The sequence below is a fragment of the Schistocerca piceifrons genome, chromosome 4 (assembly GCF_021461385.2).
Source record: "Schistocerca piceifrons isolate TAMUIC-IGC-003096 chromosome 4, iqSchPice1.1, whole genome shotgun sequence".
Lineage (NCBI taxonomy): Eukaryota > Metazoa > Arthropoda > Insecta > Orthoptera > Acrididae > Schistocerca > Schistocerca piceifrons.
The window spans coordinates 468130704-468202792 of record NC_060141.1 but is presented as its reverse complement, the minus strand read 5'-3'; the positions used below and the strand labels follow the sequence as shown (position 1 = coordinate 468202792).

General features: G+C 37.6%; 2 protein-coding genes across 2 annotated transcripts in view; both read right to left on the bottom strand.

Moving 5' to 3' along the window:
* LOC124795917 overlaps positions 1-982 on the bottom strand; it is a 2229-nt gene extending 1247 nt beyond the window's left edge. The window contains exons 1-4 of the mRNA XM_047259998.1: positions 947-982; positions 710-839; positions 575-617; positions 68-495 (exon numbers count right to left, since the gene is read on the bottom strand). Coding sequence (XP_047115954.1) covers positions 68-495; positions 575-617; positions 710-839; positions 947-982 — 637 coding nt within the window. The remainder of the gene's footprint in view (positions 1-67; positions 496-574; positions 618-709; positions 840-946) is intronic.
* A 62355-nt stretch (positions 983-63337) lies between these two features.
* Positions 63338-65566, bottom strand: LOC124795916. The gene is made up of 5 exons (XM_047259997.1): positions 65531-65566; positions 65294-65423; positions 65159-65201; positions 64652-65079; positions 63338-64578 (listed from the first exon to the last, which is right to left on the bottom strand). The coding sequence occupies exons 1-5, from the start codon at positions 65564-65566 to the stop codon at positions 63338-63340; spliced, it is 1878 nt and encodes a 625-aa protein (XP_047115953.1).
* Between the last annotated feature and the right edge of the window lie 6523 nt (positions 65567-72089).

Below are 72089 nucleotides of genomic sequence, written 5' to 3'. Positions count from 1 at the left end.
CAAGTAAAGAACTGTGTCATTATGGCTGTATTCTCTTTATTAGAAATGCAAAATGCCACTGGAATACCACTCCCAAATTCATCTATAACTAGCGATGTTGTCACTAATAATTTGTACATGTTTGTGCAATGTGTCGAGTCTACACAAACAATATTGGAACCGAATTTTCTAAGCAATTCGCTTTGGAATGGTGTTATTAACACTATCATTGTGTCTTCACTTGATAAATTTCCCATGTTTTGACCAGTTTGTTTGTGCATCAGAACACAGTCTTTCATTCTTTCTAAAAAAATACTCACACTAATTTCATCACTAGAATGGTACTGGTGAGGATCAATTAGAAATTCCCTTTTGATATTGTGGAGAGCCTTCCGAGTAAGGTGGTGCAGTCTCTCAACCTCCTCACAATGTATGTAATCTCTCACATCATCCAAAATCCTCTGGAACGTCACAGCCTCAGCAATTTTCCCTGCAACATTTCTACTATGAATAAAGCTACAACCATAACGTTAAACAAATACTACTACCTATACCTAATATTTCACTGTTTGTGCAATTTTGTCAGGACAAATACTGGTTGCCAGTAAATAAACAGTTAACACAATGCATTGTCATTGCTGCAAGTTATGATGTTAGGGTCACAAAAACAGTCATTACAACTCAAGTATATAGAAATTACACCTTTCACAGATCTAAACTGTATCTTTACTTCTAATTATATTGGTAAGATATCCAGACAGCATGTATTCAATTGTGTATAATGTAACAGGTGAAGAATACATCAGGTGGTGGGCAAAACTAAGGTCACAGTAGCACCTAATTACTACAGGGTGGATGAACTAAAAATGTCCTGCAACAAGTGTTTAGTGAAAAGTGATTACAAGACAAACAATAGAAATCTCCTACATACTATGAAATGCACATCCATTCACTAACAACAAATTACTTCCTCAAACATCAGCCAACAGTTCATTACCAACATTTTATTATACACAGGCTGGCACATTGAGTCATGGCACAGTGTTAAAATTGCCAGTCAGCTGTACTTTCAAAACCAACTGTTCATAAAACTACCACAAGGGACATTTTCACTTCTATCACCTCAAATCAAATATTTATTACATCCTGAATTAGCACAATATATTAGGTTACCAAGCAATGTATATGAAAGTATTAATTATATCAAAGATAGAAAAAGAAAATATCAAAGAATTAAAAAATGGGAACTGATCACTAAATATAATGTTCCAGTTGTAATGTCATGATTTACCCAGGAATATGCGATTATTCGAGTGTACGCACCCAGAAAGGCAAAGACTAGTAGAAAGATACTTCCTGGACATCTCTCCAAGAAGTCTGAGGAAAAAAAATTGAGGAAGGAATTTGTTATTATAGGAAACACGGGTGCAAGAGGAGGAACCAGGTAGCCTGTTCTCGTATAGCAGTGGAGGAAACTAAAGAACTGGTAATAATTACAATAGCAAAAATCTGACAGAAATTTATGAATAATTCATGATCAAAAAATTAACAATACTTTAAGAGAAAGATTAACAACTTCACACATTCAATGTATTTCATTCTGACTCCACACCTGAATTGTGACATTACTCAGAAATTTGGTTAGCAAATGGATTTGCAGAGCAGTATCATTGTGACATTACATAATTTTACTGTGTAATGGCATGTGCAGCACCTATTCTTTCTAGTCTGTTGATGAAGTATTGTCACTGTTTTGTCATCTATAAACAAAGATATATAAGTGTTTTCTTTTACTCCATCTTAGTACATGCACGAAACTGTGCAAAAAAGGTAAACATTTTGTTCACATAACAGTTGCAAATACTATCAGTTAAAAGGCAAGGAGCTTAAAATGACTAAGATCATCTGTTGATCAATGAGTCTCTTTACCCAACCTACCTATAACTCTGACTGCACTACAAGTTAGTTCGTCACTACAAGTTGAAGTCAACAAGCAAGAATTGAGCGTGAATCACTCACTGTAAAATTTAGTCCCACAACCTATTCAAGTAGCCTAAAAGGTTATTCAAAGTGTGCTCCCAGACTTTTCCCGTCGGTAGAAAACTGGAACTATTCATTTCCAAGAAAATAGCATTACCATCACACAATGATTTAAGATGATCACTATCTACATTCCTCATGTGATTTCCACAAGCAGGAACACCAATCATTATGTCATATCAGATGGCAATACTTCCACCAGCAAAATATGTTACGAAAATAATTCATAATTTCTTATCCAATAACACTAACATTACATAATGAATACATACGAACCCACAGAAATCTCTTTTGAATGAATAACACACCACATTACCTTTACACAAGGTTGATTCTAGATAGGCAACTAAATTTCATTGCCTTAAAAATTATAAAAACTGCTGTATCAAAAACATTTGTTCTAATGTTGAACTCACCCGCAATAATCTCCCTTTCAGATTTACTAAGGTGCAGAAAACCAATATTCAGTTCATGGCCGAAATGTGTTTTAAAATAAACAGAAGTACACGTTCCATTTTTTTCTTGGCTGACCTCAATGGCAGACGTGCAGTGGCCACCCATTTTGTTACTGCCTTGAGACTTCAGTAGCCTCTTGCCCTTTGACCGAGATATGAATATCCCAGATCTGTGACATACATTTTGGTGGCACCCTTCACATGCTTCGCACCACCATGCATAACAAAGCTACATCTCGCTAACTTCTCCTCTTTGGACTTCCATTTTAGAAAGTCTGAAACATCAAACACGAAAAACATTGCACTATTTGCAAGCCTTGGTTGTTCACTGTAAATCGACCATACCTATTTGGCGTAAAAGAGAACGGCTAAAATGGCTTGTAATTCTAAACATTCAAAAGTTTTCATGAGTGCAAGAATGTTACTGAAAGCAAATATTTGAGCGATACGTAAAAAAAAAAGAAACAGTTGCTACACAATTTATGGACAGTAAAAATAAAGTTTATTAATTACCCATTGTGGACTACAAAGATTGCGACTTTGTCTTCTAAGACTAGGCCGTTAATACAAATGATCCTTTCATATGAACTGAAAGAAGCTTTGCACTACAACATTGCACCAGATTACTGAATGCAGAAAGAAATTCTACAGTTTTACCAGAAACATTCCTACTATTGAGTAGTAAAAACTAATTATTATACGGTGTTTCTTACCGTCCATTGACTGGAATACAATCTTTTCATCCGCAGTTCGAACCATGTGCTTTTCCTCCACATGGGCTCTCAAACCAGCCAATGTATTTAAGGAATGGCTACAGTCGTCTTGTGGGCACTTAATCGTACCTTCTGTATTTGGCTCTACATCATGCATTTTCCTGATGTGCGCGTATAAAGTTTTTCGCAGCTGAAATGCTTTATCACACACAAAACACGTGTTGGAATCTGCCATTATATACATGGGCCTAGAACACACAACAGCGAAGTAGTATATCGAGTTCGCCACACAACGTATCGACAGACAAATCGCCTACTTTAAAGAACAGCGCGTTTCAGAAAGTAGCAACGATCTGGATTGGCTGGTATGGGAGAAGACGTCATCGCACGACGTAGCCAATCAGCAAACCCGATTCCCTGGCGTCCCCTAGACACAGGTGTGTAATACTAATACGGGCTTAAGAATCGATGAATCGTTGGAACCAGGGGGGTGAAACTCATATAGGGATATCCGGTAACACGACGTTGGTTTGGTCCCAGGCCACTTGGAGCGCTGCAAGTTCAGCAATTTATAGTCTCGTGTTCCTATTGGATGACTTGGTCTTCCATAATTGTTTTGGTATCGTAGCAACGTGATCGTGATTTTTCGTTTAAATTGCAGTGTAAGTATGTTGCTATTATTCTGCTTAATTTTTGGATGCATTCGTAATATTTGATGGTTTGATGATTCAGTTTTTACTTTTGTTTCATATAGAACACGAGGTTGTACCATCACATTACGTTCTGTGGACTCTTGTACATTTGTTCCTGCAGAGAAATAAAATTTCCGTTGCTCAGTTTACTTAAAGGGCAAGTATATTTCTTATTTCTGTTCATATTTCCTTGTATTTCATAGAGAATCCCATGCTAGCAGCTTTTGACATAGTTGGTATTCAACTTTCCGAATCCTGTAACGGAATATAATTCTGGCTTTGATTCATCTTCCTTTTTGTCACGAAGTACTCTTAGAGACATAATAAGTACCATTTATTGTGCCGTTTACTACATACCAAATATTGGACGTGTTACAATTGATTCGTAATGCCTCGAGTGTGTTCTATTTCCCGTTTTCGACAGTAAATATTCTGTACAGTACATAACACTATCCAGGTAAAAAGTGTTCGTTGCTGTTGTATCGACAAAGGTTGTGTTCTCACATAAGACATTTGTTTGGAAGTCACACAAAGCAGGTCCTTCAAGCAGTTGGACATTTACACGTATTATTGTGGCAATATCCAATGCAGTAGAAATCTTCTCGCACTTTAATGCTCAACACAATGTAATACAGATTTACAGCTGTAACTGTTACTGATAATGTACAGTTGAATTTGGTATCTACCATGGTATCTAGATGCTGAAATATACTGAAATGGTACAATAAGCAGTGTTTCTACTGCCTGATAGCACTGTTTAACAAAGTAGTGTTGAATATAGAATATAGTGCAACTACGCTCACGCAGTTATATATAGAGTGATATGCATACCCATAGTAGAAATGAGAATTTGTTTCGTTTTTTCACCATTTTGTAGCAATACCACATTAGATTACAAACCATGATAACGGTTGTCAATACTTCAGTACAGGATAGCTGCATTTAGACATTAGCTAATATGATTTTTGATAGTGAAATTAATTTCACATTGAGTTTTCTTTAACATTAATCAATGTAAACCATACCTGATCTTTTTTCTCGTTCTTAATTTTTGGTTTGAATAACATTTCAGACACATGAGGATGGATCATACAGGAAGAGAAGAATCCAGTTTGAGATGGAAATTGAAATACTTGTGCAAGTTTCCCGGATGCAGGAGTAGTTATTATGTAAAAACAAATTCCAAACACAAGAATGATCATTTCTATAAATTTCCAGCTGCATCAAAAAGTGAGACTTTAAAGAAAGGGAAATTGATCTGTAATATAGATGAAGGTGTCAACTGTAGTTATTATTGTGTGTGTGAGGATCATTTTTATGAAGCAGATTTTGTGAACTTTACTAGACACAGGCTAAATCCTGGTGTTATACCAAAGCACATGGAATTGGTGTTGTATCACCCTCCCCACCCATCTGTGTTACACTGGTGGTGGTGGTGGTGCCGGTTTCACCACATCGGGTGCAAATATAAGTGTGCACGAGACAGGTCACAATGCAAAATCTTCAGTAATACAACGAAGCAGTCCCCCTTTACAGAGCACAGATGATGGTGAGTACAGCTTTTTATCCTCACCTGTTTGATGTTGAAAGTAGTCCAGGTGTAATGGGATCTGGCATTTCTAAACGTGATTTAACTCCAAGAAAACACAAAATGTATAAACTGCATAGAATTACAGTTTCCAGAGTGTGTAAATTGATAAAACAGCTACAGAATGAGAGGAATAAATTGAAAATTCTAAAAGAGTTGTATGATGACAGGAAATTTCAGTTAATTGAAGAAGAGTTGAATGATGTGACTAAAACTTTTATTAATAGTCAGTTAAGAAATGCCAATATGCAGCCCACAGCAGTATGGTGGTCTATACAAGATAAGGCATTTGCTTTATCTATTTATAAGCGTAGTCGGGTCAACAGAAACCTCCGATCTTACTCGTCTGCTTTGACCCGTGACGTAAGCGTGTTGTGGTGTGTGACGTCATTACGGCGCGGAGTTTAGTCTTGTTTTTGTTTGTGGTGCTCTCTGGTGGTGTGTTCATGGTTTTCGTTTGTTTTAATTTAATGCTCATTGCTGTATGTCAGGTGAGTTTGTTATTGAATGTATTTGGTTGTGGTTTTTTGTTTAGGAATGGATATGAAAGACCGCCTTAATAGTGTTCGGTTGAGGGCGATGATGGGCGAGACAGCGTTAGAACTTATCAAGTTCTTACAACTATTCGGTTTAATCGCCGAAGTTGTTAAGTGTTCTCTTTGCCTTGAGGGGATGAAATTGGTTAAAGTTCCGGCCTCTCGGACCAGCGACGGATACATGTGGTGTTGCCGGAAAGATGGCGTATGGCGTTCTATAAGGCGTGGTACCTGGTTCGAGAAGTCTAGATTGAGCATGCGTGAGATTGTGCTTATTACATATTATTTTTGTTATAGATGCCCACAGAGTTTTTGCGCGTTTGAGACTGGTGTGAGTGAGAGGACTGTTTTAGACTGGTATTCCTTTTGTCGTGAAGTGTGTTCGGAATTTATTAAGTACAGGGGTAAGTTGGGTGGGCATGGGGTGCTTGTGGAGGTGGACGAGTCGCAGTTTGGTAAAAGGAAGTATGGGAGGGGGAAGTCTGTGGCTGGTCTTTGGGTGTGGGGGGCTGTTGTTCACGGGGGTGGGGGTACTGAATGTGTTTTTAGGGTTGTGGAGGGGAGGTCGAAGGCTGAATTAGTGAGGTTAATTGAGGAGTATGTAGAGCCCGGGTCCACAATAGTTTCTGATGCTTTTTCTTCTTATAGGGGGTTGGGTGACAGGGGATTTAATCATTTAGTAGTGAACCACAGTCTAGAATTTAAGAATTATGATACTGGGGCTTGCACTAACACAATTGAGGGGATGTGGGGGGCGGTTAAGTCAGTTCTTGGGAGGGGGAAGAGGCGCTCTTCCAACCTTCAGTCTCATTTAGATGAGTACTGTTGGCGGAAGAGTGTCCCAGAGGCCTATTGCATTTTTCGGATTTTTTTAAGGGCTATGGGTAAAATGTATAGACCGAAAGTGGTTAGTTAGGGTGCATTTGTGTGTGATTGTGGTGGCCAATCTAGTTTGTGGGGTTGGAACTTTTTTGAGGTAAGTTTCGTTTTTTTTTTGTTTTTGATGTGTGTTTTGTGTCAACAGAAACATCCGATCTCACGCGTCGGCTTTGACCCGTGACGTTAGGGACCTACACATTGATCTGTAGCGTAGCCCTGAATACGAGGTTAGGTTGGGAGGTTTTTTTTTGGCGGGGGGGTGGGGGGGTGGGGGGGTCAGGGGGGGGCGCAGCCCCCCCCTGCCTGGCCTCGAGTACCAATTGTTTATTATTATCTTTGTTCGATCGTAATTTATGTGATCGGGAGCTGTTGTAGATGTATGTAGGTGTAAGGGAAGTGTTGGTTTTTTTTTTTTGTATTGGAGGATGTGATCGGTAGGTTCTGTTGAGCTACATAGGTCAAGGGAAGTGTCCGATTCTGGATAGGAATGTGTTTTTTGGTATTTGGTCAGTTTTGTGATGTTGATTTATTTCGTTGTTTTGCGTGGTTTTGTATGGCGGTCGGTGGCTACATTTGTGTATATTTAGTTTGTCCCCACCCAAAAACCCCCAATTTCCCACGCTTGTCCCGTTAGAGTCATTAGGCTTTTTGTGAAACTTGTGTCTTTCAGTGTTTATAATACGTATGCGATGTTTTTATATCCGCCATATTGGATAATACGTATGCGATGTTTTTATATCCGCCATATTGGAATTGTCGTTTATAGTCGTTTCCGCTACATTTGTGACGTCATGGGTCAAAGCCGACGGGTAAGATCGGACGCTTCTGTATTTCCGCGTAGTCCTCGGTTGTACAGATATTTGGCCACATACTTCTCCCTTCCATCTGTCAGGCTGCTCAAGGGAGTACTTTCCCACATACCATTTGATACAGGACTTAATTCAGCTTTATTAAACTTTTTAGCAAGGGAAGTAAGTAATATGCATGAAAATGACCAGTATTGTGCTCTACTTTTTGATGAAATGTCTCTGGATGATGGTATGTACTGTGATGCACACAAACAGCTAATCTATGGGTATCAGGACTTGGGTCATTTAGGAAGTTCACCTGTAGCTCCTAGTCAAGCATTGGTTGTTATGCTGAAAGGCATTCAGAACTTGGAAACAAGTTCTAGCATATTACTTTACCGCAACCACTTTCCACTACACCCATTTGGAATCACTTACTGTTCACATCATAAGTGAACTACAGAATATTGGGTTCAAAGTGGTTTGTACTGTATGTGACCAGAATGCAACAAACCAAAAAGCCATTAAGCAACTGTGTGAAGCAAATTTGTTGAAGCCCAGTATATTTCATTTTGTCGTCAATAATCAACCAATTGTTACCATTTATGATGTACCACATCTGCTCAGAAACACTAGAAATGCTTTGATAGATAATAAAATTCAATTTGAACCTCACAAAGCAGCAAAGCTTGAGTACATCAGTATATTGTTCTTTTTGGATTAAAAAAACGGTTCAAAACTCTACCCAAATTAAAAGCACAACACTTTAACTTTTCTGATTCCCATGTCAAAATGAAGGTAAAAGTTACTGCTGCACAAATGAGCCATACTGTTGCAGCTGCAATTGAGTTTGTGGAAAATTTAGATAATCTCTTTGATTCACTCAACAGTAATGAGCAATATCCCAGGGATGGAAAACAATTTAGGTGTGCTTTATCAGAAAATTCGCCACATTTAGAAATGTGGTATAGCATATTGAGGGAAATAGGCAGCTGGCAAATAATAAATTTAAAAGCGGGAAGAAACAAGACTAATATGTTTAGCTACAAAGGGTTGGCAGATTACATTACAGTCTATTATTTTCTTGTGGAAGACCTTGAAAGTGGTTGGCTTTAAGTACTTAAATTTAAAAGTGTTCAATCAAGATGCTTTAGAAAATTTCTTTTGTTGTATAAGACAACATGGTATTGCTAATACAAACCCAACGTGTTTTCAGTCTGTACAAGCTCTGGAGACTTGTGTTGTCAATCATATGACTTTACCTTTCAAAGCCATGAGTGTAAGTAACTGTGAAAATGATGATTACACTCCCTTGAGCAGTTTGTGTCACTTTTTGGCAGCTAGTGGTAGGAGTGAACATTTAAGTGAATGTGAGATGAATGACACTGATACACCTGAGCAAATTTATTCTTACTCAGATGGTATCATCGAGTCTGTAGAAGATCAACAATCCTTAGCCTATGTAGCAGGCTATGTACTAAAAGCCATAGATGTAACAGATGATTGTGAAACATGTAATACCAGTCTCTACTCCTCTGTTGTGACTGAAAATCATTTGTTTACCTGATTTAAAGAGAATAGTGAGGAGCATTCTCATTTGAAATATGCAAGTGAAAGAGTCATGATTTTCCTAAGGGCACCCCATGATCAGCTGTATGACTATCTAAATAGTCATGGTCACACAACAAGACTACATGATAATTTAAAAAAAAAAAAAAAAAATTTGTTCTGTCTCATACAACAATTTGTAATAAACATGACATTGAAGAGAGACTTCTGAAGACAAGTATTCCATTTATAATATGCAAGTATGTGAAAGAAAAGAAATTTACAAACAAAAGGAAATTGTTTATGCAACAACTTAAAAAGAAGTTCAAATCATGTTAAAAGACTTTGTATTTTGTTTATTATGTGTACAATGAGAGTAAGCTCCCTATACGTATACAAATGTTGTGTTAAAAGCAGAGACTTACATGTTCTTGTATCAAAATCATGCCATTGATGTGTTATGACCAAATCTGGTAATTCAGCAGGAACATAACTTAACACTTTCTAGATGTGATGATTGGATTCTAAAAGTATAATGAATAAAGTGCTGTCAAGGGGAATTGGTGTTAATTTTCAGTAGTGTACCGACCAAAGTTTTCAAAGAGGAAGTAAATAAATAAAAATGTTAAAAATAAATGTTGTACCAGCGTCTTCTTTCATTATTTAAACATGATGGGTGTTGCTAAAATAACAGCCAAGTTGGGGAAAAAAGAAACAAAAATTGTGTGTTGCAGTTCATTTTCTTTGTATGTCTCATTGTCAGAAACATTTTGGCTACATTCATAGTGTCTACCTGCTCTACTCCCAAATAGTTTTTCAGTTGATGTAAAGTAGTATTTTGTGTGTTTCATAAATTTATTTGAACTATGCAGAAGTTCAATTTCAGATGACTGAATATCCATAAATAACAATCAACAGAAAAAAATAATAAATCGGGTTTTGTAGACTTTGGTTTGTAGCACAGATTTTTTTGTAAATGACCTCTTGGTTATCCATTAGCTGTGTAGTTATTTATTTGTGTAACCTACTATTCCACTTTCGATCATGCGAGTGGACATAATGTGCTTTAGGATATGTGGAAACGTAAAAATCATTTATATAAGAATGCAATGTCGGATGATTTTTTAGTCTGACATGTGCTAAAGCTCGTTTATTTCCACATGATAATGGCCACACGGCCAAAATCGCAATGTTGAGTTTTACAAAAAAAAATTCACAGTCAAAAGGTGACGTCGTAATTTACGAAAATTTTCACAATGTAAATTGCAGCTACGAGTAGTTAATGTTTGTTTTTGATTGAGATTTCTTTTATATATTACTTTGCAAGATCTCAAAAACCTTTATTACTGCACTATGCGGCCCACATTCAAAGATTAAATGAAAAATATTGTCATCTAATTCGCGTATTTAGAAATAAACATAAGAGATTTTCGCGCCATATTTTATCGTATTGAAGTTCACAGCCAGGCAACAAGTAGCGCTGGTGTCGTTCTGTGTTTCCTTATAATAATGTGGTCTTTGCACTTCTACTATATTGGTGTTCTGTGGTTGGAACTTGGAATCGTCACCGTTGTGACCTCTTACGGCTCGTCCCATGATCTAGTGCCGTCTGATAGTACTAGCTCCAAGACAGGTCTTATACCTGTATTTCATTCTCGAGATAAAAATTTGTCAGTTTATCACTACATATTACATTTGTTTGGGTTTTAATTATTAATTACTTTTCTTGATAGTTTCATCTGAACGTTGCCATCTTGTTTTGAAACTGATTAAAATCCGGTAACGTTTTTATCTGTTATTCTACTATATAAACAGGGATTGCTCATTTAAACACACTTTTCGTTACCGTTTCTCACAAAGAAATAAAATATTATACTGGGTTCAGTCAAATATTATTGTTTGGGGAACAACATATTTGTCTTTGCCTTTTACCTTAACTTAAAAATCAGTGTGAATGTTTAAACATACACATTTCTCGGTACAATGTAAGAACTCATTGTAAATTTCTTCAGACATGATTAGAGATGAAAAGCGGAACACAAAATGGGTTGCAAAATTGTTGGAGAGAGAATAGAAAACCTAATATACATGCACATTCTGGGAGGCAAGTAAGTTGGTCGGTTAAAATCATTGTGGTTAGAATATAAATGTATAGGATTTGAAACTTCCTGGCAGATTAAAACTGTGTGCCAGACCGAGACTCGAACTCGGGACCTTTGCCTTTCGCGGGCAAGTGCTCTGCCAACTGAGCTACCCAAGCATGACTCGCGCCCCGTCCTCACAGCTTTACTTTTGCCAGTATCTCGTCTCCTACCTTCCAAACTTTACAGAAGCTTTCCTGCGAACCTTGCAGAACTAGCATTCCTGAAAGAAAGGATATTGCGGAGACATGGCTTAGCCACAGCCTGGGGGATGTTTCCAGAATGAGATTTTCACTCTGCAGCGGAGTGTGTGCTGATATGAAACTTCCTGGCAGAAAGGCAAAGGTCCCGAGTTCGAGTCTCGGTCCGGCACACAGTTTTAATCTGCCAGGAAGTTTCATATCAGCGCACACTCCGCTGCAGAGTCAAAATCTCATTGTGTATAGGATTTATTTAATACTGTGAGGTATGTACTTAAGATGCAAGTGTAGTGTAGTACTGGCAAACGTTACAAACCGCAGCTTTAGTTTCATAGTTGTGTGCATATATGAAAGGGTTATATTGTATGCAACTTAGTACTGTTGTGATGACTGTTGGAAGGCTTCTTTGAAGTTAACTCTCATTTAAATATTTTGAGTTGTTAAGTAGTGGAATTCTTGAATGTTATATTCAGTCACTGACGTATTTAACGATGAAACTTGTTAAAAGCAGAAGACGACATGCAGCAGAACTTGAGATACCGTGGGAAATGTGCATTGCAAAACAAGATGCTGAAATATTAGGTAAAGGTTTATATGAACGTCGCAGCCAACATCCACAAAATTTGTAAATCAAATCACTGTCTACGAAATCAACTCTTCATTATTAATCATAAGTACCATTAAGGAGTAAATGGTTTAGGGTGTAAGTATAAGAATTTCGTTGTTAGAATGGACAGTTTCTAGATCTTAGCTTCGCCGCTTACAAATAAAATGCTATAGGACAGGTTGAATAAAATTATGCTGTCGGTCCTGTTTCAGATAGTACTGACCTAACCTAAAATGTTCGCATTTAAAGTACTGACCTCTTTGGGTTGTACCAAAAGGAAGCACACCCTGAACAAATGTTCCGACAGTAATTAGGCTTCATTCTAGATCATTCTGTCCTGTTTTATAGCCATGTGGCAATCATACGGAAGCGTCCGATCTCGCCCGTTTGACTTGACGTTACAAATATGGCGGAGACGACCATAAACCACGATTCCAATATGGTGCATATAAAGTCTGTACGTACACATTATGAAGACGAAAATACATTGAAAAACAAACACACACACACACACACACACTTTCCACAAAAAGCCTAATGACACTAACAGGACAAGCGCGGGAAATGGGGTGTTTTTGGGTGGGGGTAAACTAAATATAAACAAATTTAGACACCCACCCCCATACAAAACGACGAAAAAAACCGACATTACAAAACTACCCAAATACCACTAAACACAATATTATCTGTAATCGGAGACTTCCCTTGACCTATATAGCTCAACAGCAGCTCCAGATCCCATAAATTAGGATCAAACACTTGGCCTATATAGCTCAAAAACATCTCCCGATACCAATATCAACATACACAGCCACACATTGGGATCGAACATTTCCCTTGACCTGCGCACTATTAATTTTATCCGTCATATCCATTTCCGAACAAAAACAACAACAAATTAATTTAACTAAAATTACCACACAATGTACAGTGAACAACACTAAATTAACCCTCACACAAAATCGTTAACTCACTGAAACGAATTCCACTACAAACACAGCCGACACTCGAACAATTCTAGATAATGAGCAAAAGCAAACTGAACCCATTACACCACACAAACGAAAACCCTGAACATACCACCAGAGAGCACAACAAACCACAACACGACGACATCCACAAACACGCCGCACTCACAAACTAAACTCCGCGCCGTCATGTCGTCACACACGACAACACCCTGTACTGTGTTGTGTTGTGGTCATCATTTCAACATAATTCATGAAGTTGGCGAGTTTAGACTGAGCAAAGGTTGGGAATTTGTACGGGCGCTGATAACCGCCCAGTTGAGCGCCCCACAAACCAAACATCACCATCGTCATCATCATCTAATCAGGTTATGGTTTTCCAATCGTCTAGGGCCCAACCAATATGGTCACGAGCCGAGGAGAGGCGCTGGAGGCGATATCGTGCTGTTAGCAAAGTCACTCTCGTTGATCGTCTGCTGCCATAGGCCATTAATGCTAAATTTTGCCGCTCTGTCCTAACGGATACGTTCGTATTGCGTCCGCGTCTGTTTTGCAGTATTACTTGTCAGTTAGCACAGACACCTTTACGCAAACGCTGCTGCTCTGTCTCATAATATGAAGGTCGTCGGCCACTGGTTTGTCAATGACGAGAAGTAATGCTTGAAATTTTGTATTCTCGCCATACTCTTGATACTGTGGGTCTTGGAATAATGAATTTTCTTGCTATTTCCGAAATGGAATGTCCCATGCGTCTTGCTCCCATTTTTAACACATTGTGTACGTGATACTAACGCCATTTGCATATGTGCATATCGCTATACCATGACTTATGCCACATCGGTGTAGATTCTGGATGTACTTCATTGCTCTTTGCATTTCTTTACTGCTTTTCTCCGCCAGATACAGCCTAATCTGCAGCAGAGCAGCACTTATTCCCAACACGGGTCGAAGCAGACACGTGGGATCAGACACTTCTGTCGACCCATTATTTGTACAAGGTCAGGTGCTGATGCTACACCCATCTGAATCTGTCAATGGTGTGTTGTTGTATGTAGTGGCACTCTCTTGTACTCGATGTTTGTTAGTGAGTTGTTTGACATGAATCGAATGTTTCAGGTTGCTGTTGGAAAAATTTTGGCTGGTTTTGTGATGAGCTACTTTTAATTTGCGTATTGTGGCTGATGGAGTCATTTTTGTGTTTGGAAACATTAGTGCCATGTGTTTCCTATGGTCGGAGATTTAATATTAATTTTTCTTTATTATTCAGTTGTGAATAAGATATGGATATAAATGAGCAGGTCATTGCTTGTTGCAGTGGGAGATGATATAATGGCTGTGATCAAGTTACTGCACTTTACCAGATAGATGGTGGATGGGTTTGAATTGTGTACAAGCTGACGATATCTAGTGCTTTGCTTGACTATATGGGTAAAGTTTTGAGATACATAGTTCACATGAGATTGAAAACACAAATGGCTTTCGTTTTCGTAATTTTTTGTTTTAAATTTTGAGGGTTTTGTGCGCTTGATTTTTTGGACGAATATTTGTTTTGCAGTGATGTCGTTCTTACTCTCATATATTTAGTTTGTCCCCGCCCAAAACCACCTTCTTCATTCAGTTCTCCTGTTTGTTTCATCTTGTTGCTGCAGTTAAATATTTCACATGTTATTTGTTTGTTTGCAGATTGTAATGAGTGATGCCATGGTCACCATATTGTATGTGCTTGAAATAGTATACACCACGTTGATGGCATTACTGGCCAAAACAGGTGGATTTACTCATGACGTTACGCCAATCTACCGTTCATATCAGTTACAGCAGTAGATCCCTGTATGTTCTTTGCATATAATTTGTGTGTTTTTTGACAATTAAAAATAATGCTATGTTCCAAGTATTGTTGCTCTGTTTCTATCAAAATAGTGCAGATTGCATTAGTTTTACTCTCTGTCTCATCTTTGTGTTTATGGCTACATACTAGCTGCTTCAGACTTCCAGCTACCTCACTGGCTGAAAAGTAGTAGTAATGAACATATTTGCCTCTGTCACTGCTCATGTTACTGTTAAGGAATATTCACATCTCCTTCTAAATAGCACAAGCAATTATTGTAGTCTTTTATGCCACAAGCTTTTTGTTAAATATCCATCTTCAGACAGAAGAAGCAATTTCAGTTCAAATTTAAAATTGTGTACAGGTTTCCAGCAGCCAGTCACATTTGGTTTTATTCCTCAGATTCCATTATCCACTACCTGTTTTAAACTGACGAGCTATTTATCATCAGATGGTACATGTTTATAGCATACACTCTGCAGCAATAAAATGACAAGTAAAGTAAAGTGGACTACCCGTGGCATAAAAACCTCCAGTGTAAGGAAAAGGCAACTGCACAGAGAACTAAAATGTAATAAACATATTGATTTCATTAAATGTGTTAGACTCTATAAAACCATTCTTAAGAGTTGGCAGGGCAGCAAAACACCTGTTAAATAAGAGGCTAATTGTAAATCATAAAAATAAGACAAAGGCTGTGTGGTCAGTCATTAAATCTGAGTTAGGTGTTAAAACCTGTAGCCAATAAATTTCAAAAATTGACATTGAAGGAAATACTATTGTAAATCCAACACAAATACCAGAGTACTTTAATGAATTCTTTATAAATGTAGCAAAGTCTGGTGTAGATGTAACATACTATCACAACAAAGTAAATCCCTTTGGCCTAGGTGAAAATTCTGGGAACTTCACAAAATTCTTAAAAGTTTCTGCAGGGGGATGTAGAAAATGCTATTTTAACATTAAGAAACAAAAAATCTGCAGGTTGGGATGGAATACCTGCCAAAGTTATTAATGTGGTACACAGTAGAATTGCAAACTCACTAGCTCAAATAGTAAATCAATGTTTTGAAGAGGGCTGTTTCCCAGAGGTACTAAAATATACTGTAGTCAAACTACTCTTCAAGAAGAAATCAAAGAGAGATCTTGGGAAATTATCGTCATATCTCGATTCACCCAGCCCTATCTAAAATGTTTGAAAAACGTGCTGTTGCACAAATCCAAAACTTCATTGCAAGATATTCTGTTGTTCTAAACAATAAATTTAGTTTTCAGCAGGGGAAAAACACCATAGATGCAGTAAACAGTTTCATTGAGAAAATAAGTACATCACTAGACAATAGAAATAAGGTGGCAGGAATTTTCTGCGACCTCACAAAGGCGTCTGATTCTGAAAACTATGCACTGCTTGTTTGCAAACTTGAAAAGTATGGCATTAGTGGCAGTGCCCTATATTGCATACTTTTTTTTGAATGAATTAAATTGAGTACTGCTTCATACTACGATAACTGTGCCATTATTCCTATTGTATGAAATGGTTTTGAAAGTACTCTTTTATGTTTGTTAAAAGCCATGGCAAATTTTTCTCAGGGCACTATCGCCAGAAATATCATAAGTATCCCAATGTGAAGACATCCATCTTATCACGACGGATAAAAAATCTTTCTCTAATATTATGCAATAATCCATTTCAACAATGCTTAATTATTTTTTCTGTGAGGCAGGATGTTCCAGGATAGCTGCCTATGTGCAGTGATAGTGTAACCATTTATAGATATTACTATTAATAAAGAACTGTGCCTCTGGCCTAATGTGAATTGGAAAATATTACAAGATGCCGATTTCAGTTTATTGAGATTATTCTTTTTAATACTTTTAGCTTTAAATGACTTTTACAAACGTGAATAGTATATGTCATCAACAGCGTTGCTATAATACCGAGCCACAAGATGGCCAAGGCAACATGTAATAATTACTTACTCAACAATATACAGGATAGGTACGCACTACTGACAAAAACTCATAACAATTATTAATTTCGTATATAGTCTACAAAATTCTATTACTAGTACAGATAATTGTATCAGTTACAGACCGTGAACAATTAGCATCTGTCGGCTACAACATCAGAATCAATTAGATAATGAAACAAAAAAATACGCTTAGTCGTCCTGTACAAAGGGACAAAGATGATGATAACAGCAATTCTAAGAGCGCAGATAGTGCTTCTCCATTTTGAGTATCAATGACTTATTTATATTCTTTTCTTTTTTCTTTTTTTCTTCTTTTAACCAGAGGCTATGCTATGCCTACAATGGCTTAAATCCTACTTATCCAACAGAAAGCAAGGAGTTAGCATCTCTTCAAATGGCGCATATTATTTTTCTGACTGGGAAAAAATATCTCAGGATGTTCCAGAAGGCCCTATATTAGGCCCAGTCCTATTTCTCTTCTATGTTGATGACTTACCATTAAATATCAGCTTCCCACCAGTTCTGCTCGCAGATGATACTTCTGTCTTAGTTGAAGATCAGGATTCGGAAAAAATTCCCAAATCTGTGATCAGTACCCCAGTACCTTAGAAATTTGGCTCCAGCAAAATGGGTTGAATCTAAACGGAATTAAGACTCACATGATGTAGTCAAAACCATACAGTCAAAATGTGAGCAGATTAAGATTGTACACGATGACCAAGATATAGAAGCTGACTCTGTCAAATTCTTAGGTTTAAATGTAGGTAATAATTTGAGATGGCAGGCATATATTCAATACTTGGCAAACTAACGGAGCAGCTTTGCATTTGCAATGAAAATATTATCAACTGCAGTTGACATGGACATATGGAAAGTAGCGTATACAAGCTACTTCAAATACATTATTAGGTATGGTATTGTTTTTTGCTGTAACTCGACAAATATAGTGAGAGACTAAAAATACAGAAAAAATCATTCGAAATATGTGCACTGCAAATCACAAACAACTATGTCCACCATTATTTAGTAAACTTAAAATATTAACTCTTCCATCCTTACACATATGAGATTATTATATATTTGTACACCAAACATGTATTGTTTGAGGGAGACCGTTTTGTCCATTCACATGATATTAGAAACAAAGAAAATTATATGCCCACCGCCTCAGACTGTGTGCGCAGGGACCTCGATACATGAGAATTAAAATTTGTAATAAATTAAAAGGGAACGAGTTGATGTAGATGAATTTAGGTTCACTATCAAGAAAGCTAGATGAGGTACCGACAGTGAAGTGTTACTACTCCGTGGATGAATTCATGCAGGACAAACTGGAAATTTGAACTGAACTGAATACAATGTGTTACACATTCCAAGAAATATTGTAGTGCTATTATTTATTAATGTAAAAATCATTGTAACTGTACTATAAATTTTTGACATGTCCCCGGTACGCAAACCAAATGGATTGTAAATGTATGTCATGAGGTGAATAAAACACAATTCACATATCTGCAGCATTCTTGTGGCTCATGTAGCTGTGGCAGGAGAATGAAACATGTATGCACTGAATGTGGTATGTACAGTTCACACCTGGCCACAGCTGTGCGCACATGCAATAAGTATGTACCATCTGATGGTAGTGATTCATAATTGGTCATGGCAATTAAAGATTGAAAAATAATACAAAAGGTGGCTGATAACTAATTTCTGGAGAACTGTATCCACACACGTAATGCATATATAATCTGAAAGGTTTTAAAATTTTTTGGAACCTGTCAGATCATGTTAGTGGAAAAATAATAGAAAATTTTGTGGCTATTGTTGAATGCTTTCGTGGGCCTTTGGCAGATTGTTACATTTTTTCTAAATTTTTGATTAAAATAACTTTGTGGCTGACAAAACAGCTATGGTGGCGGAAGGTTGTTGGTTATATACAACATCCCATATACTTACAACAATCAAGAGCTGCACATGCAGTGCAAATAGAGCAAAACATACTTTAAGATTATTTTTATTGTTGTCGTCAGCAGCAGTGGGAAGTACATCAGTGGGGGTGGTGGATAGGGCAACAGTTGGCTCTCCCCTTTCCATGCATCCAGCTGTGCCTTAGAAAGCTGTGTGGTGCCTAAAAAATCAGTCATTTGAGCAGGCACGTAGATGTAAAGAAAGAACTGCAGTTGGCTGACTCTTAGCCACTGCCACAAACACAGAGTTATTTTAATCAAGGTGTAGTGTAGTGGTGAATAATGAACTGTGATCTGAACCATCAATACAAGACAGAAATATAACTTTCATGTAAACTTTATAAATTTGTTAAATCCTACGTAAGAATACATAGTATGGTGTGAAGATATTTGAGAAGCTCCCATCTAACCTGCAGTAAGTTATCTCAACCAATTCAAAAGAAAATTTAAAACCTACACCATTATGACTTCTTCCACTGATTATCTAGGTGCTGGGATTTGATTCCTCCTTTAGATGAATGACAAGTTGTATCTTGCGAACTGTCCTGTATTTACATATTTGGATTAGTATTTTCTTTGAAAAATACTTTATTAATGAAGTAAATATTAAGTTTCTGATAAGACAGTCTGCAGCTACCTAATGTAACTGAAGTAGCAACAGCTTTCTTTCTAATTCACTAGAACACATTTAACTGGCATAAACAGAATCAGTATTAAGTAGTATTGTGATAGTTTCCTGCTAATATAGTGTACAGCTTAAGAAGTGTTTCGTTGGCTTCTGTCAAAGTGTACCTTCGCTTGTTTCGTAGCCCTTTAGGTTCATCTTCTTGGTGGACTGTACACAATATGATGAGTGAGTGGAAGGTATCACTACTGTTTTGAAATTGTGATGGTTTATTTAAGTCAAGCCACATTAGTGAATGTATATATTGTGGTGGAGTTGGTAGAATGCTTAATGCCTTGATGATGCACCTGCAAAATTACTGTAGGTGAACACTAGCATCACAATGTACAGCTGCCCACTTGCGATGTGCGTGCAATACATGATCAGATTAGCTGATTATATGCTTCACCATTTAACAACTTAATATTTGCTCAAATGCAGGACTTTTTTACTCTTGGGTATTTCATTTGAGATTGATTTGCACCTCATTGGCGACAGAGTGGTGAACTCTACATACAAAATTCATGTTACTGATCAGTATGTACTTAATTCTTTTTTTAATTTGGCATGTAGTGATGTTGTTCTACTTATGTTTTTTTCTTTCCATTACTGTCAGGTTCTATCAAAAATTATTATGGAATTCATTCAGTATACCTTTGATATATTTTCAGAAACACATCGCAAATCCAGTACCACACCAGTACAAGTACAAGACTGCGCAACCAAACGTTCTCTGCCATGACCCTATATTTTCTGGGATGCTTACTAAGGGTAGGCCATGGCCAAAGCCCAAGATCATTATTTTATATTTTACCATCTGTGCCACATTAGTGTGTCTGGGAATATATTAATGTTCTGGCGCTGTCAGTATTAGTATCATAGATACACTTTAAGAAAATGAAATGGTTTACATTCTGCTGTGAAAACCCACTTTAATGAAATGTTTATTGAAGGGGTGACACTTGTATCCCATGTGTTGCAGTTACTGTTGTAAATAATGTGAATTTTTAGTGTGACATATTAAAAACAATTGCAGTAAAATAAATTTGTTTATTGCAAAAGGAGTTATGTCTTACATATTTTATAGTATCCAATTTTATAAATGTGTTGTTCACAAACCCTGCTCCCATCCCCACCCAAAGAAAGTAATTCGAGAATCATTGCATAACGTTACATGTGTGTTTCTTGAAAGGGGGGGTGTACGCACTCTTGAGGAGAGTTTATTGGTCCGTCCACTAATGATGTGCTCAGTGAAGTGTATCCTCATATCACAAAGCATAGTACTCACTTAAGAACTGGTATATCTGCAGAGGACACGCTCACTGTAACACTCGGATTCATTGTTACAGGAGAGAGGACAGGTCAGGTCAGGTCTCGTCTCCAATCTTCTTAATCTATTTTTGTATTCTGGGTGCCTCACATTGTAAAGCGCCTCATCAGCTTCATACATCTCTGTTAATTTTGTAGTTGTTGGTACACACCAATTGTATTTACCGGCAATATTTATAAAAACACTACAGATGACAGAACGCTGCAGCGATGCTAGCGCTCCACATGGTAACATGTCATATTGCAGTGAACAGAAGAAAAGAGACTACTTTGGTGAAATCTTCAGCGAGGCCCTAGATTTGATCAAATATTTGACAACATTTGACAAAGTTCCCTATTACAACATCAAATTTCTTTGACAAAGATATTGGCCAAAGAAATTTGATAGTGTAATACCGGCCTTAGGTATAGATGTAGTACCTATTAATGACAAGTGAAAATTTCTGCTGGACTGTGACTTGAACCTGCATTTCTATCTTATTACGAGGAAATATTCCATGAAGTTTTGGGGTTGCAGACAGATGCTACTGAACCAATCTTAACTGCATGACATCTAGAAACCCGAACATGAATGGGATGAAGAAATACTCAATATTCATCTGTCTTAGAAACCACATCAAAGATTCACTGTGTATATGTTTAGAGGAAGATATAATGAGCCAATTGTAAAACATTCAAAGATACATAGCTTCTTATTTGTCATGTGTCCAGTTTTTTATCCTTGATTCTTTCCACACTTCACCTCTCCTCTGCTTGTAACTTCAGATTGATCAGTCAGTGAGAGTATATTATTTGCTATGAAAACAAACACTTACTTATAACAGTTTCTTCTAGATATGTTCATTTTGGTTTGACCTTTTGTATGTGACACGATCCTGAAGAAACAAAAACAGGCAGAAGTAACAACAATTATGACCAGTGTTTGATCTGTAAAAACCGAGGTACCAGTACTGTGACCTACCGGGAAGTGGTTTTTTTAAAATTATTATTAAATTAATGTCTTAAAACATGTTTTTAATGCATTTTTATCAGAGGTATTGGTACCTCATACCATCACAAATCGAGCACTGGCGATGGCAACAGAAGCACTTATTTGGTTTAGAATAGGGACACCAGTAACTGTACGTGGATTGCTTTGTCATCTCACAGCAATAAAAACAAAGATTAATGTTTGGCAGTATTAGTAAAAGGATAATTGCAACTCGCCATATAGTGGAGACGTTGATTTGCAGATAGGCACAACAAAAAATACTGTGAAACAAAGGTTTTGGCAAAATGGCCCTTCGTCACGCACAGAGCATCATGCACTGTTGCTCGCAGTCTTGTCTTTGCAGCCAGTCTCTGTGTGTGTGTGTGTGTGTGTGTGTGTGTGTGTGTGTGTGTGTGTGTGTGTGTGTCAGTTTTATGCGTCTTGTCAGTTATGTCCCTGCTCCCCACTCCTACCCAAAGAAACTGATAAAAACGTTTGCGCTGCTCACATGGAAAAATGTTAGTATGTGTTAATTAAGAAATTCCAAATAATCATGAATCTGCTACTATAGATTTACTGTTGAGTCAACATAGCAGAATTAAAAAATTATTTGTAAGTGATGATTGAAGTGAAAATATTTTGTGATTTGCTCTGCATGGGATTGTGAATCTTGTCATCACATTCATCTTTTGTTGTGATGTATTTAGTTACACTGGTGCAAAACTTGAGAAAGAGTAAATGAGATGAAAGCTCCATGTGTAAGGGACAGTCAAATGAAAACAAGACTGATGGAAAAAAAAGTAACTAAACTGTTTATTATTTCAAAAGTAATCACCATAGCCGTGAATACATTTATGACATTGTAAGACAAGATGGTCAATCACTTCATGGAAATTTTTGCAGTTGCCTATGAAATCACAATTGTACCTGTGTGCACCTCTTGGTGCGAATCAAATGAATGACCAGGAATGTCTTTCTTCAGGGTTCCAAAAATGAAATCACATGAGGAGAGATTGGGACTGTATGGAGGTTGTGTGAAGGCAGTGGAAGCAGCCAGGAGTAAAATGCCTGATGAGGTTGAAAAGAGTATGCTACAGAAGTTTAGCTGAGAAACACTGACATGTTCTCCATGAAGTGCCAATCTCTTCCTATGTGATTTCCATATTTTTAGAGCCCTGAAGAAAGATGTTTATGGCTGTCCTTTTGCTTCAGATGAAGAGGTGCATGCCTGGGTACAATTATGTTTCTGGAGGCAACCATAAACACTTTTCCACAAAGACATTGACCACCTTGCCTGAATGAATGTGTTACTTTTTTCCATCTTTTTCATATTAATGTGACTGTCCTTGTGTACCACTGTCACTAAGCGTGCTTTTGTAGATCTGCGTACTATGTACACAAGTGCCTTATTATTTTACAGATTTTTTTTTTTTTTTATTACCATGTTCCCCTCAGAAACTTGCAGCTGTATGCTGGATTAAAGATTTCCCAAATTCGGTAGCTTTTCATAAACCAGCTAGCTTATCTGCAGTGCTAAAGCAATAAACAGTATCTTCATAAACACTGATTGACATGCACTGTTTTTGATTTGAGGACTGTAGACTCACTTTTTTGTGGTGGGGGCAGAAGAAGAGATGCTTCTGCTGTGAAGATGATGAACTTGAAACTTAGCAAGATGGAATAACTCCATTTGATATAACTATACTCCTTAGATAACTTTATTTCTTTTTTATATTATGCTGATAGTAGATGTACCACATTAACGCAAAGCACCAAAATTCGTATTTAAGAGAAATCTTTATTAAGAAACCATATGCTCAGAAACATATCGTGAGGTAACAATTGTTTATTTACAGAATGACTAATTATTTGAAAGTCCTCATTTCACTCTTTCAGTAAACATCTTATTATTTGTGAAAAGTCATCAACCAAAAGTTATTCATAATTAAAGTTCCACCACCCAGAAAACAGTACTATTATTTGGACCTTTAAGTATGTTTATATCATCATACCTATAGTTATAGTTTCCTCGCTCTAATTTTTCTGAACTGGAAAATAGCTTTTGTTATCGGAGTAATTTGATGATTAAGAAATAGAGAAAACTACTATCCTGTTAAATTTACAAGCAGCTTGATAAATCCTCACTGCAGTTCGTGTGGTATGAATAAAATAATCTGCCTAAATTTATTTCTCAATCACCTGTCACATAGACAAACCAAATCATTGCTTGTTTCTAAATAATGTCATAGCCTCAATTTCAACATTGTTATCTTTATATAGCAATAGGAATTTAGCTCCTAGTAATCACTACAGTAACTTCCCCATGGCAGAGGTGTGATTAGCTATTTTCAGCTTAATATAGTGTAAAAATTCATACAGTGCACTCATCCATTCCACATTTCAATGTCAAAGTCACTAATGTGAGCAGGTCCTACTGTTACAGTCACTCAGTGTGATTATTTCATGAACTTGTTGGGAAAATCTGGCTGTAGTTGTCCACGTAACTTCACTGTATAAGTGGTAGCATTTGAAAGACCTGTTACTGCAGATATACTTTTTTGTAGACTTGAATGACGACTTCACCAAGGATAGAACCTGCCACTGTTTACTGTTCATCGAGTGTAGTAGCCGACTTGGTTTACTTGAACTATAAAAATAGTTGATAGCAGAAGTTAATCTGTGTGTTTTGGCACCAAGAAATGTGAAGTAACCTCAATTTAAAATCATTGGTGTCATGTCCATCATTGAAATATTAGATTACATCTCCAACCAATTTTAGAGAATGAGACTTCAAAAATTTAGTATTATCAAAGAATGCCAGCAATATAACCAGGTCAGTAATGTTTCATAGTGTGCTTAGCTTTTCAATGGACAACTTAGAATCACTAATGATGATGAAAAGCTTCCTGGTGAAGCACCAAACATAAAATGTGGCTACCCATAGAACTACATATGAGAGGAGTGCACGTTAAAAAAAGCATTTTGCAAGCAACTTCCTTTCCAACTGGAGAAATAGGTTGCCTAAAACTGCAATACTAAATGCTATACTGTACAATGTACTCATTGATACTTGAAGTGTTTGTTTCTATCTCATGCAGTGAACAAATCATATGAGGAATGAGTCAGTTTTGTAAAGATTTCTATTCTTCATATGCAAGATATGCATGTAAGAGCTACTGTTAAGTCAATTACATGTTCATCTGGCAAATTCCTGAACACTAAAATTACAAGTGGTGGCTAGATACCTACACACATAGTTAATATGCACATCTACATTCTAAAGTAGTGGGTTTGTTGAGGCAATGAATCCATAAACAATAAACACATTCCAAGTACAGGAAACCTTGGCTAAATAGTGTTATACTGCTGTAGTTAAACAGAATAAATAAAGTACAGGAAACCATGCACTGCATGTACATAACTATCTGTATTAAAATTATCTTTGACAGATGAATAATATTGAATTTGGTTTGTGTTAATCACCAAATTTTTAAGTAGTTCAGGGATAAGCATTTTAGCTCTGGGATCAAACATAATTCCCTCTTTCTGACAAAGTGGTAGCATGTTCTTTGGGTTAGTACACACAGTAACAGAACACTGTTGTAAAAGAGAGTAGTAACACTTGCACCAGATATACATCCACAAGGTACTATGCAGCATAAATAATTTATGATATGTACCTAAGACAAACAGCTACAAAAAAGAACTCTGGGTTAAGTAGGTATAATCTTGCTTGGGAAGGACCTATTGGCAGGACATGATACAAGAAAACAAAGATTTTTACTTTCACAGTTACTTTCTATTTTCTGTATACCATTAAGAGTAATGAGATACTTCATCACAATACCATTACTTCAGACAAATAAAAATTTGTTGTTGTTGTGGTCTTCAGTCCTGAGACTGGTTTGATGCAGCTCTCCATGCCACTCTACCCTGTGCAAGCTTTTTCATCTCCCAGTACCTACTGCAACCTACATCCTTCTGAATCTGCTTAGTGTATTCATCTCTTGGTCTCCCTCTACGATTTTTACCCTCCACGCTGCCCTCCAATACTAAATTGGTGATCCCTTGATGCCTCAGAACATGTCCTACCAACCGATCCCTTCTTCTGGTCAAGTTGTGCCACAAACTTCTCTTCTCCCCAATCCTATTCAATACTTCCTCATTAGTTATGTGATCTACCCATCTAATCTTCAGCATTCTTCTGTAGCACCACATTTCGAAAGCTTCTATTCTCTTCTTGTCCAAACTATTTATCGTCCATGTTTCACTTCCATACATGGCTACAATCCATACGAATACTTTCAGAAATGACTTCCTGACACTTAAATCAATACTGGATGTTAACAAATTTCTCTTCTTCAGAAACGCTTTCCTTGCCATTGCCAGCCTACATTTTATATCGCCTCTACTTCGACCATCATCAGTTATTTTGCTCCCCAAATAGCAAAACTCCTTTACTACTTTTAAGTGCCTCATTTCCTAATGTAATTCCCTCAGCATCACCCGACTTAATTAGACTACATTCCATTATCCTTGTTTTGCTTTTGTTGATATTCATCTTATATCCTCCTTTCAAGACACTGTCCATTCCATTCAACTGCTCTTCCAAGTCCTTTGCTGTCTCTGACAGAATTACAATGTCATCGGCGAACCTCAAAGTTTATATTTCTTCTCCATGAATTTTAATACCTACCCCGAATTTTTCTTTTGTTTCCTTTACTGCTTGCTCAATATACAGATTGAACAACATCGGGGAGAGGCTACAACCCTGTCTTACTCCCTTCCCAACCACTGCTTTCCTTTCATGCCCCTTGACTCTTATAACTGCCATCTGGTTTCTGTACAAATTGTAAATAGCCTTTCGCTCCCTGTATTTTCCCCCTTGCACCTTCAGAATTTGAAAGAGTATATTCCAGTCAACATTGTCAAAAGCTTTCTCTAAGTCTACAAATGCTAGAAACGTAGGTTTGCCTTTCCTTAATCTTTCTTCTAAGATAAGTCGTAAGGTCAGTATTGCCTTACGTGTTCCAGTGTTTCTACGGAATCCAAACTGATCTACCCCGAGGTTGGCTTCTACTAGTTTTTCCATTCGTCTGTAAAGAATTCGTGTTAGTATTTTGCAGCTGTGACTTATTAAGCTGATAGTTCGGTAATTTTCACATCTGTCAACACCTGCTTTGTTTGGGATTGGAATTATTATATTCTTCTTGAAGTCTGAGGGTATTTCGCCTGTTTCATACATCTTGCTCACCAGATGGTAGAGTTTTGTCAGGACTGGCTCTCCCACGGCCGTCAGTAGTTCCAATGGAATATTGTCTACTCCGGGGGCCTTGTTTCGACTCAGGTCTTTCAGTGCTCTGTCAAACTCTTCACGCAGTATCGTATCTCCCATTTCATCTTCGTCTACATCCTCTTCCATTTCCATAATATTGTCCTCAAGTACATCGCCCTTGTATAGACCCTCTATATACTCCTTCCACCTTTCTGCTTTCCCTTCTTTGCTTAGAACTGGGTTTCCATCTGAGCTCTTGATATTCATACCAGTCGTTCTCTTATCTCCAAAGGTCTCTTTAATTTTCCTGTAGGCGGTATCTATCTTACCCCTAGTGAGATAGGCCTCTACATCCTTACATTTGTCCTCTAGCCATCCCTGCTTAGCCATTTTGCACTTCCTGTCGATCTCATTTTTGAGACGTTTGTATTCCTTTTTGCCTGTTTCACTTACTGCATTTTTATATTTTCTCCTTTCATCAATTAAATTCAATATTTCTTCTGTTACCCAAGGATTTCTACTAGCTCTCGTCTTTTTACCTACTTGATCCTCTGCTGCCTTCACTACTTCATCCCTCAAAGCTACCCATTCTTCTTCTACTGTATTTCTTTCCCCATTCCTGTCAATTGCTCCCTTATGCTCTCACTGAATCTCTGTACAACCTCTGGTTCTTTCAGTTTATCCAGGTCCCATCTCCTTAAATTCCCATCTTTTTGCAGTTTCTTCAGTTTTAATCTACAGGTCATAACCAATAGATTGTGGTCAGAGTCCACATCTGCCCCTGGAAATGTCTTACAATTTAAAACCTGGTTCCTAAATCTCTGTCTTACCATTATATAATCTATCTGATACCTTTTAGTATCTCCAGGGTTCTTCCATGTATACAACCTTCTTTCATGATTCTTAAACCAAGTGTTAGTTATGATTATGTTGTGCTCTGTGCAAAATTCTACCAGGCGGCTTCCTCTTTCATTTCTGCCCCCCCAATCCATATTCACCTACTATGTTTCCTTCTCTCTTTTTTCCTACACTCGAATTCCAGTCACCCATGACTATTAAATTTTCGTCTCCCTTCACAATCTGAATAATTTCTTTTATTTCATCATACATTTCTTCAATTTCTTCGTCATCTGCAGAGCTAGTTGGCATATAAACTTGTACTACTGTAGTAGGTGTGGGCTTCGTATCTATCTTGGCCACAATAATGCGTTCACTATGCTGTTTGTAGTAGCTTACCCGCATTCCTATTTTCCTATTCATTATTAAACCTACTCCTGCATTCCCCCTATTTGATTTTGTGTTTATAACCCTGTAGTCACCTGACCAGAAGTCTTGTTCCTCCTGAACTTCACTAATTCCCACTATATCTAACTTCAACCTATCCATTTCCCTTTTTAAATTTTCTAACCTACCTGCCCGATTAAGGGATCTGACATTCCACGCTCCGATCCGTAGAACGCCAGTTTTCTTTCTCCTGATAACGACATCCTCTTGAGTAGTCCCCGCCCGGAGATCCGAATGGGGGACTATTTTACCTCCGGAATATTTTACCCAAGAGGACGCCATCATCATGTAATCATACAGTAAAGCTGCATGCCCTCGGGAAAAATTACGGCTGTAGTTTCCCCTTGGTTTCAGCCGTTCGCAGTACCAGCACAGCAAGGCCGTTTTGGTTATTGTTACAAGGCCAGATCAGTCAATCATCCAGACTGTTGCCCTTGCAACTACTGAAAAGGCTGCTGCCCCTCTTCAGGAACCACACGTTTGTCTGGCCTCTCAACAGATACCCCTCCGTTGTGGTTGCACCTACGGTACGGCTATCTGTATCGCTGAGGCACGCAAGCCTCCCCACCAACGGCAAGGTCCATGGTTCATGGGGGAGGAAAAATATATATATATATATATATATATATATATATATATATATATATATATATATATATGAAGGTAAAATATGGTTATGTTGTAATTTATATAGTAAACTTCAAAATTTGCACTAAGTAACAGCATGAGATCATACGAAATTTCTACGGAATTAAAATCTGATCCACACGGTCATGCTAGTGCTTTTTTTTCGCATAATTGTACGTGCAAAATTTTTTTCGTAATTTTTCTGTAATCAAGGACATCAGGATACTATAATAAAAATATTTTCAGGGTGGAAAGGGTTATGTCTAGGCCATTTTATGATGTAAAGTGACACGGAAAGTAAATTATGTACTACTGTTACTGCCGCCCCCCCCCCCCTCCCTCCCCCTCGGTTATGTTTATCATGAATTCTTTTTCTCTATTTTGTATAACTGTTCTTATTTGAGATACAACATCGTTAATATCAAAGTTTTCGTGGTCTGGATTAAAGCGAATAAACACACATTTTAACTTGGTTTCTAAGAATTTTTGTCTTTCAATTTCTTTTTTTATATTCCGATCTTTGTGGCCTTTTTCATCACATTCAACAGCAATTCTATATTTTTCAAAATACAAATCGATCCTATATGGTTTTACATGAAACTGTCGTATTGGATTTTCGTTTGGAAACCTGTCAATGATTTCGCCAATGTATTTTTGTTCTTTAGTTTTTTCCGGTAAATCCAAATTTAACTTGAAATCATTTATAATCTGTTTTACTACTTTTTCTGAAGATACTGTTTTATGTTTCTGTATTAAAGATATCAGTCCCCTTTCAGTGATGAATATTGTTGATTTATGAATTCCTTTTAAGTTAATATTGAGGGCTTTTAATGACGTTTTATCTTCTGCATTAACATTCTTTACAACTGCTTGTGTACGTTGTTTATAACCTAGAATTCCCGCAACATCGTTTCCTTTAAACCATACGTTATTTTGTTCATCACGAACTGTCAAAAGGCGTTTGCCACCATAGTAGTAACGCATCTCCATTCTCTCAGACCGAAGTTTTTTTATCGCTGTGCCTTCGTAAGAGGTACACACATCGACTTACTAATAGAGCAGTAGACGTATTCTTTCAATATCTTATTTGATATTCTTACGACGTCCTTGCACGCTGATGTGTGGTACTTTAGTGGATACACGAGCGAAGAACGGAAGGTGTTAGAGAATTCAGATCGTAAAAACAATATAAAACTTTTGATGCTGTAGTTGCAGCTTCAATTGCTAACAATGAAACGGATACCGATATCGCAAATTCACAAATCAGTTTTCAATGTAATAAATAATTGCACTTATCGTCTCACTTCGCTGGCTCAGGCGGGACTGGACGTTGGTTCACGAATGTTCGAGAACTTACACAGTAGACGTGGCCACAGTGTTGCCAACTCTAAAAAACCCGAGTCGCTAGATTCGATATCAAAAGTCGCTAGAAAGTCTCTAAAACTGATTTTACTAGGAGTGTACTGAAAATTTCGTGCTGTGAATGATGCAATAAGCCAGTGAGTGGTGGGGGGGGGGGGGGGGGGGGGTAATAGAATATTAATAAAAATTGTCTCATACCTAATTGCTATATTGTTTTAATTAAATGACGCATCGCTTGCAACAACATACGTATAAAATACGCTAATGTTATCATAATTGATGCAACACATAAATCGTTGTTTCAATCACAGTAGTCAAATACACTAGAAATATACAACTACATTTGTAACAAAAGAAAGGAAGAACTCAAATTAGGTTTCAAAATATATACATACCGCTATGTGAGCTATTCATCGTCGTCACTCAGAAGATCGAATAACTCTTCTGTTTCATGCTCTGACAGAACTGTAGTTGGTATTCACCAGGCGTGCGAAACTGCAAGCTGAAGAGAGTGACAAATGCAACGGATCACTACCAAATACTTCAAACCATATTCTCTCTTGAGTTGTTCGAAAAGCCCACTGTTTATTCCAACTATTGCATAAGCACTATCTGTGCCAATTCCTACCATATTAGCGATTGGAAGTTTGAGATCTTTCAAAGAATTCACAAGAACAGCAGCCAGATTTCTTGCATCTGCAGTTTCTACTACAGCGAGTTTGAGAAATGCTGATCTAATGGTTTGGTTCTTTACACTATAGCACCGTATAATGATACCTAGCATTTCAGATATTGATACGTCTGGGGATTCATCTATTAGTACACTGTATTTTTGGTCACCTGTATCTTCAACCAATTATTGTTTAAAATATGGAGCCAAAACTTCAGTTATAATGTTAGTGCACTTTGTACGATGTAATTGCATGTTTTTAGCGCCCTCATCACCGAAAAACACCTTCTTGCGCAGTATTCCTAAATGATCTACAGCTGAAATAGAACAACGTTCAGCAATAAATAAAGAAAGGGTGCCTTCCTCTCTGCTTGCTATTTTAACTGTAGTTTTCGGAACAATTTTCACAGGTGAGATGATTTGTGTTTTTTTTTAAATCAATTTTTTGTTTATGCTTAATAGTTTTCGAATGCTTTCTAATATCACACAATTTAGCATAAAACTCTGTTGCACATACTTGACATCTTGCCTTGGATAAGTCTCCAACAACTGGTTTCAGCCACCCATTGAATTCAGGTTCTGCTTCCCACGCAACCCGGTATTTTTGAGCGTACTGCTTCTTCTTCTGCGGTAAATCCATTATGTAAGACACCACAACATAAGTTTCACCAATTTATAATCAATGAAAATACATTAAAACTCAGGCGAACTAGAGGTCATGAAACAATCTACTCACTTGCTAACTCGATATCAGTCCTATTGTTCATTGTTTAAAACGTAATAATGTCTGAGATACCCCCACCGAATTGTTCTTGTGTTACCACTGTGCATGTGTTAATAATTTGACTGCGAGTTAACATTTCGAAATATTAGAGGTTGCTGGACAGAAATGTATTTTATTATACTTAATATTACGTATGTTTTTTTGTCAATTCGAAAAATAAAGGGAGTTCAAAAGTTGAAGAATTATAGATCGATACGCCATCGACGATAACAGGCTAGTGGGTAATGAATAATGAATTGTTCTATAGTCAAGGTTTTCTTACTCTGTAGGCAATTCCCACATTCAGGTTTGCTAAATGCTGAACAATGCTACATGATCTGCTAAGAACTTAATTTGACTTAGTAAATCTAGAACAAACTCAGTGTAGTACCCATTCTACAGTTAAAATCTTAGTTTTGTCAATGAACATACAGGCACATAATAGTTTTGATTTGTACTTCAAAAGTCGTCAGCACTCAAAAAGTCGCCAGATAAGTCGCTAAATAATTTTTGTCGCTAAAAAGTTTTTTTTTGTCGCTAAGATGAAGGCAATGGTCGCCACTTCTAGCGACAAAGTCGCTAAATTGGCAACACTGCTTGGCCACTGTTTCCATGTTTCGATACAGTGTATCGATACGTGGAACTGTTTCAGTGTTCTGGAACGGCTGTGGTTCACTGTTTCGAAACAGTGGTGTTTCATTCCGCCCCTGTCTCGGACCAGATTCGATCTCGAGCCAGACACAGAAACTGTATCGTTGTTTCAAAATAAGGCTGTTTCAGTCCACCTGTGCCTGGAACGGACTAATTGTATCGAAACAGTGATGTTTCATGCCACTCTGTGTCGGACGAGATTCGGGCTCGGCACAGGTACTGAAACACAACATACCACTTCATGAAACACTTTCAAGAATGTCGGAATCTTTTCGACAAGCAATAGCATGAAGCTTAAGATATCCGAAAGTAAAGCTTCGTTTCTAGCTGACTGTCCTGTTTCGAAATGGCGTAACATCTGCTTTATAAACACTAACCAAACAATAAAACAACGCATACTATTCACATTCAAAATAATAAATATGTGAAAATTATTCAGTTAAATTACACTTTTTTTACAACATACGCTTCTCCGTTCAAGTACAGTAATCATATTAAGAAACGCAAGTAAGCCCACAACATTTTGAATAAAAAAAGGCATAGAGTGACAGTTATTAGACATATACATAAATTTGATGTAGGTATAATTGCAAGCAATCTGTTTGACAAATCACTGATAGTGTAATGGTGTACGGGAAGGGCTGGGAAGCATGGTGAATTTATAGTAACGGTTCGAAACACCTTGAAAGACAAAAAAAATTTCTGTTATATTTTGTTATTTATTCGAATTATTTGTGAGTCTATAGTCACTGTGCCTATTATCCACAATGATTCCCTTTGAGTAGATGGAAATTGGCAGGATGGGTATATTACCCATACTGACGGAATGTGAGACTCCCAGTAGAATATCCGTTGTTTCTGCAGTTTGCTCCCACCTCCAGTTCCGTTCGTGGTGGTTCTTCTGTCTTCAGCTATGGCTGTCCTCAGCCAATTGAAAAGTATGAAAGTCACGCGACACGAAAGCAGTGCATTTGCTGCAGGAAATACGAAACAGCCGAGACGCCTAAGTGATAGTTTCATACTTTCTGCGACATGATTAGCGCTCTCGCACCTCATTTGCGTTTATATGGACATACTTATACAGTAGACAATCAAGATGATAAAATGTGTATGTTCATAAGATTACAAAACACAAACTGTTTCACTGTTTCGAAACAGCGTATCGGAACATTACATTGTACTGTTTCATTTGTTTCAGAACAGTTACGTGTTTCAGTTTGCCCATCTCTATTACACAGGCGTATCGGACCTACCGACAGATGGCTCTAGCACATACCGGCCAAAGATCATATCATTGAGTCTCTGCCAGAGTGTCGAAACACGGATGGAAATGTTTTTCGTTCTGCGCCCTCATAAGTCTTTTATTTTGGATGTTCTAGATATCTACACATCAACATAATGAAGTGTTTCTAATCTAGTGAGAAAAAACAGTGACAGTTCTGCTATGAAATTCCTAAATTCGAGTGTGTTTTGAAAGTTTGAGAAGCTGACCTATAAATCGTTTACTGTTAATTTTATGAGTGCTTTACTTATTTGCCCATTTTAAAGCACTATTTAAGATTCAATGGAGGTCAACAAATTACCTTACTTGGCAAAGCTTTTAACCACAGGTATAATTCGGGGGTCAACAGAAACCTCCGATCTTACTCGTCTGCTTTGACCCGTGACGTAAGCGTGTTGTGGTGTGTGACGTCATTACGGCACGGAGTTTAGTCTTGTTTTTGTTTGTGGTGCTCTCTGGTGGTGTGTTCATGGTTTTCGTTTGTTTTAATTTAATGCTCATTGCTGTATGTCGGGTGAGTTTGTTATTGAGTGTATTTGGTTGTGGTTTTTTGTTTGGGAATGGATATGAAAGACCGCCTTAATAGTGTTCGGTTGAGGGCGATGATGGGCGAGACAGCGTTAGAACTTATCAAGTTCTTACAACTATTCGGTTTAATCGCCGAAGTTGTTAAGTGTTCTCTTTGCCTTGAGGCGATGAAATTGGTTAAAGTACCGGCCTCTCGGACCAGCGACGGATACATGTGGTGTTGCCGGAAAGATGGCGTATGGCGTTCTATAAGGCGTGGTACCTGGTTCGAGAAGTCTAGATTGGGCATGCGTGAGATTGTGCTTATTACATATTATTTTTGTTATAGATGCCCACAGAGTTTTTGCGCGTTTGAGACTGGTGTGAGTGAGAGGACTGTTTTAGACTGGTATTCCTTTTGTCGTGAAGTGTGTTCGGAATTTATTAAGTACAGGGGTAAGTTGGGTGGGCATGGGGTGCTTGTGGAGGTGGACAAGTCGCAGTTTGGTAAAAGTAAGTATGGGAGGGGGAAGTCTGTGGCTGGTCTTTGGGTGTGGGGGGCTGTTGTTCACGTTGGTGGGGGTACTGAATGTGTTTTTAGGGTTGTGGAGGGGAGGTCGAAGGCTGAATTAGTGGGGTTAATTGAGGAGTATGTAGAGCCCGGGTCCACAATAATTTCTGATGCTTTTTCTTCTTATAGGGGGTTGGGTGACAGGGGATTTAATCATTTAGTAGTGAACCACAGTCTAGAATTTAAGAATTATGATACTGGGGCTTGCACTAACACAATTGAGGGGATGTGGGGGGCGGTTAAGTCAGTTCTTGGGAGGGGGAAGAGGCGCTCTTCCAACCTTCAGTCTCATTTAGATGAGTACTGTTGGCGGAAGAGTGTCCCAGAGGCCTATTGCATTTTTCGGGTTTTTGTAAGGGCTGTGGGTAAAATGTGTAGGCCGAAAGTGGTTAGTTAGGGTGCATTTGTGTGTGATTGTGGTGGCCAATCTAGTTTGTGGGGCTGGAACTTTTTTGAGGTAAGTTCCGTTTTTTTTTTTGTTTTTGATGTGTGCTTTGTGTCAACAGAAACATCCGATCTCACGCGTCGGCTTTGACCCGTGACGTTAGGGACCTACACATTGATCTGTAGCGTAGCCCTGAATACGAGGTTAGGTTGGGAGGTTTTCTTTTGGCGGGGGGGGGGGGGGGGGGGGGGGTCAGGGGGGGCGCAGCCCCCCCCCCCCTGCCTGGCCTCGAGCACCACTTGTTTATTATTATCTTTGTTCGATCGTAATTTATGTGATTGGGAGCTGTTGTAGATGTATGTAGGTGTAAGGGAAGTGTTGGTTTTTTTAGGTTGGTGTTGGGGGATGTGATCGGTAGGTTCTGTTGAGCTACATAGGTCAAGGGAAGTGTCCGATTCTGGATAGGAATGTGTTTTTTGGTATTTGGTCAGTTTTGTGATGTTGATTTATTTCGTTGTTTTGCGTGGTTTTGTATGGCGGTCGGTGGCTACATTTGTGTATATTTAGTTTGTCCCCACCCGAAAACCCCCCAATTTCCCACGCTTGTCCCGTTAGAGTCATTAGGCTTTTTGTGAAACTTGTGTCTTTCAGTGTTTATAATACGTATGCGATGTTTTTATATCCGCCATATTGGATAATACGTATGCGATGTTTTTATATCCGCCATATTGGAATTGTCGTTTATAGTCGTTTCCGCTACATTTGTGACGTCATGGGTCAAAGCCGACGGGTAAGATCGGACGCTTCTGTATTTCCTAATTCGGAAAATCAAACGTTGACATCGTTTGCTTCGAGGTATCTTTACTGACAACAGAAATTACAACAGAAATTTTAAAGTATTACTTACGTATAAACGGAAAAAATTGTTATTTTTGTTTTTCTGAAGTTTTGCATTACCGATCTCCATATATGCTGACACGGTAATTGCAACTGCACTTACGAATTTGGCCCTCACTTTGATCAGAAATTTAAATGCCATGATTTTATTAACGCCTCTATGTGGCATGGTGTATTCTAACTGAGTGATAAGGTAGAAGCACCAGTTTTTGACAGTGCTTCAGTCTTTGATAAGAGACAAGAAATACATTTAAATGAGACAAACACAAAGGCCAACGTTAAGGCTCCTCTTAAATGCATGACTTGTATCATTTGGAAGTTAAGTCTATTAATGATAATATATTGGACTGATCCATGATGATGTAGGAAGTGAAGGAACTTGTTGAAAATAACATCGATCACAGCTGTTAATTCTAAGGTTGGGGTGTCTTAAAACTGTAATTTTCCAATCTGACACCCAAACAATGACTGGTACCGTGGTTTTATTTTAAAATTGAATTCAAAACATGTCGGTGAGCAAAATTAATTTCACTATTAATTACAACCATGGAATTTTATTTCTGTGGATCTTGGTTCCAGTCTTTAACATGGTGTCAATCACTGGAATGACTGGTTGTCAGTATAGGGCCCAAGCAAAAAACAAATCTGAAAGTGAAAGCTGCAGAAGCTGGCCAGACAGGCACCCCAATGGCTGCTACAATCTGTGTGAGACAAGGGTGACATTATATTGCAAATTTAGTGTAAAAAGTTCCATATTGTCTGAATTTGTCCCATACTGACAGTACATTCTAGTCCACTCGATTTTCTTCTCTGCAAAAGTACACTAGCCAATACCAATAGCACAAAGGTAGTGCCAAATTACAAACTATCCGGTAATAACAGAAGTATTGCTGGACAATGTACAGTAAATAATATGTAATAACCTGAGAAATTCATTATTTGTTTGAAGAAACAGTATTTGGAAAGAGAGTAACATTTTGAAAATGACAAATGACACAAGTAGAGTTTTAAGTTCTTATGAAAGTTCACTTCTCCCCCCCCCCCCCCCCCCCCCTCTCTCTCTCACTCTCTTCCCCATTCTCAAGGGAAAAATGTGATAACATAAAAGCGCAAAAAAGTTGTGTTGGAAATGATGAAAAAGAAAATCTCACTATGCTTTTAACAGCATGTTGTTGTTGTTGTTGTGGTCTTCAGTCCTGAGACTAGTTTGATGCAGCTCTCCATGCCACTCTATCCTGTGCAAGCTTCTTCATCTCCCAGTACCTACTGCAACCTACATCCTTCTGAATCTGCTAAGTGTATTCATCTCTTCGTCTCCCTCTACGATTTTTACCCTCCACGCTGCCCTCCAGTATCAAATTGGTGATCCCTTGATGCCTCGGAACATGTCCTACCAACCGGTCCCTCCTTCTTGTCAAGTTGTGCCACAAACTCCTCTTCTCCCCAATTCTATTCAATACCTCCTCGTTAGTTCTGTGATCTACCCTCCTAATCTTCAGCATTCTTCTGTAGCACCACATTTTGAAAGCTTCTATTCTCTTCTTGTCTAAAATATTTATCGTCCATGTTTCACTTCCATACATGGCTACACTCCATACAAATACTTTCAGAAACGACTTCCTGACACTTAAATAAATACTCGATGTTAACAAATTTCTCTTCTTCAGAAACGTTTTCCTTGCCATTGCCAGTCTACATTTTATATCCTCTCTACTTCAACCATCATCAGTTATTTTGCCCCCCAAATAGCTAAACTCCTTTACTACTTTAAGTGTCTCATTTCCTAATCTAATTCCCTCAGCATCACCCGACTTAATTCGACTACATTCCATTATCCTCATTTTGCTTTTGTTGATGTTCATCTTATATCCTCCTTTCGAGACACTGCCCATTCTGTTCAACTGCTCTTCCAAGTCCTTTGCCGTCTCTGACAGAATTACAATGTCATCGGCGAACCTCAAAGTTTTTATTTCTTCTCCATGGATTTTAATACCTACTCCGAATTTTTCTTTTGTTTCCTTTACTGCTTGCTCAATATACAGATTGAATAACATCGGGGAGAGGCTACAACCCTGTTTCACTCCCTTCCCAACCTCTGCTTTCCTTTCATGCCCCTTGACTCTTATAACTGCCATCTGGTTTCTGTACAAATTGTAAAGAGCCTTTCGCTCCCTGTATTTTACCCCTGCCACCTTCAGAATTTGAAAGAGAGTATTCCAGTCAACATTGTCAAAAGCTTTCTCTAAGTCTACAAATGCTAGTAACGTAGGTTAGCCTTTCCTTAATCTTTCTTCTAAGATAAGTCGTAAGGTGTTCCAACAATACTACAGAATCCAAACTGATCTTCCCCGAGGTCGGCTTCTACCATTTTTTCCAATCGTCTGTAAAGAATTTGCCTTAGTATTTTGCAGCTGTGGCTTATTAAAGTGATAGTTCAGTAATTTTCACATCTGTCAACACCTGCTTTGTTTGGGATTGGAATTATTATATTCTTATTGAAATCTGAGGGTATTTCGCCTGTCTCATACATCTTGCTCACCAGATGGTAGAGTTTTGTCATGACTGGCATATGCCGCTGTAAAGCTTGTTCCTCCTAAGAACATGATTTTCTCCCATCTCTCTCTCTCTCTCTCTCTCTCTCTCTCTCTCTCCATGTGAAGGGTTTCCTTGTAATAATAGCTAATAGCATACCGTGAACATGAGGGTGTCACAGTGGAGATTTGTTTTCTGGTACAGGCATCTGGTACAACTATTCCACAGCGAAACTTTCTTTAAATAGGTGTGGTACCAGTGCACTTCCATAGGATAACAGAATATTATGTCATCCAGGAATAACATTGGGTACACCACATACAGCATAAACTCTACAGCAACTACAGTGTTTTGTGAGCAAGTAATACCAGTCAGTATCGTTAATTTTAACATAACTCTTGACTCCCATAAATACCTGCTTATACGTGTGCTAGTACTACAGGTTATTGGTAAAGCAAATACTAATTGAATACGTCTACACACTTTTAATACTTAGCAGAAATTCTGAAAAAAGTAAATTGTTTGATTACTGTATCACCTCTATGGTGAATTAAGAGGTACTGACTGGTTTCTTTGAACAAAGCCTTTTTACCTGCTATTGATAAAGAGCTATTCCAAGTTCTGTACAGAACAATCTCTCGCATTTTTCATGAGGTTTGTTATTCTGTACACTAATATTTCTTCTTCTAAATGGTAAATAATGCATTCTGACATTGTTGGTATTAAAGGTAATGCATGAAATAAATTATATTTAAACCAGAAAATTAAAGGTTCCACATGGCACATGAAAAGTACCTTGCTATACACATGTATGTACAGAATCCAAAATGTCTGTGAATTTGAGTTACAAACTTTTTTAAATAGAAATATGAAGAGCACAATAATTCGGGTCTGCAATAACTCAAACATAAAATACTTTAGTTCCCTATGGGGAAACTTTGTTCTTTATGTGATTTGTGCAATTGCTTTCACTCTTAATGGAAAACTAAATGGTTTATGTTAAAGTTAACTAGCAAAAAGTGTAACCATTGCTACATAATTTCTGTTAAGTAATATTCCTTAATGTTAATTCCTTCCTTTGTCATCATAATTTCAGTTCCGTATGGGACATATGAACTAACAAAATGAAATGCTTTTATTACTATGACCAAACAAAATCTTTTTAACATGTAGTACACAGTTCAAATCAGCAAAAAGTGTAACCGTATAATTAAGGTTAATGTTGATGAAAAATTAGGCATGTAACATGAATACTGAAATTTCCGAGTGTAACTTTAATCACTGTATTCTGTACTTTGTAGTGCTAGAAATATAATTCTATATGATTGTTTGCATTCTCCCCCCCAAAACAAGAAAATATTTTAGAAAGATCTCCTAGCAAAATAAAGACAAAATTTAGAAAATTAGGTTTTGCCTTACTCAGGCCCCCTTATTCTAGAATGGTTCTAAAGTAATAACAATGCATACGATCAATTGGAACATTGTGTTCATTCTAGGAAGTATTAAAACAAGAATTAATAGAGTAACAATTTTATTGCTCTTATGTTGCAGAGTATCCACAAACATTACTGTTTGAAACATAGGGCTACTGCACACTCCATTAGATCACACCCATCCTGTGATTATACTGTTTTCTTAAAGTGAAAAATTCAACTTGACATAGTTATTGAGGAAAATATATTCTCACACTGAAAGCCATCTGTCAAATAAGTCTCAGAACATATTTTTTCCCATTAATTTCACACAAATCACCTGTTTTTAATGCAAGTGCATATTTTGTAACACCAAACATCTTAAAATAAGCTTATATAATAAACAGTTATAATTTTGTTACAATATCTACACAGGATGTGAAGAGAACTGGGTATACTAACTACTGCCTCTCAGTATATTTTTCCTTAATGAAATTTGTCCTAAATAACATATCTCTTTTTCCAACAAACAACTCAGTTCATACATACAATACCAGGAACAAAAATGATCTGCACTAGGACTTAAAAGCACTTACTTTAGTTCAATAAGGGGTCCACTACTCAGGAACACCCATCTTCAATGATTTGCCAGCAAACATAAAAAACTTAGTTAGAAATAAAGATCAGTTTAAAAGGAGCCTGAAAGACTTACTAGTGGCCAACTCCTTCAACTCCATTGGCGAAATTTTTAATAGAAACAAATGATGTATTGTATTTATTCATACTATTATTTATTTATTTATTTATTTTATCCACCTTTCAGCACTAACATGCAATCAATGTCGTCAGAAGAGTTACAGCTATTTGTGCATTATGTTTTACATACCAAAATATTACATAGTGTAAACTATTAGCTTACAACAGCCTCTACACCTATATCCATACATAACAGTAAGCCATAATTTATCAGCATTAACATGCAATCAATGTTGTCAGAAGTATTATAGCTATTTGTACATTATGTTTCATATAACAAAAATATTACATGAAAAAAAAGACAGTGTTGTACCCTATTAGCTTATAGCTAGCTGCCTCTACATCCATAACTATACATAACAGTAAGCCTTAGTTTATCAATAAATTAGATCATCTTTACAACTATTCTGAAATTCTTCTACGCTGTAGAAAGTATTTTTCTTCATCCACACTTTGGTTTCAGTTTTGAAAATATCCATTGAAACCAATTGAGCCTGTACGGGTAAAGTGTTGAATAATTTTATGCCTATGTATTCATAGCTAGATTGGGTTTTCTTAAGCCTAGTTGTGGGTATATCAATCATATTTGTTTGTCGAGTATTGTGTTGATGAACTTATTTCCTTGTAGTGTAGTGGTTTAAGTTTTCTTTTATGTTTAATCGGCAACAATATACGTAAAGAGATAGCTTCTGTGAGAATTTTTAAGTCTCTAAAATAAGGTCTACATGAGGTCTTGTTGTCAGTGATTCCGTAAAAACGTCTAATTGCTTTTTTCTGCCAAGTGAAAATTTTTTTGGCTCCTGGAGAGTTACCCCATAAAAGAATGCCATATTGTAGATGGCAATGAAAGAAGGCATATTATGACTGAAGCAATGAATCTTGTGTAACACGTGTGTAGTTTGGCTAGTAGGTAGATAACTCGTGATAGCTTTCGACATACATAATCTGTATGTGTGTCCCAAGTCAATTTTGAGTCAATGTGTATTCCTAGTAGTTTAACAGATGATAACTCCATGTTACTGTTTGATAAACTGAAGATTATCTTGACAGTCTTTTCATGGTTCGTAGATAAGTCATTAGCTTTAAACCAGATATTGGATATTTTGAGACACTCTTCACTTTCCTCCTTCAATATGTTTATATCCTTTCCAGAATTAGCTAATGTTGTGTCATCAGCATAGAGGATAGATTTACAGGGTAAGTTATTCGGAAAGTCATTTACAAACAATATAAATAGTAGAGGGCCAAGCACTGAGCCCTGAGGAACACCTCGTTTTATACTTAAAGTCTGTGACTGTTGGTCATTATGCTTTACTATTTGTTTTCTATTGCTGAGGTATGATTCAAATAGTGAGAGTTCCAAGTGTTTGATTCCACAGCAACACAGTTTATCTAATAATAATTTGTGGTTAACTGAGTCGAAAGCCTTACTCAAGTCAATTAGAATGGCTTCAGCAGATAATTCTGACTCAAATACGCATAGTACAAAAGAGATAAGGTTTTCAACTGCTTTGACTGTTGATAAGTTTGACCTGAATCCATACTGAGAATCATTTAATATATTATTGTCTGATAGGTGTATGCATATTTGCTGCAGTATGCAATGTTCTATTATTTTTGAGAGAATAGGCACAAGTGAAATTGGTCTATAATTATTGATACAGGACTTGTCACCCTTTTTGTATAATGGTATGACAACTGTTTTTTTGAGACATTCTGGAAAGTTTCCTCTCGAGAGCATCCAGTTTATCAGTATGCAAAGAGGCTATGTTATGAGATCTACAACTTTTTTAATTACATAGTTTGACAGGCCATACACCTCTTCAGATCTAGAGTATCCTAATTTAGAGGTTGCTTTAATTATATCAGTTACTTGTACTTCTCTCCATTTACAAGCTGACACTATGTTTGTAATGTTTTGTTGAAAATTTCTGCCAGATATGGGGTGAGAAATAGGTGTATGTGTTGAATTGGAATTCTGGTTGCTGTGGGTTGGAAGGCTAAGATTGGCAGAGTTGACAAAAAAGTTATTGAAATCATCAGTAGTGACTTTAGCAGCATTTGTGTTGTCTTTGTAGTTTATATCCATACCTAGCTCTGCTTTTATTACTTTCCATGCAGCCTTACATTTATTGTGTGATTTTTTAATGATATCACCATTTGCCTTACACTTGGCTATTTTAATTTCAGATCTATATTTTCTTTTTAGGTTTTTGTAAGTTTATTTATCTACTGCTCCCTTTTTGACCTTATCGTGACAAGTAATTACCAATAGTCTCATTTTTTGTAATTGGGGTGAAAACCACTTCTGTAAAGTTGAGTGGCTAGGTTTCCTAACTTTTTTGTTTCTTTGTTTTTTAACCAGTGGACAGCATGTGTGGAAGATTTCAGAAATGATTTTGAGGAATGTGCTGAAGGCTTCATCAACATTTCTGGAGGAATGTATAACAGTATTCCAATCTATAGACTTAAGTTCTTCTCTATACTTGCTAATATTTGTATCTGTAGATAGTCTGACACACTGAATTTGTTCCTCGTCTTCTTTTGGTTTTTTAGTAATTAGTTTCACCCATATACCTCTATGGTCTGACAGGTAATCGACATTAAATAAGCCTAGCTCAAAATCACATTTTTATACATTTGTTATTAGATGGTCAAGACAGGAGGAGTGCCTTGTAGGACTTTCATTAGCACAAAAGAGATTATAGGATCTTAACATGTTTACTAAATTAACATTTCTGGCTGTCATTTTCCTAATGTCTATGTTTAGATCCCCCAAAGATTAAAATTTTGCATTTAGTATATTTTTGTATACTGATCACAAGTTTTTCTAAACATTCTATAAATTGTTCTACATTACTTTCAGGAGTGTGATATAAAGACACAGTTATGAGCTGTATACTAGGTATAATAAAAGCAGCTGCTTCAAAAACTCCTTTAATGCATAGGTCACTAACTTCAAGAACAGAAAACTTTAAGTCTAGATAATTGCTAATATATATGGATGAACCCCCATAGGATTCACTGGGTCTGCAGAAGTATGTAGCTAATCTGAAACCTGATGGTACATACAGTTTTATATCCTCTTCCTTTAACCAATGTTCGTTTATACATAAAATCATTCTTTTGTTACTTTTTAATAGTATACCACACTCATCAGCTTTATTTTTCAGAGACCTGACATTTAAGTGCAGAAATAAGATAGAGTTACTGTCACAGGAGGGGAGGAGTACAGTATTATGGGGCAATGGAGAACATTTAATTGTTTTTTCAGTCCTGGAATCTATGTTAGGTGGCAGTTGGACTTCCTTGGGATAAACCATAAAAAAAATCTTCATTTCTCTTTGGTAATTTTTGGGTCTGTTTGAAACAAGGTTGGAAGTTTGTTTCACTTTACTGTCCACAAGTTTTATAGGAACATGTTTTCCCAAATCATTTGGTATCATGAGACAAAGATGATACTTTACTTACTGTGACTGGTCTATTCTTTTCTGCTACTCTTGAAGGTGATGGAGGAGGAGCTGGTACTGTTCCTGCTGTTGGTGAAGTTGGTTTAGTTGCTGCTGGTAAAGGAGTTGGTTCTGCTACTGCTGGTGTGGGAGGTGGTGCTGCTGCTATAGGAACTGGTTCTACTGCTGGAGGAGTTGCTTCTGCTGTTGCTCATGGTGTTTCTTCTGCTATTGCTGGTGAAGTAGTTTGTGCTGCTACTGCTGGTGAGGGAGATGGTGTTACTGCTGTAGGAGCTGGTTCTAATGCTGGAGGAGTTACTTCTGCTTTTACTGAACGTGGTTCTTCTGACGCTGCTGTTGATTCTACTTTTGTTAGTATTGCTTCTTTAGGTACTTCTGCTGCATTTTCTGTTAATGTATCTGATTCTGCATTAGTCACTCCTAGAGATACTTTCTGTTGGTCTAGTGCAGCAGGGGATACAACCCGTCGGCTTTGAACAATGACGTCATTCCTTAGTCATAGATCGTAAAGACTTCACTTCGAGGCATAGATAATAAAGCAGTTCTGTGTTCTAATAAGCACTATCATTAAAATAATTGAATGTAAATCTAAAAGCTTTTGCTGTTATGTTTCAGTTTCGTTTCTTTACTGATTGCTTAATGAAGTAGGATCAGTTTATTCTATCTCGTGAGATTTTTTTTTTTAGAAAAGCCAAAAAACTCTTATTATGTACTGAAGGGAGCTAGAACACTAAGAAGAATCGCTTCTCGGCTTTTGACAAGATATTGCTTAATAAAGTAGGATCAGTTTATTGTATCTCGTGAGATTTTTTTTTTTTTTTAAAGCCAAAAAACACTTATTAGGTACTGAAGGGAGCTGCTTAATAAAGTAGGATCAGTTTATTCTATCTCGTGAGATTTTTTTTTTAAAAAAAGTCAAAAAACACTTATGCTTTTGACAAGATCAATGTTTATCTCTCTCGCATTCCTTTGTTTCTCAACATTCTCCTCAGCTCTTTCATCTCTGTAATAGGTCCGCCCCGGTAGCTGAGTGGTCAGCGTGACAGACTGTCAATCCTAAGGGCCCGGGTTCGATTCCCGGCTGGGTCGGAAATTTTCTCCGCTCAGGGACTGGGTGTTGTGTTGTCCTAATCATCATCATTTCATCCCCATCGATGCGCAGGTCGCCGAAGTGGCGTCAAATTGAAAGACCTGCACCAGGCGAACGGTCTACCCGACGGGAGGCTCTAGCCACACGACATTTCCATTTATCTCTGTAATACATGCTCTCTGGCGACTTGTGACGTCATTGTTCAAAGCCGACGGGTTGTATCCCCTGCTGCACTAGTCCCCTTTCTGTGATGATGATACAGGTACCACTGATGGTGTTGTTGGTAAGTATTGCAGTCTCTGAATAATTTCCATTAGCTTTAATGTAACAAGTTGCTTTCCAAGGCCATTTAAGTGCAGCCCGTGAGTGGTGTGGAATCTGGGGTCTAGTGCAGCAGGGGATACAACCCGTCGGCTTTGAACAATGACGTCACAAGTCGCCAGAGACCATGTATTACAAAGATGAAAGAGCTGAGGAGAATGTTGAGAAACAAAGGAATGCGAGAGAGATAAACATTGATCTTGTCAAAAGCCGAGAAGCGATTCTTCTTAGTGTTGTAGCTCCCTTCAGTAGCTAATAACTGTTTTTTGGCTTTTTAAAAAAAAAATCTCATGAGATATAATAAACTGATCCTACTTTATTAAGCCGAGAAGCGATTCTTCTTAGTGTTGTAGCTCCCTTCAGTAGCTGATAAGTGTTTTTTGGCTTAAAAAAAAATCTCACGAGATAGAATAAACTGATCCTACTTTATTAAGCAATCAATAAAAAAACTAAACTAAAACATAACAGCAATATGTTTTAGTTTAGTTTTTTATTGATTGCTTAATAAAGTAGGATCAGTTTATTCTATCTCGTGAGTTTTTTTTTTTAAAAAGCCAAAAAACACTTATCAGCTACTGTGCCTTGGACGCTAATAGTATCCCATTCGTTACTCGAGCTATATAGCTATACGCAACATTTTTATCTTGCTCGCGAATTGACATATATAGTGTCAGTGTAAAGGCGAAGTGAAGTACGGAATACAAATTATAGTTGTGTCGTCAGTGTAAAGACGAAGTGAAGGATGTTGTTGTGATGGGGGTTTCGGAAGTACACATTCCAAAATGTCATGCTGATACTAGAGCTGGAAAACGAAAAAAGATCGCCAGTTCCCAAATTTCTGTTACGTACTTCGCAACACGGAAATACACATATTGGTGGAATAAGAAAGTGAAATATGGCAAAATAGTGAAATATAGATAAATAAGGAAATGGAAAAGAGAACTTACCACACGGAAATATCGACGAATAACGGAAGCTCGCCTAAACAGACAGTAATGAAAATCACATACCCACACTCACAACAAACACATTACGAAATCTCTCTGTCTCTCTCTCTCTCTCTCTCTCTCTCTCTCTCTCTCTCTCCCCCCCCCCCCCACACACACACACACACACATTCACCAACCCCCCTTCCCTCCCCCCCCCCCTCCCTCCTGAAATTAACTGAGATGTTTGGGACGGTACATTTTGCCCACAAGTTTAATGAAACATTTAAACGGGCAATATGTCCGCGGAATGTTTTGTCTCCAAGAATACCCATCTAGATGGCTTTGATGAGTTGAAATTTGCCGTTTCCCTTTCCCTATGAGTGATTTTACCGCTGACCAGTACCCCTCTATGCTGTTAGTACAGGCGCCTGTCGATAGAGAGCTAAATTCAATGTTATGGTTTACTACAAGATGTTGGTAACCCCTATCCCCTAAATCCCTATAAGAAGAAAACCCGTCTGAAATAACAATAGATCCCTCTGCCACCTCATCTTCAATTAACCTAACCAAAACTTCCTTACTTCTATTTGGTACTACTCTAAAGACTACATCATTACAATGCTGACCTGAAACTACTGCCCCCCCACACCCATAACCCAACCGGAGGTTCCCCCATATTGTATTTCTTTTTCCCAAAATGAGACTCATCAATTTCCACCATAACGCCCAGCCCCCCCCAACGGCCCCCTATATTTCATATATTCCCCACAAACCTCCCTACAAAACGAGTACCAGTCTACTACGGTATGTTTACTGACACGACACTCATGCATACACAGCCATACAGGATATCTTAAACACCAACAATATGTTATTTTCATTATGTCTCTGAGGGTGAGCTTAGATTTCTCGAACCACGTCCCTCGTCTAATGGACCGCCACAACCGATCTTTGCTGCAGCGCCATACGAACAAGTCGTGAGTACGGCAACTCGATACACTCGTAAGGCGCATATGTTCGCCGCACTCACGACATTGAACGTATTCCCTATGAGACCACACATTTGCAGGAAGCAAATTGTGGTCAACATATCTTGGCCCATAACTTCACTTACATCGTCCAGATTCATAGCGGTAGACAAATCCATTCCTATAAACGAAAATAAGACACTACAAATTGTTCTATAATAAAAAATTAATAATCCAGATTACCTCAATATCATTACGAAAAATATTAAGTACCGGCCGAATAAAAACAAACAATTAAGTTAATTAAATCACACGTTTAATATCAAGCGATCGCTTTTAGATTAACATTCAATTATTTCAATGATAGTGCTTATTAGAACACAGAACTGCTTATCACCTGCGTCTAGGGGACGCCAGGGAATCGGGTCTGCTGATTGGTTGAGGCTCATGACGTCATCAGGGAGACAGAACGTGTGACATGTGTAGCAGTGCCACCTGGTGACGAGAACTATAATGAGCTCTATTGACATTAGCGACGTCGCCCACCTGTAGTTTAAAATGCCATTACATGTAGATCTGCACACAGCTGTCATTTTGGAACGCCAAATAAGTCCAGATTATTCAATGGAGCTTAATTTATGGGAGTTAAATGTAAAACCCTGGTTCGAATGCAAATAATCGCGAATGCGGTGACAGACTAACCCGGTTACAGCTCTAGCAAGTGCGGAAAAGCGGACCTAACATATGTAAAAAGTTACATACATATTCCTTGCATTTTCTACAGTTTATGTACGTTATTGTTCGTAATATGTATCAAAATATTCTTTGAATGCTTATTCATTAACTATATTTTCTGATTTTTGCCTTTTTCTTTTAGGTTTTATTGCGAGAAGTGCGATAAATACGGTACCTTCAAATATAAAGCAAACGTAAATATTAGGCAATGCCATGTCCGTTTGTCAACACAATTATTCCGCATTCAGACTTTACGAGTTCCACAACTAACGAAATTATCACCCTTCAACTAATCTAGGCCTCATTATGCTTCAATTTTGGTCGTTGTTGTGTAAACAAAGAACTATATATCAGTGTTATGCACGAACTGCATCTTCCTATACCTTATCCAGTTTTTGAGAATCCGGGTTATGTTCATATGGCATTGTGATAAACAAAGCTGAATGAGGAATTATTAATAGGTCTAGACAATACAAACATCTCCAAATCATGAGACTGTTATAGATGTGTGTCACTGGTAATCACAGTTTATCAGTTATAGTGAAATGTGTAACAAAACATTTGAAATAAATCACAAAGCGTTAGAGTGATACCGTATGTTTTAATGTATTAGACATTCACTCATAGTTCTTTTCCGTATTCTGTATTACATAGGGCCTAATTTGCTAGCTACAATACGGTATGTGGTGATTGGTACCTTGTAAGACATTTCTCTAAATTTTCTCAATAGTGTTCTATGTAAAGAACATGTTTGTCCAGGGTTTTCTCACTTGAGTTCATGAAGCATCTCCATAATACTTGCATGTTGATTGAGCCTACCAGTAAGAAATCTAGAAGCCCACTTCTGGGTTTCTTCCTTAAACTGACCTGGTGGAGATCCCAAAAATTCAAGTGGTACTCCAAAGTGAATTCCATCAGTGTTCAATACAGGTGGATTTCTCTCAACTTGTGGTCTGAGTGACACTGCCCTCATTCCCAATCTTCCCAGAGGAAGGAACTACAAGTACAGAAAGCTAGAAATAGTTTTTTTACTCAACTGTTGTTTCCTCTAATAGTTCATACAAACCATTTTATAATTTTTAGAGAGCACCATCAGATGTTCATATAACTGTAAAGTTAAATATCTGTTTAATATGAACATTACTGTTATCCAGTACATGCATCCTTGAGTCCAAACATGATTAATTATAGGAGAGGAGGCTAATGAGATACTCTTTTACTTTATATTTATTTTGGATAATTTACTTTAAATCATTATCGATCACAATTTGAAATTATTTGTGGTGACTGGCTTCGATCACTTATGTGGTCATCTTCAGACCGATTGGCAGTGGCTGTCTGTGGAGCAGAACTCCATATGGAGGAGGAGATTAGTGTTTAACGTCCTGTCGACAACGAGGTCATTAGAGATGGAGCGCAAGCTTGGGTTAGGGAAGGACGGGGAAGGAATTCGGCCGTGCCCTTTCAAAGGAACCATCCCAGCATTTGCCTGAAAGGATTTAGGGAAATCACAGAAAACCTAAATCAGGATGGCCAGAGACAGGATTGAACCGTCGTCCACCCGAATGCGAGTCCAGTGTGCTAACCACTGCGCCACCTCGCTCGGTAGAACTCCATATGACAGTAAATCACTGTTTGAAAAGTAATTACATTTATTTAATATCTGGAGTTTCCAGTTTTCTGTCTGATGCCTGCCAGCAACCTGTTAGACTACAGGGTGTAGAATAAAGGAACAGTCATGGAGATCAGCACCATCCATCACGGATAAAATTCTGATTCTGCACCAGAATGTAAATTTCTATTTTGAATCCCAGGCAGAGAAACAGTCTATGCAAGTATTATGGCATTTAATTTCACAAATAATCCTAAATTCACACTTCTTATTAACAGCAAATAAAATTAGGGGGTTAATATATTGACATGAGAGTGTGAACTCAAAAATAATGAGGAGGTTTCTGTAAGATGTCAAACTATCACTTTTACACAATAATCTTACTCACATAGATAAAAAGCTCTCTCATAAGATTCCACATCAAATCTGAATAGAATCCCATGCTTTTGATTACTGCCTCCATCACCATTGTCAGGTGCCAGGTCTGACTGTCATAAAATTAATGAGGTTCACACTTACGCCCAGCGGACATAATGCAATTGGCTAAATTACATCATGGAGAAAGCATATGCTAAAGCAAAACTCTCTGCATCCATAGGTCACCTTTTTTGCAAGCTGTCCAGCATAGCTTGCAGTGCCACCACTTGTAGTAGGTGGTGAACTATGTGAAGTTTTTCTCTGTAATTTTTCTTTCCGAAGTGCATGCTTCCATCCATTGCTTAATTATACTAATTAATTTTAAATTGTGTGAAAATATTGTGTTACATTCCTATATACTGCCTCATGTAGTATGTTCTTGTATTAGAAAATAGCAAATAAATAAACATAAATACTTAGCCAGCATGTGTATTATTGCAATCATACAGTCTAATTTCAGCTGCTTCCGTAATTACAGAGACCCAACAGTTAGAAATATGGGCCAGATTCTCATCTGCTTCAAGGCTATCTTGTAGTTACTCACTAAACAGTTCTCGGAAACTGCTGATTTTCATTTTTTCATGCTTGAGATGATGATGATCATCAACACAGCAATTAGCAGTAGTTTGTATGGGCTGTCCCATATAACTGATTCCATACTCACAAGGAATATAGTAAATCCCTTGTACACTGAGCCTGAGAGTATGTTTGTTAGGCCACAACCTTTCTTTAATTTTCCTTGGTGACAAAAAGACTCCTCTGATTCCTTGCCTGTTTACACTCTGACTTACCTGTTGCACCACAGAATGGAAGCCATGCTGTGTCTTCATCATCATGACTTGGCTGATGATTTCTTCAACAGATTTGACCTAATTTCAGATACAGAATGTTTGTTTGGAGGGAGGGGGCGGGGGGTTGGATTGTGCAAGAGCAATGGGAAGGTGAGGAGGTATGGTCAAGGATATAAGTAAGATAAATAGTGACTAAATGGTCGTGGCAAGGGGGTGGGAGGTGGTTTGGAGTCATAATAAATACAAAATCAGAAGAGATTATGTCATAGCATTATGACAAGACCACAGACTACATGTTGTAAGGCATGAACCAAATTTATACAGCAGTGTTCTATCTGAATTAATAGCAAACTGACTTCCAACTGGGAATTTGCATAGATACCCAATACATATATTACATACCTAATACTACAAAGAATGCAAACATTATAAACAATATCATGCTTTGCTGAATATGAAAACACACACAACAATTCAGTAATAATCATAAGGATAAAAAACATTGTTTCTACTATATATCACAACAAGTGTAGAAGGAAAAATGCCTTCAGCTGATTCCAAAATCATGTTGTTGTTGTCTTCAATCCTGAGACTGGTTTGATGCAGCTCTCCATCCTACTCTATTCTGTGCAAGCTTCTTCATCTCCCAGTACTTACTGCAACCTACATCTTTCTGAATCTGCTTAGTGTATTCATCTTTTGGTCTCCCTCTACTATTTTTACCCTCCACGCTGCCCTCCAATGCTAAATTTGTGATCCCTTGATGCCTCAGAACATGTCCTACCAACTGATCCCTTCTTCTTGTCAAGTTGTGCCACAAACTCCTCTTCTCCCCAATTATATTCAATACCTCCTCATTAGTTATGTGATCTACCCATCTAATCTTCAGCATTCTTCTGTAGCACCACATTTCGAAAGCTTCTATTCTCTTCTTGTCCAAGCTAGTTACCGTCCATGATTCACTTCCATACATGGCTACACTCCATACAAATACTTTCAGAAACAAATTCCTGACACTTAAATCTATACTCGATGTTAACAAATTTTTCTTCTTCAGAAACGCTTTTCTTGCCATTGCCAGTCTACATTTTATATCCTATCTACTTCGACCATCATCAGTTATTTTGCTCCCCAAATAGCAAAACTCCTTTACTACTTTAAGTGTCTCATTTCCTAATCTAATTCCCTCAGCATCACCCGACTTAATTCAACTACATTCCATTATCATCGTTTTGCTTTTGTTGATGTTCATCTTATATCCTCCTTTCAAGACACTGTCCATTCCATTCAACTGCTCTTCCAAGTCCTTTGCTGTCTCTGACAGAATTACAATGTCATCGGCGAACCTCAAAGTTTTTCTTTCTTCTCCATGGACTTTAATACCTACTCCGAATTTTTCTTTTGTTTCCTTTATTGCTTGCTCAATATACAGATTGAATGACATCGGGGAGAGGCTACAACCCTGTCTCACTCCCTTCCCAACCGCTGCTTCCCTTTCATGCCCCTCGACTCTTATAACTGCCATCTGGTTTCTGTACAAATTGTAAATAGCATTTCGCTCCCTGTATTTTATCCCTGCCACCTTCAGAATTTGAAAGAGTGTATTCCAGTCAACATTGTCAAAATCTTTCTCTAAGTCTACAAATGGAAGAAATGTACGTTTGCCTTTTCTTAATCTATTTTCTAAGATAAGTCGTAAGGTCAGTATTGCCTCATGTGTTCCAATATTTCTGCGGAATCCAAACTGATCTTTGCCGAGGTCGGCTTCTACCAGTTTTTCCTTTCGTCCGTAAAGAATTCGCGTTAGTATTTTGCAGCTGTGACTTATTAAACTGATTGTTCAGTAATTTTCACATCTGTCAACACCTGCTTTCTTTGAGATTGGAATTATTATATTCTTCTTGAAGTCTGAGGGTATTTGGCCTGTCTCATACATCTTGCTCACCAGATGGTAGAGTTTTGTCAGGACTGGCCCTCCCAAGGCCATCAGTAGTTCCAATGGAATGTTGTCTACTCCCGGGGTCTTGTTTCGACTCAGATCTTTCAGTGCTCTTTCAAACTCTTCACGCAGTATCGTATCTCCCATTTCATCTTCATCTACATCCTCTTCAATTTCCATAATATTGTCCTCAAGTACATCGCCCTTATATAGACCCTCTATATACTCCTTCCACCTTTCTGCTTTCTCTTCTTTGCTTAGGACTGGGTTTCCATCAATGCTCTTGATATTCATACAAGTGGCTCTCTTTTCTCCAAAGGTCTCTTTAATTTTTCTGTAGGCAGTATCTATCTTGTCCCTAGTGAGATAAGCCTCTACATCCTTACATTTGTCCTCTAGCCATCCCTGCTTAGCCATTTTGCACTTCCTGACGTTCTCATTTTTGAGACGTTTGTATTCCTTTTTGCCTGCTTCAGTTACTGTGTTTTTATATTTTCTCCTTTTATCAGTTAAATTCAATATTTCTTCTGTTACCCAAGGATTTCTACTAGCCCTCGTCTTTTTACCTACTTGATCCTCTGCTGCCTTCACGACTTCATCCCTCAGAGCTACCCATTCCTCTTCTACTGTATTTCTTTCTCCCATTCCTGTCAATTGTCCCTTATGCTCTCCCTGAAACTCTGTACAACCTCTGGTTCTTTCAGTTTATCCAGGTCCCAACTCCTTAAATTCCCACCTTTTTGCAGTTTCTTCAGTTTTAATCTACAGTTCATAACCAATAGATTGTGGCCAGAGTCCACATCTGCCCCTGGAAATGTCTTACAATTTAAAATCTGGTTCTTAAACCTCTGTCTTACCATTATATAATCTATCTGATACCTTCTAGTATCTCCAGGATTCTTCCATGTATACAGCCTTCTTTTATGATTCTTGAACCAAGTGTTAGCTATGATTAAGTTATGCTCTGTGCAAAATTCAACCAGACGGCTTCCTCTTTCATTTCTCTCCCCAAATCCATATTCACCCACTGTTTCCTTCCCTCCCTTTTCCTACTCTCGAATTCCAGTCACCCATGACTATTAAATTTTCGTCTCCCTTCACTACTTGAATAATTTCTTTTATCTCATCATACATTTCATCAATTTCTTCATCATCTGCAGAGCTAGTTGGCATATAAATTTGTACTACTGTAGTATGCATGGGCTTCGTGTCTATCTTGGCCACAATAATGCATTCACTATGCTGTTGGTAGTGGCTTACCCACACTCCTATTTTTTTATTCATTATTAAACCTACTCCTGCTTCACCCCTATTTGATTTTGTATTTATAACCCTGTATTCACCTGACCAAAAGTCTTGTTCCTCCTGCCACCGAACTTCACTAATTCCCACTATATCTAACTTCAACCTATCCTTTTCCCTTTTTAAATTTTCTAACCTACCTGCCCGATTAAGGGATCTGACATTCCACGCTCCGATCCGTAGAAACGCCAGTTTTCTTTCTCCTGATAAAGACCTCCTCTTGAGTAGTCGCCGAGATCCGAATGAGGTACTATTTTACCTCTGGAATATTTTACCCAAGAGGACGCCATCATCATTTAACCATACAGTAAAGCTGCATGCCCTCGGGAAAAATTATGGCTGTAGTTTCCCCTTGCTTTCAGCTGTTTGCAGTACCAGCACAGCAAGGCCGTTTTGGTTAGTATTGGAAGGCCAGATCAGCAATCATCCGGACTGTTGCCCCTGCAACTACTGAAAAGGCTGCTGCCCCTCTTCAGGAACCACACGTTTGTCTGGCCTCTCAACAGATACCCCTGCGTTGTGGTTGCACCTACGGTACGGCCATCTGTATCGCTGAGGCACGCAAGCCTCCCCACCAATGGCAAGGTCCATGGTTCATGGGGGCAGGTCCAAAATCATACGGCAGACTTTAGTATCACAAAGACCATCATACTACACCTAATGCCTGCCAATACCAATCTCTATAAGGTGATATCCAAATTTACCTATTAGTGTTGACATACAGAGGGTATTTTCTGGAGTGTAGTTACACAATCAAACAAAGATATCCCTCTCTTCTGCTCTTATTTTTTACACCTCCATGCCCCAACCCTTTAATCCGTGTTCTGCTTACATCTTTCCTTGATCATGAATGCTCACTTTGCCATGTGCTATCCGACCCCCACCCCTCTCCCAATGATCTGTCTCAACGCTGACCCTTTGCGTCTGGCGATGCAAATGTATTATCGACCGCCACTCACCCTATGGTCAGGGCAGACCCACCACATCAGATACACTAGAAGGTGCCTCAGCAGCAGAGCCTACGGTGAAACAAATGATACCTGAGCGGTTCCAAGTAATGCAGCGGTTTCTCCACCACCACTACACCTGAATGCAGCAGCCTGAAGACTGCTGACCATAGTTAAAAGCACCTTCAGCTGATCATGAACTGTAGCCAGCTCCTTTTGTGTCCAACACATACACTATCTGTCCTACCATTTCTAACTTAAGGATTAAAAAAAAGCTTAATATGTGACTTACTACTGTTTGACAGAAGCTAATGGCTTCTCCCCACTAAAATAGCATTATATTGAATATATTGTGTGTTCTTACCTAAGTGCGGGAATAATTTAATAACCTGTTTACGCAGTTTAAAGAAATTTCACCTTCAACTTATTAAGTGCATATGCAATACCTACTAGAATTACAGTAAGCCTCTATTCCCTATTTTAAGTTTATTAATACCAGAGATTGCTGGTTCTCATGTACTTAAGCTGAGATTAATTTGGAACCCTCTCACCACATCCCCCTTGTCCCTTCCCTTCATCTCTTGCATGCCTGTATTAATACTGTACTTTTGTTCTAATGTGATCTTTGCACTCTCAATTGTGATTATTACTTTTCCTAAAGGAATTAAAAATCATTTAGCATGATGTGCTGTCTTTATGGTTTTTCAGTTGATTTTTTGTTAATTATCTGTCAAAATATTGTATTGTATTGTATTTTTATTGATCCAGGCAATCATAGTATTGTACAGCTGTACATATGGTACTGGACAGGTCAAGAGAGCTATTTACAAGTAATTTTTACAAATCGATTTTTACATTATTTTGTAGCAACGAAATTATCTATCTTAAACAAAACAGTTAATACAAATCATAGAATTGTACATATGATGTTGGACAGGTCAAGAGAACATATTTGTAAGTAATTTTAATAAATTGATTTTACATTATTTTGTAACGAGGAAGTTAGCTATCTTTAACAAAACAGTAAATACAAATGTTGTATAGTAAAATACAAACAGCCAATACAAATGCAATAGTAAAACAGTCCAGTATATGTCATCGACATGCACAGTATATAATAAATCCAGTATACTTCATAGACATGCACGGTATATAATTTTCAGAGCTGATTGAACATTTATCATAAAGTTGTGTACAATTTTAACCCCTTTCAAAAAAATGATCAGCTGCATAAAAGCAATGGTCCAAGAGATATTTTTTAACTTATGTGTGAAGGCTCTTGGGTTCTTTGTTGCTTTGATTTCATTTGGTAAATTATTATACATTTTTATCCCAACATTTAAAACACTTTTTTGGTAGCAGATAGTTCTGGACTGAATCATATGTAGGTCAGATTGCTGCCTTGTTGCATAGTTATGAATATCTCCATTGAATTTTAATGTACAGTCATTGTTTAACAGGTATGACTTGACAAATGAGATGATATTACAAATGTAAGCAGAGGGCAGTGTCATAATGCCATTTGTTTTGAAATGTTGTCTGCATCATTTGTTATGTCCTAGGTTACATATTATGCGTATTGCCTTTTTTTGCATTTTGAAAATATATCCACCTCCAGTTGAGTTCCCCCAAAATATGATTCATTACTGTAACGTAGAGTGGAAGTAAGCATAATACACATGTATGAGAACAGATTTTGTGACTGATTTTTTGAGTATCCTTAAAATGTAACACACAATTGACAGCTTTTTTGAGATATAATTTGTGTGAGTCTCCCACTCAAGATTTTCTTCAAGCCATATGAAAAAAAAACTTGACAGAGTCCACACACATAAGCTCTTGGTTATTTAGAATCACATTGGGCATTTCTTGTTTTTGGGATGAGAGTCTGAAGTTTATGTACGTTGTTTTCTGTATATTTATAATCAGTTTATTCTTGTTGAACCATTTGCTGAGTGACGACATAAGCGTTTTAATTTTTTGGTTGTGGTCCTCTGTATCAGTATACTCGTGTCATCAGCAAATAGTGTGGTATGTCCTGTAGAAAGCTTCATGCTTATGTCATCGATGTACAGCATAAACAGTATGGGTCCCAGGATTGAGCCTTGTGGCACACCATATCTAATAGGCATTGTGTCAGAGGAGTGGACAGTAGATTGATGGGTGGTTGTATATAGCTTTTTTTTGCCTCTGTATATGTCTGCTTGTGTCTGTATATGTGTGGATGGATATGTGTGTGTGTGCGTGCGCGAGTGTATACCAGTCCTTTTTTTCCCCCTAAGGTAAGTCTTTCCGCTCCCGGGATTGGAATGACTCCTTACCTTCTCCCTTAAAAACCAAATCTTCTCGTCTTTCCCTCTCCTTCCCTCTTTCCCGATGAGGCAACTGCTGGTTGCGAAAGCTAGAATTTTGTGTGTATGTTTGTGTGTCTATCGATGTGCCAGCGCTTTCGTTTGGTAAGTCACATCATCTTTGTTTTTAGATATATTTTTTCCCCTATGGGCCTACTGAATATATTGCTTCCCCCTACTTATACCTCCTGAGGAGATCACGAATGTAAAATTAGAGAGATTAGAGCGCGCACGGAGGCTTTCAGACAGTCGTTCTTCCCGCGAACCATACGCGACTGGAACAGGAAAGGGAGGTAATGACAGTGGCACGTAAAGTGCCCTCCGCCACACACCGTTGGGTGGCTTGCGGAGTATTAATTTCAACTTTTTGAAATCTCTGACAGGTAAGATTCTAACCATTTGTTTGCGATTCCTCTTATACCTTTATTTGCTAACTTCTTAAGGAGTGTGGTCTGGTCAATTACATCAAAGGCTTTGGATAAATATAAAAAGATACCAGATGTGATTTCCTTATTATCCAGTGCTTTTAAGGTTTTGTTAAGATACTCATAAATAGCTGTGGTAGTTGTCTTTTGCTTTCTGAAACTATGCTGGTGTTTTGTTAATAAGGATAGTTTATTAGTAAAATCTTCCAATCTGGTGTAAAATAATTTTTCAAATATTTTTGAGAATGAGCTGAGTTGTGCTATGGGCCTGTAATTGGCTACATCATTTTTAGGGCCATTTTTGTGAAGTGGGGTAATTTTAGAAGTCTTTAGTAGGCCAGGGAAAACTCCATTTGTACAGGATGCATTTATTATGTGGATTAGGGGTTCTACAATGGATTCTGCACATTTCTTTACAATTACATCAGGACTGTTGTCACTGCCACTGGAGTACTTATTCTTTAGTCCTTTTATAGCTGTAAGTACTTCAGTATTGGAGACTTTGTGAAGAAACATTGATGCCTGTACTGGTATGGTTTCTATTAGTGTTTGGTGTTTATTTGGTCTGTGGCAGTTTTTCTTTATCAGGTTTTCAGCTATTTTGCTAAGATAGTCGTTAAAACCATCTATTTTTTGGGGATCTGATGTGATTTCATCATTTAGGTTTAGTTTTAATGTTTTGTTTATAACATGCTGCTTACTGTTTGTTTCATTTTTTACAACTGTCCACAAGGCTTTCATTTTATTGTTAGATTCCTTTATAAATTTATCATTGTATAATTTTTTTGCTTGTTGGATTACTTTTCTGTAGATTGCAAAATAGGTCTTGTAATATGACCTAAACTGATCATCGACTTCATGGTGTTTCATGTGATTTTTAAGTCACGCTTTTTTTTTTTTTGCTGGAAATCCTTATCCCTTTTGTTACCCACGAGTTTGTGTGTGTTTCCGATTATCCTGGATTTCAGTGGAAATGCAATATTGAAGTGGTGGAGAAACGTTTCATGGAAGGAATTAAATATGTAGTTTGTATCATTTTCTTTATAGACCTCTGCCCAATTTTCAGCCTTTAGCAGACAGTTAAGAAGCCTTATATTATCATCATTAAATTGCCTTTGCATTTTAGTTATTGTGGGATATGACAAATTAACTCAGCACTTCTACAACCAAGTCAGTCAGTGGTATGTTGTAATAGCAAATTATGTGATGGCAGAATGCTGTGAGTCGAGAGCTCCAATGTTATGATAGATAACACTTGGCATGATACTCTGAAGTAAAGTTTTTTTCTCTGGTATGTTAACTTATTTGCCTATGAATCTAAGTACACTTAATGTGTCATACATATTTTGTGATGTTTCTAGACAGATATTCTGATGATAGGCAATGTCTGAAACACATTACTAATTACTGGTCAGAAGTGGCTAAAACATATACTGTTTGCTTAACATTTCCTGGTGATTTACCCATAATTTAATCCTTGCACACTATTTCCTTTTGCATTTATTTTAAAAAATAAAAGTATCTTCCTATACATATATAATGGTACACTGTACTTGGAAATTCAATCTTTATTTTTTGCTGTTTTGAGTGTTCACTTAAATTATGAATTATTTAAAAATACATAAAACATGAATCACATAACCCGCTGGAATACTAAGAAACACTTCCAGAATTTCTGTAGAATGAGTTAACAACATTATTCCAATCACTTTACAGAAAACTATCAGAACAATTATTTTAACTCTTTCACTTTACAATTTATTACTATATTTGGTGGGATGAATTTGTGTAAGATACACTACTTCTTGAAAAGCTGCTGGCAACCAAAACATTTTTATTGAAAATGTATGTACAATATTGTGCAAGTGTTTATTTAGGCAAATAGTAATAATTAAATAAACTGAAAGTAAGTTGTTTCTGTACACTGCATGATTTTGAAATATCTTCCAATTATTCACAAAATTTACGTCCTTTATGCAATTTTCAAGTGCATCTTTACTTCAATGGTACTTACTCCTTACTTTCACTTGCCTCTTTTTTTCCATCACCTCAGTTAATTTCCTTCATTTCATTCTTTTACAAATGTCTGCCATGTCATCAGGCGTAGCCTATCTAACCCATAACCAGTTTGGTTGGGTCATACGGATGCCAAGGAATTTGGTTTATGTTTAGACTGAATACTTGTAAAATTCTAGTGCTGTAGGTCTACATACTTTGCAGACTTTCCACTCTGAACTGTAAAACCAAGTGGTTGTTTTTAGAGCTGGTAAGGTTGGGGCCAGACTGACCCCACCATACTGTTTGTGGGATTTCTCTAACGAATTGTTTCCTGTTCCTATAGATTGAAACAATGTTATATTCTCATAAAGAAATGAAAGTAAGTGATCAACTTGATGAATGGCTACAGTCTATCCTTGACTAAGTACAGCTACACACACTGATTAACCAGACATTTTTGCACGAAATCAATGAAGCCTTGATAGGTCGCTGGAGGGAGTTGGCACCAGATCTGCACATAGAGGTCACCTAATTCTTGTAAATACTGGGGAGTGAGCTCTGATGCCACAGTCAAGTTCAATCACATGCCAGTCTGTGTGATGGGCAAAATCAAGTATGTCTGTGTGATCACCCTGTGTGAGTTCTTAAATGCAAAATTTAGGACTTCTGCCTTCCTTTTGCCCTCTTCTACAGAAAGTAACCAGCTACAACTCCAAGTCAGGCCTTTATCCGGATTATATAACAGCCATGACAGTAATGAAAATGAGGTAGAAAATGAAGAGGTGTTGGAAGAGGTCATATTTTGATCTAGCACTTATCAGGCATTGGTCCTGCATAGGTCTTCAAAATTCTTGTTCTGAATGCAGCATCTGGTCATTCCATGTAATGGGTAATATTTTCGGAGAAATTCTTAGTGCAATGAATGATTTTTTTTCTTTTTTTGTGAATCCATCGGAGATGGGATAAAGGACTTCAGATGGCTTCAAATTCTTGTGAAAAACCTTGTACCAAACAGCTGTTTTTCTATTTATAAATCCTTTACTATATGCAACTAGTTTCGGCATCCCATTAATCTTAAGGCTATATGTAAAACACCGGATAAATACATCACATAGTTGGTCTGCATTGTGCAGGTGCCACCAGTTGGTTGTGTGTGTTTTTTTTTTTCTCTTCCATGGACTTATTCAGACCAACGTGGACACCTCAGTCATAAGACAACTAGTTATATTTATACAATTATATGCATGGTATCCATTCTTTCAGACATCCGAAAGAACAGTCACCATGCATACAATTGTATCTAAACATAGCCTAGCTTGGCATTGGGGAACTTTTTTCAGTTCAGATGCACTCATATACTCAGAGCCATTTGCAGGAATAAGGGTACTAATGCAGTAGTGACATATGGAATTTTGGGCTGGATGGGAGACTTGCTGAGGTAATCCACATAGTCGGGAAGGGCACTGTGTCTAGGTAGTGAAGTAGTCAGTGTAACTGCCTTGAGAGCAGGAAACACAGGTTCAAATCCCAATCCAGTAAAAGATTTCTTGTGTCACTATTGATCTAGGTCAACAACACACCAAGGAAGCATTTAACAAAATTATCATAATATGTTTATGTCAGAGGTATCCAAATGGAACTGAAGGAGACATTCACAGAATCTAATAACGAAACTGCTTTGACCTGCACAATGCAGACCAACTATGTAGATATGTTTATCTGGTGGTTTGCATACAGCCTTAAGATGGCTGCCATTGGGTCACCGAAACTACATGCATGCATGTAATAATGGATTGATCGTAGAAAAACAGCTGTTTGATACAAGGTTCTTCACAAGAACAAATGAAAAAATTCTGAAAAACCAGACTATTTCTCCAACAGAAAATACCTGATTGGTGATATATGTCATGCAATTTAAGGCACTCTTGAGATTATTATCCTATTCAGCTTTCTTAAAGTAAAAATGTTTTTACAATGATGTCTACACAAGTTTATCTTGTCCGTCTTTTCTATAACTTTTGCAAGCTTTATAATAAAATTTATACGAAAAGTTTTCTGTACTGTTTACTTATCCTGTAACTACAGCTAATTGATGCAGAACATAGTGCTATTGTGATGGGGTTTACTCATATGTTAATCCAACCGACAGGTTTGGTTCTTAAGGTTTCAAGAAAATAGTCTGGTTTTTCAGAATTGTTTCATTTGTCCTTGTGAAGAACCTTGTATCAAACAGCTGTTTTTCTACGATCAGTCCATATATTATGCACATGTCAGAACCATTTCAATGTAAACATTTAAATTATGGTGAGGAGTATGAGTTTTAACATGCTGCACAAGTTTGATTTTAATTGCTTTAACCAAAGAAAACTAGGTTGAACCTCTTCCACAGCCCACTTTTGTATATTATCCCTTAACTGTCACAAAGTTGCCAGCAGCCATGGCAGATGGCTCTGCTGTGGCTGGTGTTGGCCTCACAGCACTTACAATGTTAAGTAATTAGCAGAATTAACTGAATTATTGGGCAAAAACATGACATTAAATGGAAATTCCTCAGACATTAGAATTTTGGATGCACTTTTTAAATAAGACTTCTAGATGCATATACTTCATGCTCAAGGCCACAGAAAGCTGTTAACACATCAACTGCAGTTTTGTCAGTGGAAGCCACACACCTGATGCCATATACCTGGTGACAAAACATCCATCACCAAGCAGGTCATAACTGACATGTTAAATATAGAAAATTAGACCAAGAAATTCAGCAAAATAAATTCTCGGGGACTGTTTTAATACAAAAAATAACAACTGGAACTGAATAAACAATTTTCAGATTGTCCACACAAAATTTTGCTTTTTGACTTCATTCAGTTGTCAAGTGGAAAACATTTGTACTGGACGATTTTGGTGAATACTCATACTTTACCTGTGAAAAATAGCAAAACCATTTGAAATGGCTATGTCCATAGTCCAATTAATGTTATAGTATGGTAGTATTTCAGTTACATTTTGTTAACTATATGCAATAGGATAGATGAGTCAAAAGAAACACACAAACAGTGACATTTTCTTTATTAAGAACACTCGGATTTCCACATCACCCTGAGGTACCGAGTATGATGCGTTACTCATTGTTTTACATGGCGAGTTTCCCCAGTAGGCCTATAAACCATGATACACAAACATGCACACACAACTGTAAAAATTTAATTTTTAGAGTATGTGTGATCAAAGCCAACATGCACACTCAACACTTCACTGTCAGGTTGCACCAAAGCACTTGCAACATTCGACTTTTCAGCCAGGGTTGGTTTACCAAACAAACTTTTTGGACTGAAGTTCTGTTTATTAGATGTGTGTTGCACTTGCAACTTCTCATTGCTGGCACAGTGTGGACCTTCTTTCTTGGAGCGAGAGTTAACAAGTGACAGCAAATGGTCAACTGCTTTTTCCACTGTCTCTTCCGTTTCAGTATCTAATGAATCTACATGGTTTAGCAGGACTTTTAATTTAGCTTTCAACTGTGTTCCCCGTGAAGCAGTTGCCTCATCATTTTGCTTTTTCATTGAGGACAAAATAGCAGATGCCTGTTGTATCGAAGTGGTTTCTTTATCTTTGACTGTTTTACTGAAATGTAAGTCATATGTCATTGATACAGCATGAATGTGTTTACAAATGTTCAGATTTATTAAATTGTCTGGACAACAGCAAGAGAAACTGTGAATGCAAATATTACAAGTGCAACACAAAAGTCTGCAACTGAGGTTGCATTCTAGTGCTTTTAAAGTAACAGTGTATGTGATGCCACTTGTTGATTGAGATTTCACATAAAATCGTTTGCCATCACTATTGGCCGTGATTTGGCCTCTGTCAATTTTTTTGGATTCTCTATGCCGTTCTTGAATTTTCTCTATTCGATGAGTATGTCCACCCTTGTAGAGCTTAATAATTCTTTCAAAAGATTTGTCTCTTACTAATTTCATTTGTACCAGCAGCAACTTGTCCAGTCTATTATTGGTCTTGCCATCAAGGTAGCAGTACTTTAATACTCTATGCATGGCTTCCAGATGCATGTTTGTGTTTATGTTTAAATTACGCCGATAACAATACGCCCAATGTTGGGGCCTGAATCCGTAATGATTTGTGAAATACATTCCAAATTCTCTTGTGTCTTCGTCCTCTTGTAGCTCCCTCTCAAACAACTCTAGCAACTCACTGAACTTTTCTATATCTGCTTCTTCTAACAGCATACGCAAAGCTTTGTAAACCTGCGTTTGCTTGTTTGGGCCACCATGCACTTTCCTCAAGTTGCTTCTCCAGCTGCGGTCAATATGCCACGTACATAGCAAATTGTGTTCTGCCAGACCCATTACACCTGCCCAAGCACATCGAAAAACATTTGTGTCGTCTGACAAACACAGTTGATTTGATAACTCCTGCTTTCTCCCTGACACAAGTAAAGAACTGTGTCATTATGGCTGTATTCTCTTTATTAGAAATGCAAAATGCCACTGGAATACCACTCCCAAATTCATCTATAACTAGCGATGTTGTCACTAATAATTTGTACACGTTTGTGCAATGTGTCGAGTCTACACAAACAATATTGGAACCGAATTTTCTAAGCAATTCACTTTGGAATGATGTCATTAACTTTATCATTGTGTCTTCACTCGATAAATTTCCCATGTTTTGACCAGTTTGTTTGTGCATCAGAACACAGTCTTTCATTCTTTCTAAAAAAATACTCACACTAATTTCATCACTAGAATGGTACTGGTGAGGATCAATTAGAAATTCCCTTTTGATATTGTGAAGATCCTTCCGAGTAAGGAGGTGCAGTCTCTCAACCTCCTCACAATGTATGTAATCTCTCACATCATCCAAAATCCTCTGGAACGTCACACCCTCAGCAATTTTCCCTGCAACATTTCTACTATGAATAAAGCTACAACCATAACGTTAAACAAATACTACTACCTATACCTAATATTTCACTGTTTGTGCAATTTTGTCAGGACAAATACTGGTTGCCAGTAAATAAACAGTTAACACAATGCATTGTCATTGCTGCAAGTTATGATGTTAGGGTCACAAAAACAGTCATTACAACTCAAGTATATAGAAATTACACCTTTCACAGATCTAAACTGTATCTTTACTTCTAATTATATTGGTAAGGTATCCAGACAGCATGTATTCAATTGTGTATAATGTAACAGGTGAAGAATACATCAGGTGGTGGGCAAAACTAAGGTCACAGTAGCACCTAATTACTACAGGGTGGATGAACTAAAAATGTCCTGCAACAAGTGTTTAGTGAAAAGTGATTACAAGACAAACAATAGAAATCTCCTACATACTATGAAATGCACATCCATTCACTAACAACAAATTACTTCCTCAAACATCAGCCAACAGTTCATTACCAACATTTTATTATACACAGGCTGGCACATTGAGTCATGGCACAGTGTTAAAATTGCCAGTCAGCTGTACTTTCAAAACCAACTGTTCATAAAACTACCACAAGGGACATTTTCACTTCTATCACCTCAAATCAAATATTTATTACATCCTGAATTAGCACAATATATTAGGTTACCAAGCAATGTATATGAAAGTATTAATTATATCAAAGATAGAAAAAGAAAATATCAAAGAATTAAAAAATGGGAACTGATCACTAAATATAATGTTCCAGTTGTAATGTCATGATTTACCCAGGAATATGCGATTATTCGAGTGTACGCACCCAGAAAGGCAAAGACTAGTAGAAAGATACTTCCTGGACATCTCTCCAAGAAGTCTGAGGAAAAAAAATTGAGGAAGGAATTTGTTATTATAGGAAACACGGGTGCAAGAGGAGGAACCAGGTAGCCTGTTCTCTTATAGCAGTGGAGGAAACTAAAGAACTGGTAATAATTACAATAGCAAAAATCTGACAGAAATTTATGAATAATTCATGATCAAAAAATTAACAATACTTTAAGAGAAAGATTAACAACTTCACACATTCAATGTATTTCATTCTGACTCCACACCTGAATTGTGACATTACTCAGAAATTTGGTTTGCAAATGGATTTGCAGAGCAGTATCATTGTGACATTACATAATTTTACTGTGTAATGGCATGTGCAGCACCTATTCTTTCTAGTCTGTTGATGAAGTATTGTCACTGTTTTGTCATCTATAAACAAAGATATATAAGTGTTTTCTTTTACTCCATCTTAGTACATGCACGAAACTGTGCAAAAAAGGTAAACATTTTGTTCACATAACAGTTGCAAACACTATCAGTTAAAAGGCAAGGAGCTTAAAATGACTAAGATCATCTGTTGATCAATGAGTCTCTTTACCCAACCTACCTATAACTCTGACTGCACTACAAGTTAGTTCGTCACTACAAGTTGAAGTCAACAAGCAAGAATTGAGCGTGAATCACTCACTGTAAAATTTAGTCCCACAACCTATTCAAGTAGCCTAAAAGGTTATTCAAAGTGTGCTCCCAGACTTTTCCCGTCGGTAGAAAACTGGAACTATTCATTTCCAAGAAAATAGCATTACCATCACACAATGATTTAAGATGATCACTATCTACATTCCTCATGTGATTTCCACAAGCAGGAACGCCAATCATTATGTCATATCAGATGGCAATACTTCCACCAGCAAAATATGTTACGAAAATAATTCATAATTTCTTATCCAATAACGCTAACATTACATAATGAATACATACGAACCCACAGAAATCTCTTTTGAATGAATAACACACCACATTACCTTTACACAAGGTTGATTCTAGATAGGCAACTAAATTTCATTGCCTTAAAAATTATAAAAACTGCTGTATCAAAAACATTTGTTCTAATGTTGAACTCACCCGCAATAATCTCCCTTTCAGATTTACTAAGGTGCAGAAAACCAATATTCAGTTCATGGCCGAAATGTGTTTTAAAATAAACAGAAGTACACGTTCCATTTTTTTCTTGGCTGACCTCAATGGCAGACGTGCAGTGGCCACCCATTTTGTTACTGCCTTGAGACTTCAGTAGCCTCTTGCCCTTTGACCGAGATATGAATATCCCAGATCTGTGACATACATTTTGGTGGCACCCTTCACATGCTTCGCACCACCATGCATAACAAAGCTACATCTCGCTAACTTCTCCTCTTTGGACTTCCATTTTAGAAAGTCTGAAACATCAAACACGAAAAACATTGCACTATTTGCAAGCCTTGGTTGTTCACTGTAAATCGACCATACCTATTTGGCGTAAAAGAGAACGGCTAAAATGGCTTGTAATTCTAAACATTCAAAAGTTTTCATGAGTGCAAGAATGTTACTGAAAGCAAATATTTGAGCGATACGTAAAAAAAAAAGAAACAGTTGCTACACAATTTATGGACAGTAAAAATAAAGTTTATTAATTACCCATTGTGGACTACAAAGATTGCGACTTTGTCTTCTAAGACTAGGCCGTTAATACAAATGATCCTTTCATATGAACTGAAAGAAGCTTTGCACTACAACATTGCACCAGATTACTGAATGCAGAAAGAAATTCTACAGTTTTACCAGAAACATTCCTACTATTGAGTAGTAAAAACTAATTATTATACGGTGTTTCTTACCGTCCATTGACTGGAATACAATCTTTTCATCCGCAGTTCGAACCATGTGCTTTTCCTCCACATGGGCTCTCAAACCAGCCAATGTATTTAAGGAATGGCTACAGTCGTCTTGTGGGCACTTAATCGTACCTTCTGTATTTGGCTCTACATCATGCATTTTCCTGATGTGCGCGTATAAAGTTTTTCGCAGCTGAAATGCTTTATCGCACACAAAACACGTGTTGGAATCTGCCATTATATACATGGGCCTAGAACACACAACAGCGAAGTAGTATATCGAGTTCGCCACACAATGTATCGACAGACAAATCGCCTACTTTAAAGAACAGCGCGTTTCAGAAAGTAGCAACGATCTGGATTGGCTGGTATGGGAGAAGACGTCATCGCACGACGTAGCCAATCAGCAAACCCGATTCCCTGGCGTCCCCTAGACACAGGTGTGTAATACTAATACGGGCTTAAGAATCGATGAATCGTTGGAACCAGGGGGGTGAAACTCATATAGGGATATCCGGTAACACGACGTTGGTTTGGTCCCAGGCCACTTGGAGCGCTGCAAGTTCAGCAATTTATAGTCTCGTGTTCCTATTGGATGACTTGGTCTTCCATAATTGTTTTGGTATCGTAGCAACGTGATCGTGATTTTTCGTTTAAATTGCAGTGTAAGTATGTTGCTATTATTCTGCTTAATTTTTGGATGCATTCGTAATATTTGATGGTTTGATGATTCAGTTTTTACTTTTGTTTCATATAGAACACGAGGTTGTACCATCACATTACGTTCTGTGGACTCTTGTACATTTGTTCCTGCAGAGAAATAAAATTTCCGTTGCTCAGTTTACTTAAAGGGCAAGTATATTTCTTATTTCTGTTCATATTTCCTTGTATTTCATAGAGAATCCCATGCTAGCAGCTTTTGACATAGTTGGTATTCAACTTTCCGAATCCTGTAACGGAATATAATTCTGGCTTTGATTCATCTTCCTTTTTGTCACGAAGTACTCTTAGAGACATAATAAGTACCATTTATTGTGCCGTTTACTACATACCAAATATTGGACGTGTTACAATTGATTCGTAATGCCTCGAGTGTGTTCTATTTCCCGTTTTCGACAGTAAATATTCTGTACAGTACATAACACTATCCAGGTAAAAAGTGTTCGTTGCTGTTGTATCGACAAAGGTTGTGTTCTCACATAAGACATTTGTTTGGAAGTCACACAAAGCAGGTCCTTCAAGCAGTTGGACATTTACACGTATTATTGTGGCAATATCCAATGCAGTAGAAATCTTCTCACACTTTAATGCTCAACACAATGTAATACAGATTTACAGCTGTAACTGTTACTGATAATGTACAGTTGAATTTGGTATCTACCATGGTATCTAGATGCTGAAATATACTGAAATGGTACAATAAGCAGTGTTTCTACTGCCTGATAGCACTGTTTAACAAAGTAGTGTTGAATATAGAATATAGTGCAACTACGCTCACGCAGTTATATATAGAGTGATATGCATACCCATAGTAGAAATGAGAATTTGTTTCGTTTTTTCACCATTTTGTAGCAATACCACATTAGATTACAAACCATGATAACGGTTGTCAATACTTCAGTACAGGATAGCTGCATTTAGACATTAGCTAATATGATTTTTGATAGTGAAATTAATTTCACATTGAGTTTTCTTTAACATTAATCAATGTAAACCATACCTGATCTTTTTTCTCGTTCTTAATTTTTGGTTTGAATAACATTTCAGACACATGAGGATGGATCATACAGGAAGAGAAGAATCCAGTTTGAGATGGAAATTGAAATACTTGTGCAAGTTTCCCGGATGCAGGAGTAGTTATTATGTAAAAACAAATTCCAAACACAAGAATGATCATTTCTATAAATTTCCAGCTGCATCAAAAAGTGAGACTTTAAAGAAAGGGAAATTGATCTGTAATATAGATGAAGGTGTCAACTGTAGTTATTATTGTGTGTGTGAGGATCATTTTTATGAAGCAGATTTTGTGAACTTTACTAGACACAGGCTAAATCCTGGTGTTATACCAAAGCACATGGAATTGGTGTTGTATCACCCTCCCCACCCATCTGTGTTACACTGGTGGTGGTGGTGGTGCCGGTTTCACCACATCGGGTGCAAATATAAGTGTGCACAAGACAGGTCACAATGCAAAATCTTCAGTAATACAACGAAGCAGTCCCCCTTTACAGAGCACAGATGATGGTGAGTACAGCTTTTTATCCTCACCTGTTTGATGTTGAAAGTAGTCCAGGTGTAATGGGATCTGGCATTTCTAAACGTGATTTAACTCCAAGAAAACACAAAACGTATAAACTGCATAGAATTACAGTTTCCAGAGTGTGTAAATTGATAAAACAGCTACAGAATGAGAGGAATAAATTGAAAATTCTAAAAGAGTTGTATGATGACAGGAAATTTCAGTTAATTGAAGAAGAGTTGAATGATGTGACTAAAACTTTTATTAATAGTCAGTTAAGAAATGCCAATATGCAGCCCACAGCAGTATGGTGGTCTATACAAGATAAGGCATTTGCTTTATCTATTTATAAGCGTAGTCGGGTCAACAGAAACCTCCGATCTTACTCGTCTGCTTTGACCCGTGACGTAAGCGTGTTGTGGTGTGTGACGTCATTACGGCGCGGAGTTTAGTCTTGTTTTTGTTTGTTGTGCTCTCTGGTGGTGTGTTCATGGTTTTCGTTTGTTTTAATTTAATGCTCATTGCTGTATGTCGGGTGAGTTTGTTATTGAGTGTATTTGGTTGTGGTTTTTTGTTTAGGAATGGATATGAAAGACCGCCTTAATAGTGTTCGGCTGAGGGCGATGATGGGCGAGACAGCGTTAGAACTTATCAAGTTCTTACAACTATTCGGTTTAATCGCCGAAGTTGTTAAGTGTTCTCTTTGCCTTGAGGGGATGAAATTGGTTAAAGTTCCGGCCTCTCGGACCAGCGACGGATACATGTGGTGTTGCCGGAAAGATGGCGTATGGCGTTCTATAAGGCGTGGTACCTGGTTCGAGAAGTCTAGATTGGGCATGCGTGAGATTGTGCTTATTACATATTATTTTTGTTATAGATGCCCACAGAGTTTTTGCGCGTTTGAGACTGGTGTGAGTGAGAGGACTGTTTTAGACTGGTATTCCTTTTGTCGTGAAGTGTGTTCGGAATTTATTAAGTACAGGGGTAAGTTGGGTGGGCATGGGGTGCTTGTGGAGGTGGACGAGTCGCAGTTTGGTAAAAGGAAGTATGGGAGGGGGAAGTCTGTGGCTGGTCTTTGGGTGTGGGGGGCTGTTGTTCACGGGGGTGGGGGTACTGAATGTGTTTTTAGGGTTGTGGAGGGGAGGTCGAAGGCTGAATTAGTGGGGTTAATTGAGGAGTATGTAGAGCCCGGGTCCACAATAGTTTCTGATGCTTTTTCTTCTTATAGGGGGTTGGGTGACAGGGGATTTAATCATTCAGTAGTGAACCACAGTCTAGAATTTAAGAATTATGATACTGGGGCTTGCACTAACACAATTGAGGGGATGTGGGGGGCGGTTAAGTCAGTTCTTGGGAGGGGGAAGAGGCGCTCTTCCAACCTTCAGTCTCATTTAGATGAGTACTGTTGGCGGAAGAGTGTCCCAGAGGCCTATTGCATTTTTCGGGTTTTTTTAAGGGCTGTGGGTAAAATGTATAGGCCAAAAGTGGTTAGTTAGGGTGCATTTGTGTGTGATTGTGGTGGCCAATCTAGTTTGTGGGGCTGGAACTTTTTTGAGGTAAGTTCCGTTTTTTTTTTGTTTTTGATGTGTGTTTTGTGTCAACAGAAACATCCGATCTCACGCGTCGGCTTTGACCCGTGACGTTAGGGACCTACACATTGATCTGTAGCGTAGCCCTGAATACGAGGTTAGGTTGGGAGGTTTTTTTTTGGCGGGGGGGGGGGGGGGGTCAGGGGGGGGCGCAGCCCCCCCCTGCCTGGCCTCGAGTACCACTTGTTTATTATTATCTTTGTTCGATCGTAATTTATGTGATCGGGAGCTGTTGTAGATGTATGTAGGTGTAAGGGAAGTGTTGGTTTTTTTTTTTTTGTATTGGAGTATGTGATCGGTAGGTTCTGTTGAGCTACATAGGTCAAGGGAAGTGTCCGATTCTGGATAGGAATGTGTTTTTTGGTATTTGGTCAGTTTTGTGATGTTGATTTATTTCGTTGTTTTGCGTGGTTTTGTATGGCGGTCGGTGGCTACATTTGTGTATATTTAGTTTGTCCCCACCCAAAAACCCCCAATTTCCCACGCTTGTCCC

What these genes read in the sequence shown, in the direction of transcription:
- LOC124795916 (XM_047259997.1), bottom strand. Translation starts at nt 65,566, where the DNA reads ATGTTGGTAATGAACTGTTGGCTGATGTTTGAGGAA. An exon ending in GTTGGCTGATGTTTGAGGAA is followed by an intron (nt 65,424 to 65,530) that starts GTAATTTGTTGT and finishes GGACATTTTTAG; the next exon opens with TTCATCCACCCTGTAGTAAT. An exon ending in TATAGATGAATTTGGGAGTG is followed by an intron (nt 64,579 to 64,651) that starts GTATTCCAGTGG and finishes TACTTGTGTCAG; the next exon opens with GGAGAAAGCAGGAGTTATCA.